Genomic DNA, 72089 nt, shown 5'->3' on the forward strand with positions numbered 1-72089 from the left:
AGCCATTTTTATTTTGCGGATCCGCCTTTTTTCCCATAGACTTGCATTAGCAGAGGATTTTGACGGATGGTCATCCGTTGCATCTGTTTTTTGACGGATCCGTCATAATTTTGGCATCCGCTGGCTGGAGTGGACGGACAATTAAACATTTTTTGTCTGCGTTAAAACAGCGGATAGCAACGAATCCGTCGCTATCTACCATGCGTTATAATGGACGCCTATGGGCGACGGATCCGTTGCCAACCGTTAATTGACAGAATCCTCCAACGGATCCGTCTTTTTATACTGAGCATGCCTGGAAGAATATCCTTTCATGAAATTTAACCCCAAAACCTGTTCTGGCAGCAAAAAACTTTCTTTCTCTCTCTCTCTCTCTTTTTCCAGAGTCCTATTGCTTTAAATTTCAGACATTGGTGGCTGAAACGGATCCGTCAAAAAAACGGATCCGGTGCATCCGTTTGTTGTCAAACGGAAACAGACCCGTTTTTTTACTCTTTGGTGGATTTCAACTGACGTCAAACAACTGAAGTGTGAAACAGGCCTAACCCACAATCCCAAGTATGGGCCATCCCTGCGATTAACTCTCACACAACTGTCTCTGTTCTGTCACTGAGCGATTAACTCTCACACAACTGTCTCTGTTCTGTCACTGAGCAGAACATACTGACAGCTGCACTTTTTACTAAACTGTTGCATGCTCCGTGCTGGACAGGTGGAGAGATTCACTGATTAATTCCTCCTATCATTTTAGCTCTAAACGCTGAACAACAGTGCAACAGTCAATCTCTTGCCCTATAAGGCAGAGCCATTTAGCTCTTACAATAAATGCACTTACCCCTACTAGTAACTGTCACCTATATTCAGCACATAGAGTATTCGCATATTCACAGCGCCAGCCAAGGTCTCCTTTGACTGGGTAGCAAACTATACAGAAATTCATGAACAGGTCTTAAAAATGAGCCGCTTTTTCCCCTGTCCATAAAAAAAAGTCATATGTCCGAGATTTTTTTTACTCTTGAGTGACCTGTACAGATTTTATGACAGTATTTATCACCATTTTACAGTTCACAGTGGATGTAGCTAATGTATTAATATGAGATTTATGGTCTGTAGACATGTATAACTTATAATCTTAATGATTTATTATGTTTATTTAATGAGTCCATAAAAAAGGTTGGCTGTTGAGGATTTTTTGAGAAGCTGTGCAGAAAAAATAAAAATAAATTTGTCAACTCTGTTGCAAAGGGAATGTTATTTTTTAAATATACTGCCAACTTAGAATCATAGAATCGTAGAATCGTAGAGTTGGAAGGGACCTCCTGGGCCATCGGGTCCAACCCCCTGCTCAAAGAAGCCTTAAAGGCTGGGCCAGCATCTAAAATGTATTTAACCACTTTTGTAATTTGCTTTTACACAATACCCTACATTTTTCTACATGTAGCAAATTCCTAAAAATGTTTTGTTTTTACTGTACTTACTGTGACATTTTGCTTGAGAGGAGTCCCAATCGTAACATCATTGGAGGCTGGGGCTGCACTCACTCCCCACAGCATCCATTGCCTCTCCTGAAACAGGATGTCGCAGAGGGCAGTGCTGCAGTTACTTACTAGTTTCTTGCATCACTGTCCCCTCTGAAGGCTTCCTGAATCCTGGGTGATGGACGTTGAAGGAGATGTGAGTGCAGCGCCAGCAGTCTGCTTCTATCTTCGCCACCCCATAGCTTACAACTGAAAGAAGATGTTGTCAAGGGGTGGAGATAGAAGCAGTGAGTGACACCAGTGTTGCCCCACAGTTTTTAGCACTACTCTCAAACGAATTGTCACCAGGGGACAGTGCTGGAGTGACTCACTGCTTCTAGCACTACCCCTGCTGACAACGCAACTCAACTGAGTGCAGCGCTAGAAGCTATAGAGCAGCACCTGGGTCACTCACTGCTTCTATCTCCACCCCTTGACGACATCTTCTTTCACAGAAGCTATTGGCGGTGGTGGAGACAGAACATCTGACACAGTGTCCATCGCACAGTACCAAAGATTACTAGACAGCATGTTACACTTTTGATTTCCTCTTCTTTGCATTTGGACCAGTCTTCTTAGCAAATTGTACTAAACCTTTAACTACAGGGACTGGAACAACTATAAACAACTTGTACTGTGCATGCGGCTCGACTGTAATGAAAAACATTCCCTAGGTGAGTTATTTTGCGAAATATTAGCACAATGCTTTTAGAAGCTAAAGAATTCTGCAGCCCATTAACTTTCTGTTATGTCACGCTTCCGTATAAAGCCAAGAAGCCAACATTTATCAAAAAATAGCACATTTTATTTCAAACCATCTTCTAAACAATATTACCATTTAAGAAAATAGATATGTAATTTACAAATATTATTGTGTTACTAAAGACATAAAACAAATACACAAAGTGGTAAATTGCCCCGTCTAGCACATCATGGTATCGCTACAATACAATTCCATAGTGACCAGGTAAAGCTAAATTCCATCTTTAAGAAACTAAACATGTACATGAGTGGTAGTGAGCGGTCTCTGAAACTCAGTTACCTATTAAAATAATTCCTAATTTCAAAATAAAAAGGAATATAATAATACATCTCAGGGTTATTGAACAGGTGTCCATGGCTCCATTCTGATTTACAATATTTCAGAATCAGAGAGTTTTTCATCTCTTATTTTTTTTTTCTATCACTATATATAAATAAAAATCCCTCAATGATTTATAAAATGAAATCCTAAAATCCTCTATAGTTTTTTTTCAGAGGCAAATGGTAACAATACCTTACTACAAGCTTAGAATAATGCTTAAAAGGAATTTGTCACCCCATTTTTTGAGTATCAGCTGCTGGTACAGCCATCAGGGACTTATCTACAGCATTCTGTAATGCTGTAGATAAGCCCCCCGATGTAACCTGAAGGTTAAGAAAAATTATTTAGTTTATACTCACCGGGGGGGGCGGTTTGGTCCAATGGGTGTCGCGGTCCGGTCCGGCGGCTCCCATCTTCTAACGATGACGTCCTCTTCTTTGCTGCCTGTTGTGGTTCCTGCATAGGCGCACTGCTCTGCCCTGTTGAGGGCAGAGCAGAATACTGCAGTGCGCAGGCGCGACACCCATCGGACCAGACCCGGACCCGGACCGCCCCTGGGTGAGTATAATGTAACTCATTTTTCTTATCTTTCAGGTTACATCGGGGGCTTATCTACAGCATTACAGAATGCTGTAGATAAGCCCCTGATGGCGGTGCCGGCAGCTGATACTTGAAAAATGGGGTGACAGATTCACTTTAAAGGAGAATTATACCTTGAAATATGTTTGTGCAAACCTTTACAAGTGATGCGCTAACTAAAAGGCTTCATTCAGACCTCCATTTTTCACAGTCTAAGGTGCTGTTCACATGTCCATTTTTCATGTTCGCATTTCTGTTTTTGAGTCCCCCATAAGCTTTGTTCACAATGCCCGCTGAATTTATAGGACCAGCCTTATCCACAAATTGCAGAATGTGACCAACTCCATGTACCCGTCCACATAGTGGATGGGTGCAGGAAACATTAGTCTGGTCCATAAATTGGACCAGACTAGTGCATGCTGCAACTTCTTTTTCCAAGGACCACAGGTAAATGTGAAAATAAGCTCATGTGCAAAATAGATGGAGAAAAATACATTACATTTGAACATAAGTCTATGCGTCCGTGAAAACCGGAGAGAACCCATCGCGCCATCATTGTGCAATCTGTGTGCTGTCCATTTTTAACATTTTAGGAGAAGCTTTGCAACTTTTTTTCAGAGTATAGGAAAATCTCCAAAGGTAGACATACACACATAGACCAAACACCGATGAAAATCATTGCGTTCTTTTCATGTACAAGAAAAAAATGGATGTCTGAATGACGTCTAACTTTCTTATATCATTTAGAACATGAAAGCAAATGGCATAAAATGCAACATCAACTTTTCTTATCAGGTTTCATACATGTCCCCTAATGTGCTTCAGCCAGAATGTATTTCCCAGGCTGAGCTATACAGGCGTATTTGTCATTGCTACAATATATTGCACAAAATAATCTAATTTAGTCATTTTCCATTCGTTTTCAGAGGAGCGAGCTACGTAGGTGACACCAGTAAATGTCAATTTCTTTCAGGCAACTTCAAATATATTGAAAAATAGTAAAGAGGAAATATGAAGGCAGGGTAAAAATATCACAGTGTAGCCTCAATCTAGCCTCCATTTGACATAAGGAGTGGCCTTATTTAGAAAGCCCAATTTAAAATACCCTAAAGGGGCATTCTGATTTATTACAAAGGATCCTTCTGAGGGATCAGCTGAAGAAGTGAACAGCTACAAAGAGCGTCTCCCTCAGGAGGACTCAGCATGTCAGTGTATTGCACAAAACGCCATTGATGTCAGTGGGTATCTTGTAATACATAATCTTGCCTCTGGGGGCAGCATAGTAGTCGTGCACTTTGGTTTCCCTGACGAATACAGCTGATCGCTTGTGATCAGTGTATTTTTGAAGGACTGATTTAACAAAATTGCATTGTCCAAAGCTAACAACCTCAGTAATCTTCTACTTATTACTTTTGTGACTTTTTTTATACTTCTAAATAAATAACTTTAGTTTAAATGATATTAACCTGTTATGATACCACCACTGAATATTTAGGGACGTATCCCTAGAGTCAATAAACCAAGCTTGCAGTTCTTCAGTCACAGCCCACCAGATATGGCTTTGGGTTGAGACATCACAAAAGCACCATAAGTGCACTGCTGCAGTTTATTCCATCACCTAGCTGTATTGTTTGCTGCCATTCTTAAAGTTAATGAGTTTCTTGTTCTTCGGTGTTGTAGATGTCCCTTATATTCTCTTTCCTTGGCATTGTCTTCCATCGTTAACAATTTCGCTCACTTGCTTTATGAGATAATGGCAACAGCAACAAACAGCGGGATTTAACCTCAGCATCCAGCCTGCATAATGCTTCCTCCAGACCGCTTTGTCACGCTAAGGGTGGTGAATATCTGAAAGTAAAGATGAGGGTAGCATTTAGAGGACTTCTCTGATTTTTACCCAGCAAGGGGCTATGATTATTCCTAAATACAGCGATAACTACAAAAGTGAATATTTCTGGATAATTTTGTGTTTGCAATCAAGAGAAGACATACTGCATGATTGGAAGATACCACATCGTGTTTCCTCTCTCAGCTATCAAAGATGAATGCCAATTACTGAAATGTCTCCAACAAGTGAAAACGAAAGTCTCTAGTCTCTATTAGTGATTGAAGTTTATTTCATTTTTCTTCCTTGAAGACAAATGCATCTTTTATAACATAATATGGGAAACCTTGTTTAAATCAAATTTGTCAATATCGTTAACCCCCTTTAACTGCATTTATGGGCAAGGAGGTCTTTTAAATATAAATCCATGTACACCTTTAAATATTTTATCTGTTGCTGCATTCCTGAGATATTAGTGTTTTCATTCATATTCAAATTAGGTTCTCTGGGCGTGAGATGACATTTTGCCTCCTGAAATTTTTTTTCACGTCTAGCACTAGCCTCTTTTGCTTCATTGATAGCTCACTATCTGATCTCCTTGGCCTGAACTTGATATAATACAGTGAGCTATCAATCAAGATAAAGGGGCTGCTGATGAGCAGGAAAACCACCTGGGGAAGCAAAAGTAAAGAAAGGGCTCTGTCATACCCATAGCACTTAACACCTCATTTGCATATGAATGAAATTTCTTAGGAATGCAGCAGCAGATAGAAGATACAAATGTGTTGATGGATTTACATTTCACAGACTTGCATGAAGTTTGGTAGATGAGGGGTTGATGTTACTGACAGATTCCCTTCCAAGGCAAATTTAAGAAATATAAGCATTCTAATATTCAAAGGACAGGTTCGCAGACAACATTTTTGCATTTCCTTATTTCCCATTTTTTTTAATTCAAGATAGTAAAAGTCAGGAACTAAGGGGTGATGTAATCACTGCCCTGCACTGCCCCGGTGACTCGGAGAGAGGCATTAAACAGTCATTACATCATGACTAAAAGTTTTTTTATGTAGTCGCACTTCCAAGTACAGTGGATTGCGGAAGTATTCACCCCCTTGGCATTTTTTGTATTTTGCTACCTTACAACCTGGAATTTCACTGTTTTTTTGAGGATTTGCATCAGTTCATGTAAAGAACATGCCTACAACTGTGAACATTTTGTTTTCTTTTTATTGTGAAGCAAACAACAAATAGTAAAAGTAACTGAAAATATCAGTGTGCATAACTATTCACCCCCTGAAGTCAGTACTTTGTAGAGCCTCATTTTGCCACAATTACAGCTGCAAGTTGCTTTGGAAAAGTCTCTATGAGCTTTCTACATCTTGCCACTGGGATTTTTGCCCATTCCTCAAAGCAAAACTGCTCCTGCTCCTTCAACTTATATGGTTTCCTCTGGTGAACAGCAATCTTCAAGTCAGATCACAGATTCTTAGTTGGATTAAGGTCTGGTATTTGACTAGGCCACACCAAAACATTTACACGTTTCCCCTTAAACCTCTCAAGTGTTGCTTTAGCAGTATGCTTTGGGTCACTGTGCGCAGGTGCTGGGCCTCTCTGACCTTTCCCGGCGCCTGCGCACTGGAGTACTTTTCTCTGCCCTCAACAGGGCAGATCAGTATGCCTGCACAGGAGTGCAGCATGAAACAAGCACGATGACGACATTGCATGAAGATGGGAGGCACCGGACTCGGGACCTGCGACGCCCATCAGACCGAACCGCCCCCCCATAGGTGAGTATAATAAAACTTATTTTTCTCATCTTTCAGGTCGGACCAGGGCCTTATATACTGCATTATAGAATGCTACAAATTTAGGAGAAAAAAGGGAGCAAACGAATCCAAGTAGTATAAAAATATCAAAATCCTTTATTATTTGGCATGTGTAACAGCCCTTGTGTCGGCATATTTTACAAACTATCCTGGCTAATGTTATATACAGGTGCAGTCTTTTTTTTTTTCACCCCCACCTGCCTTCTTAATATTGGTATCTATTTGTCATTTGCAACTTTGCTGGTTATTTACATATATTGGCTGTGCTCGCATTTAATAAAGGATTTTGATATTTTTATACTACTTGGATTCGTTTGCTCCCTTTTTTCTCCTAAATTTGTATGTTTATGGAGCAGAACATAATATTATTATGGCGGCTTATTTCCATGGATTGCCGCATTGTGTTTTGTTGAAAGTATTGCGCTCATGTTTATTTCTAATGATAGAATGCTGTAGATAAGCCCCAAAAGGCAGTGGCTGCATCTTATAGCGGCAAAACGAGGTGGCAGGTTCACTTTAAGGTCTGAAAGCTTGGTCAAAGTTATCTGAATACACAAATCTCCAAGGGTGTCCAAACTTTCACATTGGCCCATTTTCCTTTTTGAACATTTTTTAAATGTTAAAAATAACTAAATATACATATTTTTTTGCCTAAAATAGAAAGGTAATATCATCTGTAACTTTAGGCTTTTCGGAGATCATTTCATCTTCAACTTGCTTAACTGTTTACAACAGTAATTTGGACCAGAGGCGCCCAAACTTTTCTTTTACATGCCACTGTAGACTATTTACTGCTGATGCATCACGCACAAATTGGATTACAAAAATATTTAAACACAGGTGTAATGCAACAAAATAGGTTAAAAGCTAAGGAGGTGAATACTTTTACAAGGGATTGCAGTTGACTACACAGTTTTAATGCTATTTATCTGCAGATTTATTATTATTATTATTATTATTATTATTATTATTATTATTATTATTATTATTATTTATATAGCACCATTAATTCCATGGTGCTGTACATGAGAAGGGGTTACCCTATTTACCTTATATCTGTAGGTAAATATAATTTCTGGTGATGCCAGGTTCCCTTTGTGTTTCTCCTCTGATAGTAAGGCATGGTATTACTATCATTAGCTAGGGTCAGCTCTCTGAAGTTAATGGATCATGAAAGCATTGCTCTTCTGGAAATGTGGGAAAAGCAATATGAGCTAGGAAGTGAGTTATATCTGTTGTATCGCGAAAGGCCCTGTAGTAATCACAGAGGCTGTCCAAAATATTGGCAGTATAGGTCACAAATCCTGCCTAATTACCCCACAATTTATATATCCAGCATTCCAGACGAGTCTAAGAAAACCGCCACTAAAATCCAGTGCGTGAACCAGGTCCAAGAAGTGTTAATGTACATACTGCCTGACTGGGCTATTCATCTAATATCTCTTTTTAAAACGGCATTTCTGCAATGTGTCATGCTGCATGGTATTAACTGATAGGAATTGTCACAGAATAATGAGAGAAAATTGCAATGTGCCTGCCTGAGGTTGTTCAAAGGCCTTAATTAACTGTATCAAAGACGTCTTTTGTGGGAGCATAAATGCGTTGCTTTGACAAACGCGACGTTGAGTTTTTCCACCAAGCTTATTTGATGTGTTTTATGTAAGTGTCCTCATGAGGCACATGGCAGCGTTTAATATCTAAAGAACTACATATGTAGTTCTGTGTCAGAACAAAAAACTGTGGCCGCTTCCTTTCCCACAACAAATTTGTTTAACATGAAAAAACATTTAAAACAATCTATCCACATGGTTATGATTAAAAAGTTGTAAAAGTCTGAACACAATTTATATATAGGTGCACTATGATACCAGATGCTGAATAATATAAATATGTATAAGCACAGTGAATTATCCAGATGCTGAACTATGTATATTAGCACACAGTCAATCACCCCGTTAGTGAATGATATATTATGAGTGTACTATGCATCATCAACATAGGAGTGACTAATACATTGTGTATATATATATATATATATATATATATATAACTATAATGGACAATACTCTATACTCCTCCTTCTAGACCTGTTCTCTGCTTTCGACACAGTTGACCACTGCCTCCTACTACAGGTCCTCTCTTCCTTTGGCATCAAAAAAGACCTTGCCCTATCCTGGATCTCCTCATACCTTTCCAACCGCACATTCAGCATCTCCCACTCCCACACTACCTCCTCATCCCACCCTCTCTCTGTTGGAGTCCCCCAAGGCTCTGTTCTAGGACCCCTACTCTTCTCAACACTTGGCCTGTGGCAACTCATAAAGTCCCATGGATTCCAGTACCACCTTTATGCTGATGATACTCAGAACTACCTCTCTGGCCAAAAGTCACCTCTCTGCTGTCCAGAATCCTGTAGTGTATATCAGCCATATCCTCCTTCTTCTCTCGCTTCCTCAAACTGAATGTAGACAAATCTGAACTGATCATCTTTCCCCCATCTCATAGATCTTCCTTACCCGACTTATCTATAAAAATTGATGACATCACACTTTCCCCTGTACCAGAGGTTGGCAGCCTCGGAGTAACCCTTGACTCTACCCTGTCCTTCAAACCACACATCCAAGCTCTCTCCACCTCCTGTCGCTCCAGCTCAAAAATATTTCCAGAATCCGTCCCTTCCTCAACCCTCATTCTACTAAAATGCTTGTACATGCCCTCATCATCTCCCGCCTCGACTATTGCAACATCCTTTTCTGTGGCCACCCTGCTAACACCCTCGCACCTCTCCAGTCCATCCTTAACTCTGCCCCCCACTAATTCATCTCTCTCCTCACTACTCTTCTGCTTCTCCCCTCTGCAAATCTCTTCACTGGCTCCCATTCCCTCAGCGTATCCAATTCAAATTACTAATGATGACCTACAAGGCCATCTATAACCTGTCTCCTCCATATATCTCTGAACTAATCTCCCGCTACCTTCCGTCACATAATCTTCGGTCCTCTCAAGACCTCCTTCTCTCCTCCACACTTATTCGCTCCTCCAAGACTTCTACCGAATACCTCCCATCCTCTGGAATTCTTTGCCCCAACACGTCTGACTATCAACCACAATCGGATCCTTCAGACGGAACCTGAAAACCCATCTCTTCAGGAAAGCTTACAGCCTTCAATGATCCCCGCTGCCTCCTCACCACTACTGGATCTACCGCCTCACCATCACTGGAACTGCTGCAACCCCCCAACCTACTGTCTCCTTCCCCTCCATCCGGTAGCATGTAAGTCCGAAAGGGCAGGGTCATCTCTCCCATCTATATCAGTCTTTGATTGTTAGTTTGTTTACTGTAAGTAATATCTGTACTTTGTATGTTACCCCTTCTCAACACAGAATCTGTACTTTGTATGTTACCCCTTCTCATGTACAGCACCATGGAATCAATGGTGCTTTACAAATAAATAATAATATATATACATATATATATAGTGCAGTATGAATCATCAAGAAATGGCATGCGTTGTTTGGCTTGACATGAGCCGACTCGGTGAGGAAAACCTAGTACACAGTATCTTGGGCTAGGCCACGTGAGACCTTATCTCTAAGGAGTTAGGGAAGCCAAGCGTTGGAGAAATCAGCATTCCCCCTAAGAGATTTAAGATGGTGTTTCTATTGCTAAGGACTTAGGGAAGCTCTGCGTTGGAGAGATCGGCATTCCCTATCCCTAAGAGCTTCAAGACTGCATTTCTGATTATTCGGGACTCAGCCAGCAAGGACCCTTCTACTTCAGTTTCAGGATGTACCGGTACCATCTTATATCTGAATATATATGTGCATATATACTTTAAATAGCCTTATAGAGGTTCCGTTATTTAGGAGAAAAGGCCTCTTCTGTAAGAGACACTTTGAAAACTGCTCTTAGTAGGAGATTACTAAGGTAGTGGCACAATACTGTAGTTTTATTGATTTATAGATAGAAAGTGTTAAACGCGTTGTATTTTGCTCGCATATAACTGTTAACTCTGTTTAAGTTTACCTGCGTCTACTCTTAGTCAGTGTTACTGAGAGTAGCTGCTGTCATTGTATTTGTCATCTTTTCGTTTGTTTTAGAAACTGGGTTACTAAATATTCATATGCAAATTGCCTCTTCAGAAAGAAAGAGGACTTTTACTCTACAGCGCCACCTATTGGTAGTAGCGATCCTACAAGTCACAATCAACCCTTTAACGAGTCTTGTAGTATGACTTAGGATACAAGCCAAATCAGAATCTCAATTTGCAGACACGGTGTTTCGAGCTGTTGGCTCTCGTCAGTGCAAAGTATGAGATCTGATTTGGCAAGGTGAGAGGCTCTGGACTAGGGTCTAAGAAGTAAGGTTTCTCCTTGCGGAGAGTGACATGCCAGCTGTGGCTTGTCAAGGTAAGGAGACTTATTCGCCGTGCAATGCTCCTCTGGGAAAATAATATGCAAATTGCCTCTTCAGAAAGAAAGAGGACTTTTACTCTACAGTGCCACCTATTGGTAGTAGCGATCCTACAAGTCACAATCAACCCTTTAACGAGTCTTGTAGTATGACTTAGGATACAAGCCAAATCAGAATCTCAATTTGCAGACACGGTGTTTCGAGCTGTTGGCTCTCGTCAGTGCAAAGTATGAGATCTGATTTGGCAAGGTGAGAGACTCTGGACTAGGGTCTAAGAAGTAAGGTTTCTCCTTGCGGAGAGTGACATGCCAGCTGTGGCTTGTCAAGGTAAGGAGACTTATTCGCCGTGCAATGCTCCTCTGGGAAAATAATATGCAAATTGGCTCTTCAGAAAGAAAGAGGACTTTTACTCTACAGCGCCACCTATTGGTAGTAGCGATCCTACAAGTCACAATCAACCCTTTAACGAGTCTTGTAGTATGACTTAGGATACAAGCCAAATCAGAATCTCAATTTGCAGACACGGTGTTTCGAGCTGTTGGCTCTCGTCAGTGCAAAGTATGAGATCTGATTTGGCAAGGTGAGAGGCTCTGGACTAGGGTCTAAGAAGTAAGGTTTCTCCTTGCGGAGAGTGACATGCCAGCTGTGGCTTGTCAAGGTAAGGAGACTTATTCGCCGTGCAATGCTCCTCTGGGAAAATAATATGCAAATTGGCTCTTCAGAAAGAAAGAGGACTTTTACTCTACAGCGCCACCTATTGGTAGTAGCGATCCTACAAGTCACAATCAACCCTTTAACGAGTCTTGTAGTATGACTTAGGATACAAGCCAAATCAGAATCTCAATTTGCAGACACGGTGTTTCGAGCTGTTGGCTCTCGTCAGTGCAAAGTATGAGATCTGATTTGGCAAGGTGAGAGGCTCTGGACTAGGGTCTAAGAAGTAAGGTTTCTCCTTGCGGAGAGTGACATGCCAGCTGTGGCTTGTCAAGGTAAGGAGACTTATTCGCCGTGCAATGCTCCTCTGGGAAAATAATATGCAAATTGCCTCTTCAGAAAGAAAGAGGACTTTTACTCTACAGCGCCACCTATTGGTAGTAGCGATCCTACAAGTCACAATCAACCCTTTAACGAGTCTTGTAGTATGACTTAGGATACAAGCCAAATCAGAATCTCAATATGCAGACACGGTGTTTCGAGCTGTTGGCTATCGTCAGTGCAAAGTATGAGATCTGATTTGGCAAGGTGAGAGGCTCTGGACTAGGGTCTAAGAAGTAAGGTTTCTCCTTGCGGAGAGTGACATGCCAGCTGTGGCTTGTCAAGGTAAGGAGACTTATTCGCCGTGCAATGCTCCTCTGGGAAAATAATATGCAAATTGCCTCTTCAGAAAGAAAGAGGACTTTTACTCTACAGCGCCACCTATTGGTAGTAGCGATCCTACAAGTCACAATCAACCCTTTAACGAGTCTTGTAGTATGACTTAGGATACAAGCCAAATCAGAATCTCAATTTGCAGACACGGTGTTTCGAGCTGTTGGCTCTCGTCAGTGCAAAGTATGAGATCTGATTTGGCAAGGTGAGAGGCTCTGGACTAGGGTCTAAGAAGTAAGGTTTCTCCTTGCGGAGAGTGACATGCCAGCTGTGGCTTGTCAAGGTAAGGAGACTTATTCGCCGTGCAATAAATAAATAAATAAATAATAAATAAATAAATATTCATACTATATTATCTAATCTTTGTGTGTCCACTGATTGTTGCTGTACCCCTCATCCTGTGGCCGTCCCTCATCCACGCTTTAAGCCGTCTCAGACAGAAGAGGGCCCCTTTGCAAGAATAATATATGGGCCCTTTGCAATCCAGTGGCTTATCATAATACAATATTTCACCTGCTGTGGAGGTAGAAGTGGTAGAAGTGGAAGATACTTTATTAACGATTCATTTTAAAATTGAAAAAAATCTCTAAAAAAAGGCACAAAAAGATGCTGATCATATTTCAAAAAAATAAAGCTTATTCATGGATGTATATAATAAATCACAATGCCAGGTGGGGAATAAACACTCTAATTATCCCTATAGGGCCCTATAACTCCCCCCTGCCTGACAGAAGAGGTTAGCACCCTCTTGGAACGCAAATGGCGCCACGGCTCCACGGCGGCTGTCCCTGCTCACCCTATTAAGTTCTATTTATGGAATACCCAAACTCAGGAACAACAGGTGGCTGGGTTCAATAAATCACAAAAATAGATACCCCACGCCAGAAGCCACTACAAATGGAAGAAGGGTGAATCTAGTAGCCATTACTTAATGGGAAAATATGCATGGAAGAGGGCCCCTTTGCAAGAATAATATATGGGTCCTTTCCAATCCAGTGGCTTATCATAATACAAAATTCCACCTGCTGTGGAGGTAGAAGTGGGCCTTCTTACCTCTTGGCAACCCTGTACGGCTGCACAGGTTACACATCCTCCCCTGAATAGACTCCTACTCAAAATGACGTACGCCCTGATTCATCAAAGGTTTTACACCCAAAGAGTGGAGTAAAAACTTTGAAAAGTTGCAAAATTTGGGCGCAACTCAGAGTCTTGATGAATCAGGGTCTTAATGCTGTCATAAATTCAAAGGGTACTTCTACAAAGTATTAGTTTAAGAGTGTGCATATTTATGCAAACATATTATTTTAGTTCTTTTTTCTTTTTCCTCCTGAAAGCATCATGGCTACATAGGGTTACATTATTTCACATATAAGCAGTAAGATAAAATGTAGAAACCTTTTTCTCTAACTCCTATATGTATATGGGTGGAGTTGATTGAGACAATGGGCATTGTTCTGCAGGGTTATTCTGACCTTGGAAAATTCTTAACGTTTAAGAGACATCATCAATAAATTCCATACATTTCTGTAACTGGTTTTCATTCTCTTGAAATTGAGAGCACTTTATCATTTAGAACCTTATTTTCTAAGCACAGGCTTTGCACTGACTTCTAATGAGACAAGTAACTGCTGTAATTTCAAGGTTTGTCCTGCTTGTCTTGGAAAAGAACATGCACTGCAGTTCTATTTTAAGCTCCATCTTTATTGCTGGTTACTATGATGTGACATGAATACCGAAATACAAATAAAAGTACCAACCACACTCAAAAGCAATGGGCCCTGGCAGATGAAATAGTAATTTCCGAAACATGTAGACTGTGGTTCAGTCTCCTGTGCCGCCTCCATGTATGGCATCACACTCAGGCGGCAAGGAACAGCGCACATACGTACAGAAAACCCTACCGGCACCCTTCCACGTTTAACGTATTCACAGAAGAGAACTACTTGTGGACTAAATCTGGAAACAGAGATATCACCGCCACCCTTCTGGAGAAACTAACACTGGAGAAGGTACAGCCATTGATAAGGTAACAAAAAATTCTCTGGCCCCGACTTATTAAGACTGATGTGTTATACCCCAGTTTTAATGAAAGGAGCACTAGAGTAAGGTGTGCCAAATTCGTAAAGGAACTTGCGCCACTTCAATAAATTTACTGTATCTTTCAATTATTGTGGGTCGGAACCAGAAATGTTACTCTAGTTGGGGCTATATTTTTGTACTAATTTATGTTACTTTTGTAACGTAAATGATGTTGAATTTATCTGGCGCACTTTGCTACATCCTGATTTACCAAGCTCCCACTACTTTTTAATAAACTGGCAAAGTTGGATGTGGGACTGCCATATAAGTGGCAAAAGTCTCAAAACCTTTGTGACATCCTGAGTTCCGCAAACATTTTGACACACTTCGAGCAGCTTTATGGTAGGAAATTGGCAAAAACTCTGTGTATAATAAATTGTGCTCAACATTATTTGCTGTTCACGTTGGTTTGTTATTGGCACATATTCGTGTACACAAGCGCCAAATTTGGGTTTTTCTGTTTCTTGTGCTTGACAATATGTGTGGAAAGTTAATATTTCTTTGTTGTAGAGCATGATTAGTACTTTTAGTGTTTTTGGATCTCCAATGTACATAGTGGCATCCTATAATAACTTGAATATCTAGATGAAATGTGACATTTCCAGCACTCACCTCTGCACATACTGGATGTATTCCTATTGTATTATCCAGTTGCTCTTTGGTGAGACCACATTTTATGGCAGCTGCAAATCCTTGGGTAATTTCTCCAGCATTAGGAGCAAGCACATGGAAACCCACCACTCGTTCCTGGAATATAATAAATAAAACCAATGTAGAAACATCTCACATTCCCAATAAATATAAAGTAATGACACTTTCAAATACTTAATATATTAACAATTAATTTCATAAAATATAATAGAATTCGGAGCTCTATGAACTGTCTGCAGTTAGCGCCTTCGCTCTCCCTAGTGGCTGATTTCAATCTGAAATGTATTATTTAACTTGCAGGGGATTTGGTGCAATGTGTTAGAAAAACAGCTCCGACCACTCTAAAAATATAAAAGGAAATTAATCAGAACAAAATGTTAGACCTACAAGTGACACAAATGAGTTTTTGCTTTAAAGTGTAGGAAAAAAATGATACTATGCGTAATGTCAACTTTCTAAAATTTTAGTAAAAAAAATGAAATAAAAATAGAAAATGATATTCCGCTGCTTCTTACACATCTACATACAAATTTAGTTAGAGGGGAATTACTTCTGCTGGAAATGATATTGAAATGTCAGCATTTTCTCCAAAAACCTCAATTAGTTTTCAGCGTGACAATTATTGCCATTTTATGCTGATGGTACTAGAGCACGGAGGAACAGTCGGTGTGTGCTAAGCCTCCAATCTCTAAGGCAATCACTACCCCGAACATGCAGCACATAAGTCAGCATGTTTTATGGGGGTCAACAGCCTTCACGAGTCAGGTTAGTAGAATTGATGCTGTTCTCCTGCATTCAATTCATCATCTTTATGATTATGGCCTGTCACATTACCATAGGCAGCACAACACAGGTGAGTGGTGCAAGGTGACAGCCACCTTCCAAGGAGAATGGTAATTTCATTTCTTTTTTTCCCCGATTTAACTTAGAAATTCATACGGTGGATACCTGATGTGACACAAAACTAGAAGCTGGAAGTGACGGTGATGGATAAGTCCTTTTATTATCCTCATCTCTGCACCTTTACAGACTGCGTTGCTCGCGTACAGACTTTATTAAGTGTTATCAGGGCTGCACATTAGGCTCCATTTTGATGACAGCATTAAAAGTCATAAGCAGCAGTCCTTTATTATTTTAATACATGTGATATGTCAGATCAGGGGAGAAAGTAATATTTTCTAATTATCATAATATACCAGCTCATGTACTGATAAAATCCTATGGCCAGGGAAGGGATTTTCATAGCAGTCATATGTACCTTATTTACTGTACGGGAAAATTGTTTTAGAGGTTAAAAAAAACGGGAGCGTGAAGGTAATTCTCAGAGCAAAATTTAGTCATCATCAAGAGTAGCTAGAATGAAATGTTAGGTCCGACGTTGAGACTGAAAGAGTGGATGACAATGCAATGATCGTCCTGCAGGAAAGGCAATTAAACTCCTACAGACTGCATTCATTGCTTCTACAATGGCTCTATGTACTGGGGGAGTCAGAGCTTCATTACTATGCTTGTAAGGGGACATTTACACTGCAAGATAATTGTGAACGAGCGTTGTTAAAAAAAAAAAAAGCTTGTTTCACAATTATCTTGCCATGTAGTTAGGTAAAATGCTCCTTCATTGGGTGAAATGATCTTTTGTGCATCATGAAAAATCTTCTTTCTTGGCAGTACATCGTCCTGTGTAAACAGGAGTTGCACTCCAGAAATGTACTTTGGTCTTCCTGTGTAAATAGGCATTCAAATGCTCACCAATTTTGCTAAGTTTACTGATCAGAAGTTTTTCCGTGGCGCCGGTTGGCCAATATAAACAGACTTTAATTAGGGAGCATTAAATGCCTATTGTTCTGACTGATCCTAACTTCTGTAATAAACAGATTCTCTACAAGCTATTACTGAGCTGTCCAAGTGCTGAAAATCTCAAAACAGAAAGCTCAAAAAAACTACACAGACAAAGGCAATATAAACCTAAAAGAAGCCCATCATTAGAATAGAAAGCATAATAAAGCCCAAAGGAAACACAGACAAAGGCAATGTATACTTAGCAGAAACAGAATTAAAAAATCTTTGAATTAATTCAATAGATGGAAAAACGAGATCATTTTTAAAGTTTATACCCATGAGGGTATTTGGTATTCGGATTTAAAATCCAAAATCCTTGTCTCAGATGAACGTGCTCCTGCCAGTTACCTCCCCTGGGTGGATTTTTAGTCCTTTCTACACCATAAAGCCTGAGAAAAACTATATTGCCTTTATCTGTGTTTCCATTTGGCCTTATTATGCTTCCTATTCTAATGCTATGCTTCTGTTAAGTATACAGTTTAATGTAAAGGTTTGTGAACCCCTGGTCAAAATTACTGTTATTGTGAACAGTTAAGCAATTTGAAGATTAAATGATCTCTAAAAGGTCTAAAGTCAAAGATCATGAATATATATATATATATATATATATATATATACACAGTATACAGTCATATGTTAAAGTTTGGGCACCCCTATTAATGCTAACCTTTTTTCTTTATAACAATTTTGGTTTTTGCAACAACTATTTCAGTTTCATATATCTAATAACTGATGGACTCAGTTATATTTCTGGATTCAAATGAGGTTTATTGTACTAACAGAAAATGTGCAAGCTGCATTTTAACAAAATTTTACCGGTGCAAAAGTATGGGCACCTCAACATAAAAGTGACATTAATATTTCATAGATCCTCCTTTTGCAAAAATAACAGCCTCTAGTCGCTTCCTGTAGCTATTAATGAGTTCCTGGATCCTGGATGAAGGTATTTGTGACCATTCCTGTTTACAAAACAATTCCAGTTCAATTAAGTTTGATGGTCGCCGAGCATGGACAGCCCGCTTCAAATCATCCCACAGATGTTCACTGATATTTAGGTCTGGGGACTGGGATGGCCATTCCAGAACATTGTAATTGTTCCTCTGCATGAATGCCTGAGTAGATTTGGAGCAGTGTTTTGGATCATTATCTTGCTGAAATATCCATCCCCTGCGTAACTTCAACTTCGTCACTGATTCTTGCTCATTATTGTCAAGAATCTGCTGATACTGAGTTGAATCAATGCGACCCTCAACTTTAACAAGATTCCCGGTGCCAGCATTGGCCACACAGCCCCAAAGCATGATGGAACCTCCACCAAATTTTACTGCGGGTAGCAAGTGTTTTTCTTGGAATGCTGTGTTTTTTAGCCTCCATGCATAACGCCTTTTTGTATGACCAAACAACTCAATCTTTGTTTCATCAGTCCACAGGACCTTCTTCCAAAATGTAACTGGCTTGTCCAAATGTGCTTTTGCATACCTCAGGTGACTCTGTTTGTGGCGTGCTTGCAGAAACGGCTTCTTTCGCATCACTCTTCCATACAGCTTCTCCTTGTGCAAAGTGCGCTGTATTGTTGACCGATGCACAGTGACACCATCTGCAGCAAAAGGATGCTGCAGGTCTTTGGAGGTGGTCTGTGGATTGTCCTTGACTGTTCTCACCATTCTTCTTCTCTGCCTTTCTGATATTTTTCTTGGTCTGCCACTTCTGGGCTTAACAAGAACTGTACCTGTGTTCTTCTATTTCCTTACTATATTTGTCACAGTGGAAACTGACAGGTTAAATCTCTGAGACAACTTTTTGTATCCTTCCCCTGAAAAGCTATGTTGAATAATCTTTGTTTTCAGATCATTTGAGAGTTGTTTTGAGGAGCCCATGATGCCACTCTTCATAGGAGAATCAAATAGGAGAACTACTTGCAAGTGGCCACCTTAAATACCTTTTCTCATGATTTGCTACACCTGGCTATGAAGTTCAAAGCTCAATGAGGTTACAAAACCAACTTAGTGCTTCAGGAAGTCAGTAAAAAGTAGTTAGGAGTGTTCAAATCAAGAAAATGATAAGGGTGCCCATACTTTTGCACCGGTCAAATTTTGTTTAAATGCAGATTGCACATTTTCTGTTAGTACAATAAACCTCATTTGAATCCAGAAATATAACTGAGTCCATCAGTTATTAGATATATGAAACTGAAATAGCTGTTGCAAAAACCAAAATTGTTATAAAGAAAAAAGGTTAACATTAATAGGGGTGCCCAAACTTTAACATATGACTGTATATATACATACAGTATATATATATAAATAAACTTTTTTTCAACTTTTGCATTTTAAAAATTAAAATACGGAAAATGGGTCACTGCAAAAGTTTTGGCACCCTGTATGGTTAGTACCTAGTAACACCCTTTTATGAAAGTATCACAGCTTGTAAACGTTTTTTGTAGCCAGAAAAGAGTCTTTCAATTGTTGTTTGAGAGATTTTCATCCATACTTCCTTGGAGAATTCTTTCAGTTCTGTGAGATACCTGGGCCGTCTTGCATGCACTGCTATTTTGAGGTCTAGCTACAGATTTTCAATGATGTTCAGATCAGGGGATGGTGAGGACCATTGTAAAACCTTCAACTTGCGCCGTTTGAGATCATCTATAGTAGATTTTGATGTGTGTTTAGGATCATTATCCATTTGTAGAAGCCATCCCCTTTTCAACTTCAGCTTTTTTACAGATGGTTTTATGTTCCCATTAAGAATTTGTTGAAATTTCATTGAATTCATTTATCCCTCTACACGTGAAATGTTCGCAGTGCCATTGCCTGCAACACAACCCCAAAGCATGATTGATCCACCCCCATGCTTAATGGTTGGTGAAATGTTCTTTTCCTGAAATTTGGTGCCCTTTTTTCTCCACACATAACTTTGATCATTGTGGCCAAACAGTTCTATTTTAACCTCATCAGCCCACTTGTTTCCAAAATGCATCAGGCTTGCTTAGATGTTCTTTTGCATACTTCTGATTCTGAACTTGATGGTGAGGCCGCAGGAGTTTTCTTCTGATGACTCTTCCATGAAGACCATATTTGTGCAGATGTCTCTGAACAGTAGAACAATGTACTACAACTCCAGAGTCTCAAATCTTTCTGAAGGTCTTTTGCAGTCAGGCAGGGGTTCTGATTTGCTTCTCTAGAAATCCTACAAGCAGCTCTCACTGAAATTTTGCTTGGTCTTCCAGAACTTATCTTGACCTCCATTGTTCCTGTTAACTGCCATTTCTTAGTCACATTTCGAACTGAGGAAAAAGCAACTTGAAAACGCTTTGCTATCTTCTTACAGCCTTCACCTGCTTTGTGGGCCTACACCATTTTCATTTTCAGAGTGCTAGGCAGCTGCTTACAAGACCACATAGCTGCTGTCTTTTGACACAAGTTTAGGGGAGGCTGGGTTTTTATAAAGATGGGAAATCTGCACCACCTGATTTTTCCTAATGACGACAGTGAACAAGCTATAACTCTAACAGGCTAATTAAGGTCTGAACCTTTGAACAAAGTTATCAGAGCACACAAATCTTCAAGGGTGTCCAAACTTTTGCATAGGCTCATTTTCCTTTGTGCAATTTTTAAAATGTAAAAAATTACAATACATATTGTAATATAATAATACAAGGAAATGTGTCATCTTTACCTTTTAGAGATCATTTTATCTTCAACTTGATTATCTTTTCCCAATAACAGTAATTTTGACAAGGGGTGGACAAATATTTATGCACCACTGTATATTGTCTGTGTTTCCTTTTGGCTTTATTATGCTTGCTATTCTGATGTTATGCTTCTGTTAAATATATATTGCACTTTTTGTTCATTATTAACTATTTGTCATAAGAAGGGGTAAGGGAAAATTCAGCAACTGCAATAACAATTCTAAAACATCACATTTATTCTAGAAATAAAAAAATGAAGAAAAAAGAAATGCATATTTATGCTAACATCGACGCGTTTTGAGCTATGCAAGCTCTTAAAGGGAATCTGTCACCTACCCTTTGGCAGGCGATGAAAACGAGGTCGGTCCAGTCCATCGGGTGGTGTTCCCGATGTATGCCACCTCCCCATCCTTGCCCGCCGTCCGCAGGTTATTGCTGAATTGGAGTAGGTGTACGCCATTTTTTGCACGTGTGCTAAGCATTCATAGCTAGCGCACGCGCAGTAAGCTTTGCCCAACTGCGGGCAAAGCCGAAAAGCCGGACTGCGCATGCGCCGGTTAACTAAGCCCCGGAAGTATTTTGCTGTGTTCCGGGGCTTAGTTAACCGGCGCATGCGCAGTCCGGCTTTTCGGCTTTGCCCGCAGTTGGGCAAAGCATACTGCGCGTGCGCTAGCTATGAATGCTTCAATGCAATAAACTAAAGCAACAGAAAAGCGCAATAGGGTCTTATCCGAGTTAATATTAAAAGATTAAAAGAAATTCACTCACCTATTTGTAGGAGAGATCAAGCACATAGGATTCGTGGTCAGCTGCTGCACGTCCAGAGGTCAAACCGAGTGACCGCTGATACATCAATTCTTATGGAAATAATTTATGGACTTCCATGCGCTGCTTGACAAAATACAGAATCCCACTTACGGTGAAAGATTAATCATTTATTCCCAACGCGTTTCGAAGTAAGGACTACTTCTTCCTCAGGGGATGGCAAACATGTTACTTCGAAACGCGTTGGGAATAAATGATTAATCTTTCACCGTAAGTGGGATTCTGTATTTTGTCGAGCAGCGCATGGAAGTCCATAAATTATTTCCATAAGAATTGAGCTATGAATGCTTAGCGCACGTGCAAAAAATGGCGTACAGCCAATCCAATTCAGCAATAACCTGCGGACGGCGGGCAAGGATGGGGAGGCAGCACACATCGGGAACACCGCCCATCGGACCGGACCGACCTCGTTTTCATCGCCCGCCAAAGGGTAGGTGACAGATTCCCTTTAATTATAACAAGTAGCATATGAAGCAATATGAATTATTTGTGCTTCCATATAATTGGCCTTATGTCTTTCATAAGCATTTCCTATGATTCTAAAGAGTATCTAGAACTTAGGGCGTACTTAGCGCCACAAGCGTATCAAATTTTTCTACCATAAGGGAATTCTCATTTTTTGTATCCAGAATACAGATTTATCACTTTACTAATGGAAGTAACAACTTTTCCTCATGATTGTTGATCTCAGCGGGCTTTGCCACCTGTGGTTATAGTCTGATCCAAGCATCAATACTATTTTGAAACGTGGTAAGCTGACAATTTTTCTTTTGAATTAACCTACCATATGTGCATCATTGGAACTTCAGTATCAATAATTTACAACTGTGTTTGACTGTGACACGCGTAAATTCTAACAATTATTGTTTCGATAGCAAACCCATAGAAAAATCCTTGCAAGAAACTTTGAAAAAGCCACTGCAAATACGCTCTAGAGGTTCTGGTAATCCTGCCTATAGTTTAACTTTAATGATATTTTTATCGCTATAATTTTAATTTTTCTATTGAAACAGTGTAGTCATTATTATGTAAAAGGGTTTTTTTTTATAAAATTAATGAAACAAGTCTGGGTCAGAGCATAAGTTCTGAGGTTGATAAATTCCCTTATACTTTTTCAAGGTATTAATTTAATGATTATGAAAAGACAATTAAAGATAGTTGAAACACAGTATACAGTATTACTAACTATGATGTGAGTTACATTTTGTAAATTTAAAGGAGATGTCTAGTTAAAAAAAAGTTTCTATTGTATTAGATCCCTGGTCTCTTGAAGATAAAGAATTTGATGCATTCTCTTTTCCATATTTTTTAAATCTTCACAGTGGTAAGGACATGTTAATAAAACGATCGTTAGAATCTTAGATGAACTGAAAGATGAACCCAGCACTGGTTGTCAGCACATCCTCCATTTACTTTTTCTCTTTCGCTTTCCTTATCCTCATTCTTTAATTTACGTGGAGTTATGTTCTAAGTTATGTTCTAAGTTTAAGAAGCCAACACTTTATACATGTTTAAGGAGAATAAATTATAATGACTGTACAGGTCATGTTTTTACATTTGCCTATTTTTAGGTAAAAAGTTCTCTAGCGCAACATTCTTTCATACCATTGGATTGTAGGTGAACCTTACTTGTAGGACCCAACCAGTCTACTGAAATTAAATGCGCCATTTACAAGAAATGTGCAGCCTAATATGGTGGACAGATAGAAAATTATGGAGAATATAGACATACTGATTTTGGCCCATCAATGCACCGACTGTGTACAAGTCAGGTCAAAAAGTAGTGATGAGGACAGAACCATGGCAAATATGATCATTCTGTCACTGTAAAGTATAATGTTATTGGCAGCATGTCACATTTTCACACGGGATATGCTGCTGATTTCAATTATTTTTTTACGGCATAAACAATAACCCAAAAAAAACACTTTTTCATTGATTATCCACTTGTGTAAATGCACCATTAGGATACGTAAAGAGAAGAAAAGGAAATCTCTAGCGGCAAAACATCCAAAAATAATGATTTTTTATTAGTGGATAAAAATAGCCTTTATTGTACCAACATTAAAATCATGATTAAGACTCTTTGCTGAAACGCGTTGGTCTCTACTATTGCCATTTATTCAGATGTCCTTGCAAATCAGATGCATAACCCCCCTTAGGGTGTGTGCACACGTTGCGGATTCTGCTGCAGAATTTTCCACGCGGATTTGTCTAAATCCGCAGGTAAATCCGCAGGTCAAAAGATCTGCAGTTTATCTGCAGATTTTTTGCGGTTTAGCCTGCAGTTTGACACCTGTCATGGAGCAGGTGCTAAACCACTGCGGAATCCGCACAAAGAATTGACATGCTGCGGTTTTGAAAATGCAGCAAATCCGTGCAGAAAAATCTACACCGTGTGCACTATGGTTTTCATTTTCCATTGCTTTTAATGGTACTGTACACCGCAGCAGAAACTGCTGCGGATCCACAGGACCAAATCCACTGCGGATCTGCAGCAGAATCCGCAACGTGTGTACACACCCTTAAGATATTGTGGTCTACGCACGACCTATCAAAAATCTACCACTAGATGCCAGTCTATTGATTGCCTTCCCAGGCTTATCGGCACCTAATCCTGCAAGGGCTGCAGGTTATCAGTCAAACAGAACTAAAATAATTTGGCCCTTGAGTAACACTTTTGGGCATAATTTAGTTGGTGCCTTTGAGCCCAATAGTTTGAGGGGGTTTTTTAATGAGATATTGCAGCAGCATGAATTCAAAACAAAACGTAAAAATATTTATGGCAGATTTTCTTTAATATACACCGATTTTAAGTACTACCTGGTCGCCCTCCCAAAACAATTTTTATTCATATGCAGTTATATTCACTGTAAGACTAACTACCTAAAATACTTAGGCCCTGATTCATCATTGCCTTTTCCTGTTTTTGTCTAGTGTTGTGTTTTTTGGCTTTTTTTTGCTTGCACCCAATTCATTATAATATGTTCACCTTTTTTATGTATAGCTTATATGTGTTTGCCTGTTTTTCACTTTGTGAACAGAGTCTAGCAATTCCAGATTTTTCAGCCTGATTCATCATTCGTGACTTTTTAAAAAGTTACAAAATTTGGTGCAACTTCAGTCCAGTCCCCACTGGTGTATTTCTGAGTATGCCCAAATTTTGGCGTATGTGTTGCAAATTTTTTTTGCACCAATGTGTGGCTTTTGGCTCCAAAAGTCGCAAAATCAGTTCCAGAAAGGGGTAAAGCCCATTTTTTACGTTGAGCAAAATTTATGAATTGCCTGCATCTTTGTGATGAATTTGGAGCCAGAAACAACAACTAATGTCACAAGACAAAAATGAAAAGGAACGTGACTTCAAAAAAACAAAACTTAAATGATTTATCAGAGCCATGGTATATACTCTGTGGGGCACACGAGCCATATGATGGAAACCTAAAACTGAAAACTTCTGTAGTATTTTTGTCACTTACATTGTCATTTATGTTGCAGATGACCTTTGCATAACACTTGTTGTTGTCTCTTGCTGGAACAGTCCATTCCAAAGGCCAGAAATAACTGTGGTAAACCTACCAAAAAAAGCATAAACTTTGGACAAAGACAACAAGAAACTACATGAAGCCCAAGTAAACTATGTAGGGTAAATGTAAGGGCTGAGTGAATTTTCTTGAATTCTGTAGAATATTGCATTGTTGTAGTAGTACCAGAGTCTAAATATTATTAAATATTAATATTTTATAATTTCAGAATGAACTATCTGAGCCTTTGTTACACTAACATTATTTTAAAGCCACATATGAAGACAAAGCATAAATGCATTCGTTATTTCCAGTCAAATACAACTGAAATCATTGACATCCAATGGCCCTTTATGTGCCCATAACAACCATCCCATTCACTGCTTTCATTTTTCAATGGTGTCCTAAAAACAAAAGCTGGAAAATGATTGGTTGCTCTAAGAAACCACTCCATTTTCCCTAGCCCTATTATTGATACGCCTCCCCATTGTGTGCACTGGTTATATATATACGGTTGGATGTTATTTCTTACCTCTATATTAGCCTCTCCGTACTTGGATATGGCCTTTTCCTCTGATAACCCACAGGCACCATATTCCAGGGGTGTAAATACTGTTGTTGGAACATTTATATAATCACACTGGGTAAGAGAAGAATTACATGCATTAATAAGAGGGTCAAATTATAAGGCACAATGATTTTACTTTTCAGCTTAGAAGTGGGTAGGTAACTAAATATTACCAGACGTACCACACATAGACCTTCTATACCTTATATACAGTAGTTTTCAATAGTTGTACACCAAATTAAATATTTTTAAAACTTATCTAAAAATGTCACTGTATTCCAGCTACTGAGGAGCTTACTAAGTTCTGAGGCTCTAAGCATCTTCTATTCACCTAAGGCCATCACATATGTCTTGGGAAAGAGCACAATGATCCCCTTCATTTAGATCTTTTATAATTTGTGAAAGAAGGAAAAAACCTTCCATTTGTTAAGATGTACAATTTCCATGACATAATAATTCTCTTTCTGAAAGCATTAGTTTCACATCTAGTCATGTATAACATGGCCGAGATAACTGACCTTTACTGTTGAGCTTCCATATAGTCTTCTGGCCAATAAGCGACCTGCCTGGATAGCTACTGGGGTAAGTTCTAATTTGTCTTCCAGCACATCTCCAATCGCATAAATGTGAGGTGCGCTCGTCTGCTCCTCATCATTGACTGGGATTTTTCCTGTTCTGAAAGATATAACATATCAGATAACTGGTAGATTCTTTTTTAAAGGGAACTTGTCACGTGATTCATGCCGCCCAAACCATGGGCATCATGAATCAGAGCCTGTATGCATGATTGCAACCAGATATGTTTTTCTATGTCATTTGAAGGACCAACCAAAGACTATAGGAGTCATGACTAGTTAAGCGCTGCCTCCGCCAGGTTCGACCCACCATGCCCCAGTTGATTCTCAAGTTTTTTCCATGTGTAAGCATAGGGAAAGACCTTCTAATCAATAGAAGCAGGTGTGGAGAAACAAGATTCCTCAAACGCAGGAGCATTTCAGTGAAAAACATATTTGGCTGCAGTCATGCAGTCAGGCTGATTCATATTGTCCATGGGTTGGGCAGCATTCTGTCCGTGGGTTGAGCAGCATGAATAAAAACTGTGCAAAAGTTAGGTTAAGGCTATGGCTGAATGGCAACATTACATCTCATGATTTCCAATGGTGTCACATTGAGATTTGCGAGCCACTGCAACAGCAACACAGTGTAGCAAATGTTTCCAAATGTGTTGAATTTTTTGTGGGTCTCAAGTTGCACTCAACACACTTTCCATAGACTTCAATGCAAGTCACATGAGAATGTGACTTGCATGTAAATTGGTCCGCAATTTGGTGGGGAGTTTTTATAGCACAAATTCCAGCTATAAGTATAGTGGTGCAATTGTAATTCACAAATAAGTTGCACAAATGTTTTCAGTAGCACGACTTGTCTCAGAATTGCCACCGCGACCCATATACCGTGTAGCCCTAGCCTAAAGGGAACTTTTACCTTCACAAACATATGCTATGTAAAGAAAATCATTGAACAGTGAAAAGTTCTACAACTTTCTAAGATCCTATATGTAGTAAGCCTTTATAGCTTCTTTGCTTGCAGTCAACGAATATTTTACTATTGGAAAGACAGCCATCAAGGTGCATTATTATTAGAGAGTTCATAATCAAAATTAACCAAAATTAACCAAATAATCGTATAAATTGTAGCCTGTTGCTCATAGAACCTTGGAGAATGGCAAGTACAAAATTCATAAAGCAAATGGGCTTATGCACATACTTTTCATTGATCTTTACTCCTGGTATGTCCAGACCAATTTTTCTTGTGCAGGCATCTCTTCCAATAGCTAGTAGAACCTACAAAGATTTGTAAAATGTGGCTTTAGCCATTGTTTTAAAGATAACATCAATACACAAAATAAGGCAGAACGAAAGGGTTGTCAGACCCCTGTTTAACACTACAGTAACCTTATGCACAAAATAATCTTCAGATTTATACATATTCACATAGCAAATGAATTTTCTTTACTTCCTGCCATGAATAAGATAATTATTTATATTTGTGATACTCACAGTATTATATTCTTCTGTAATCTCTGTACCGTCAGTTGACTGAGATGTAACTTTCAATTTCCCAGGTGTTCCGGCTTCTATCTGCTCTATCTGCAGAGAAAATATAATATGTAAGGCACAATCCAATCTAAGCACAGCTAAACACATCTTAATCCGAAACACAAGAATGAATTGGGGAATTAATCTAATTACTCAGACCGGCAGACAGATTATATCTAGAGCGAATTCTCTGGAGCAGGTAAACATTAAAATGTGCAGAGCTACAGTACGATGCTGAAATGTTATATTCTGATGGTTAAGCATTACGATTATGACCACTTTGGGAAGTATGCTCATAGTGTTTTGATTATAAAGAAATTGTAAAGAAAAGTTTTTCATTTGGGCAGTACATTACATTTGTAGGATATAGACTGCTTACAGGAACCGTTTCAATTTAAAGTCTGGCTGGTTTATTTAAGTCCTCATAAACCACATCACAGGAAAACTGAAATACAGCCTTTGTCTGACACAAAGTGAAACATAAATTAAACAGTACAGACAATAGTTTGGGTTCAACATAGAGTTCAGCTTCTTAGGGTGCCGTCACACTAAACGATGCACCAGCGATCCCGACAACGATACGACCTTGTCAGGATCGCTGGTGCCTCGCTACATGATCGCTGGTGAGCTGTCAAACAGGCAGACTCACCAGCGATCAGGACCAGCTAGGACGCTGGTATCCAAGGTAACTATCGGGTAACTAAGCGCGCGTCACTTAGTTACCCGCTGTGTACCTTGGATACCAGCTCCCAGCGCGAGCCCGCAGGTATCCAAGGTACACAGCAAGTAAGAAGCGATGCGCGTGCTTAGTTACCCGATATTTACCTTGGATATCAGCTCCCAGCGTCTGCTTACAGCGTCGGGAGCTCGCTGATCGTTGGTCTCCCGCTGTCACATGCAGCGATGCGCGCTGGCCAGCGGGAGACCAATGATCAAAAAATGGCCCAGGACATTAGAGCACGATCAGCGATACCCGGCGGGGAGGCCGGTTGCTGATGCGTGCCACACACAGCGATATCGCTGGCAAGATCGCTGTTGCGTCACAAAATCAGCGATCTTGCTGTGTATGATGGGGCCTTTAGACTTTTTGCAAAGCCACACAATCTAGGAGGTCTACCCACCTCCATACACAGAACCATGTGTCAGATAAATAGGTCCCATTTTACAACGTTAACCACACCCAGTGGTGGCGATATGGTGAGCAGCCTACTTGCCCTATCTCTTCAGTTGCTCACAATTAGAACTGGCCTTAACATGGCCGATTAACCTCTCTTAGTACAATGTGTGCTAGAGCAGGTTTATATCACAGATGACATGCACCTCTGTGATACATATCTCATCCACTAGGTGTCCGGCAGCCACCTTACAATCCATACAAACATTATTCTTTAAAAAATAATGTATTATTTCTGATCCTTCCCTACTAGGTTAATGGAGTATTCACATTTTATAAAGTGATGGCACATTGTTTGGTTTGTCATGTCTTGCAAACTGGGAATTGTATTGTATTGTTGCTGTTGCAATAAGGTTTTCCTTTTTGAAGTTTGTCCCCCCTCTCTCCCTATCTGCCTCCCTAGCTCTGATGTCAGTAACCCCTCCCTTCTTCTTCCAGATTCTGAGTATGTCAGCCATTTTCTGAAGCTCATGTCTTGCATCTCTGGTTCAGAATATTTTTTTTTATCTACTGTAACTGTGCGTAACTACTAGAATTCCGCTTGAAAATACCGTATTTTTCGGCGTATAAGACGACTTTTTAACCCCTGAAAATCTGCTTAAAAGTCGGGGGTCGTCTTATACGCCGGATGTTGTCTTATATGCCGAGTGCATATGGGGGGGAGTGGTCCCGATGAACAAGGGAGGATGTAAGTTGTGTTATCATCACACTTTTACCTCATTGGTGGCAGCGGTGCAGCGGCTTCTTCAGCAGTGTGGCGGCGGCTTCTCTTTGTCCAGCTTGAGGGCGCTGTGCTGGGGGGCGGCTGCGGCGGCTCTCTGTCCAGCGCCGGGGCTCCCAAAAGCAGCTCCCAGGCAGCTCCATTGCTGCGATGTGGTGGCCTCCGGGAAAATGGCCACCGGAGCCCGCGCAAGCTCAGATTCAGATCTCGTCCCGAGATCTCGAGAGACGAGATCTGAATCTGAGCATACATGGGCTCCGGCGACCATTTTCAGGGAGGCCACCGCATCGCAGCAATGGAGCTGCCTTGGCCTCCGGGCTTTGGGGAAATGCCGGAGGAGCCACAACGCTGGAAAGAGAGCCTCCGCAGCCGCCCCCAGCACAGCGCCCCCACGCTGGACAAAGAGGAGCCGCCGCCGACCCTCAGCACAGAGACCCGCAGACAGCACTGCTGCCACCAATGAGGTAAAAGGGAGATGATAACTCCACATACACCCTCCCTTTGTCATCGGGACCACTCCCCCGCACCTGGGCATATAAGATGACACATAGCATATAAGAAGATCCCCGACTTTTAAGAAAATTTTCTATTTTAGCTGGAAAAGTTGGGGGGGTCGTCTTATACGCCGGAAAATACGGTAAACCTTTTTCTGGAATCTTCATACGTGCCTCTGCAGTCAAGTCAAACTATCTGCTATCTAATCTCTTTGTGTGAGTACTGGTACATAGACATATCCATAGAAATGTAGTCTCAAGCGCCCTATACTCGCAGCCTAGTTATTCGGTCAGAATAATGATTATTAGAGATCTGACCTTGGAGAAACCCCCACCAATCCTGGGAATGAAGACAACATAGTTCTGATTTGGTGCTTTGGCCTATTGTACTTTGTCTACACATCAGTACTCTCTTTTAGGGAACTGAAGTAGGGTCCTATACTAGTGAATAGAGCTGTGTTGCAGCTCCCTACAGAATTGGGTAGCTGGGAGCCCTACTGTGCAGGGAAATCTTAAAAATAAAAGCAGCAGTAAACCAGACAGTGTAAGCACACTCCTGTGTTTCAAATCAATGCAGAAGTGCTAGAATCTCAATATTAAGGCATCTTTCCTAATTTAAGAATGTTAGTAAATGTTATCAATTTTTACTTGAAAAACAACTTTAAATCTTGCTTGACATCCTCTTATTTTGTAAAAAAAAATGTAATATATTAAAAAAATATTATGATAATTTCAATTGTACCTCTGTTGGCACAAAGTGTTTGATAAACTTCACTCCATGCTCCTCCATGTGTTCTCCAATCTTATCTGCCATTTGCTGGTCAAAACCTCTCAAGAGAATTGAGCGCACCATAACTGTTACATCTAGCCCCAGACCTGCCAGGAAACCGGCACACTCTAGTGCAACATACGAGGCACCGACCACCAGAGTCTTTCCAGGACAGTAGGGCAAAGAGAAGAGGTCATCACTAAAATAAAATAGAGAATACATTCTTAATACAAAATGTGTAACATATATAAGTCATAGCTAAATATGTGGCTATTAGCTCAGCTCAATGCTATACAGCAAAATAATTAGTCTGACAATTAGCAGTCAGCCCTTGTATCTGCTATGAACCATAGGACATAGACTCGTGATCAAGGTCTGGGACATCATAGAACAGACTCGTGATCAAGGTCTGGGACAGGCCAAAACGTTGGCCAGCCTTTCTATATCTACATGCTGACTTGTCAATTAAACTTAAATTGCATATTTAAGTGAGTGTCATGGTATTTTGCACTATTCCTTGGAGACACATCTTCTAATGCAGAGCACCACTGTCTTCTAGGTAAGAGTGCTATGAGACATTTGATTGATCTCACACTAAGATACTGCGACATAAAGACTCGCTACAGCAGACAATTATTATTAATACCTTGTAATGCAGTATTCCTTGTCACCAGGTATACCAAGGTAACGTGGTCTCTCTCCTGTGGCTATGAGAAATTTTTCTGCTGTAAAAAACTTCACTTTTCCTCTTGAATTGGTTGACTACAAAGACAGATAAGAAATTAATAATCATCTTCTATTGTAATCATTGCAAATATGCCTGTAACAATGTACATATTTCTATACCTTAAAGATTTGAAAATTAGACTTATACTAATTTTAATTTCCATACACACTTGTTAAAATATACTACTTAACCTCTTGAAATGTATATGTGCTTGCGCCAACAAGAATATATTGATGACAGTACATATATTGATATATATTGATGGCACCTATATATTACCTAAATAGATGTACTGTATACTGTGTGTACTATGTAGGAAATATTCAAGGGAAACAAAGTGGTAATTATGGCCAAGAGAGTAGGGAACCATTGTAACTGTAAACGGACTAAGCTACAATACCAGTCTGACAGCCTTCATTCATATTAGACTAATGTCGGCCAAACCCGCTAATATTTACCGGTTTGACTGACACTCTAATGTGTATTGAGGCATTGGCCATCTGGTCACGGGGAAGATGTTAATCTGGTATGCCTGATTTCGGACTGCTGTTCACTTTGTTCTACCGGGGATGTCTTGGTGGTTTTTTTTCATAGAGAACACAGGTGTGCTAATGTGAATGGGAGAAACGACTCATAGGACCGTCGGACGAACAACCGGCCAAAGCATTCGACTAATGTGTAAAGCTACAGAATAGTATTGTGCCTGGAAAAGCCCTAAAGAGGCTACAGTATTCCCATCATTTTGATAATCATGTGTGTATGTGAGGGGCATTCAACCCCCAATGATAATACATGACCTTGAAATATTGGACCTTATTGCAAATCTACATGCTAGCCCTCCACTTAACCACCAATGATTCTATCTCTGCAACCTTTGTTGCTTTGCCACTTGTCCTTGAAGTGTTTTTTCATAATGTTCACTTAAGGAAAAATACCAACATTCACCTATATATTTGAACATGGCCTTACCTTTATTTTGTGTGGTTCCACAAACTCTCCATAGCCATTTTCATATTTCACTTTATTCTCCATTAGCGCCACCCTGTAGTTCCAATTCAAGGAGCCAATGTAATTCTGGATAGATTCTGTCATAATGTCCCAGTTGTGTTGCACTTTTCAAAGCAAAATTTACAGACACATTTATATAGTCAAATAGTGAAAAATAATGTTTATGACATGAAATGATATAAAGGTATATTGTAACTAGTCTGATATATAGACTGTATTTATGAGCACTTGGCTCCATGTCAGCTAAAAGTTCCTAATAGGGAATAACTTTCATATGGTTTTCTGTCACCAGGAAAGCATGATGTATATATAGATATAGCCAATAAAACCGCAGTCTTTAGAGTATGCGGCTACATGCACATTTTATAACAAGAATATGTTTTTGTAATTTAATATTCAAGGCTTGTGTAATTTCCATGCCTATTATAGATACTATATGCCTGAAAAGTGGCCAATTGTGTCAACTGAAATTATTACCACATGTGTGACATAACAATTAAATTGAACAAATCCAGAAAAAGTCAAATTTGTGATCATTTCCCCAGAGGTCACTCAGTAATTTGTACAATTTAGCAGCGTACTTATTTCAGTTGTGTATAATTTGCATACGTACGTACTATTATTAATCCAGCTCACATACTGGTGTACAAGCATTAACACAGTACTAACTAGCACTTGGAAAATAACTGTATAACACTGTGATAGCTATCATCAAAGGTTTAATTGTATGCTTTTGATCGATTTATATTATATCTAATATACAGTCATGGCCAAAAGTGTTGGCACCCTTGAAATTGTTCCAGAAATTGTATAACAAAACATGTGTAACTGCAATAATTTTCTGAAAGAAATACTTCACTTTCTGGAACAATGTCAATGATGTTAGGACTTTCGGCCATGACTGTATATGCATATTCACAATATACATAGATAAGATATACATATTTTATTACATGTATATGTATATGCAGTATTGTGCAAAAGTTTTAGGTAGATGTTGAAAAAATACTGCAAGCTAAGTATGAAAAATAGAAGTATTAATAATTTTATTTTATCAATTAGTACAATAAAAAGTGAATGAACAAAAGAAAAATCTAAATCAAATTAATATTTGGCATGATCACCCTTTGCCTTCAAAACAGCATCACAGAATCATTTCCTCTAGGTACACTAGAACACCTTTTTGAAGGAGCTCAGCATAGAAGTTGTTCCCGACATCTTGGAGAAATGACCACAGCTCTTCTATGTTTATAGACTTGTGCAAATCTTTCTGTCTCTTCTTGCAATCCCAAACAGACTCTATGCATAGATGAGGGTTCATATCATCACTTCTAGGTTGCCTTGTTCTTCTTTACCCCAAAAATTGTTTTTAATTACATTGGCTGTGTGGTTTGGTTTGTTGTCCTGCTACAGAATATATTTGGAAAGAATTAGATGCCTTTCTGATGGTATTGAATGGTGGATAAGTGTCTGTCTGTATTTCACAGAACTGAGGACATCAATACTCCTATCCAGAAGTGTCATCAACTTAGAACTTGCAGCAACCAGTGGGATCCACCTGCACCCATCTATTGTTAAAAGAAGTCTGGACAGAAGTGGTCTTCATAGAAGAATTGTGGCCAAAAAGCCATACCTCCGACATGGAAACAAGGCCAAGTGACTCAGCTATGCACAAAAACGTAATAACTGGTGTGCGGAAAAAAGGCAGCAGGTGTTATGGACTGACGAGTCAAAATCTGAAATATTTGGCTGTAACAGAAGTAAAATAGTGAATATGGTCAGAGCACCACGTTGCAAATGAGGAGACCAACCAGACCAGATGAGGATGATTTAATGAAAACTACTCTTTTCAGGGACGGTCTGTTCCCTTTATCAGATAAGTACTTACCTGGTGAATGGGACGGACTGTCTCTGAAACACATAGTTTTCATGAAATTGTAATCATTATCTGGTCTGGCTGGTCTCCTCACTTGCAGTTTGGCACCCTGACGATATCTCCCCTTATACTCTCCTATCTTTCATCCTGTCATGATTCCTGCGCTTTCACGTGTGGACTGGAGCAGGTGGAAGATGCAGCAATGCTCTGGGCTAACAACTAACGCAAACAGCGTTGTGCATGTTCAGTGCAACCATCGGAAGTAAGTGTGCTACCACACCTCCTCCTACCTCTGCTGTTTGTGATCTCCACATGGAGCGCTCCTTCTCTTTTTGTTTCATGGCTGTAACAGATGGCAGTTTATTTGCGGAAGGGCTGTAGAGCAGTACAATAATAAGTGAAGCATGGCGGAAGTTGTGTTCACGTTTGGGGTTTTATTTCAGCAATTTAACTGTGATGTAGCCCGGATTATTAGTGTCCTCAATGCTGAAAAATCTAGGCAGTTACTTACCCAACATGCAATACCATTAGAGAGGCGTCTGATTGGCTCCAAATTTATTCTGCAGTTGAACGACCCCAAACATACAGACAATTTAATTAAGATCTCCAGTGTAAAGAAGAACAAGGAGTCCTGGAAGCGATTATGTGGACCCACAGAACCCTGATCTCAGTATCATCAAATCTAACCTGTCTGTTATTACATGAAGAGACAAAAGGATTTGCACAAGCAGACATCCACAGAAGAGCTGCAGTTACTCCTCCAAGATGTTTCTTCTAGTGTTCCTAGAAGAAATGATACTGAAGGCAAAGAGTGGTCACACCAATATTGATTTTATGTGGATTTATTTTTAGTTCATTCACTTTGCATTTTGTTAATCGATAACAGTAAACCATTAACACTTCTATTTTTCTCTTTCAAATATTTTATTATGTTGCATCAAATTAAACAGATTTTAACACCTACCTAAAATGTGCACTGTACATGTAACGCTCAAGCTACAGTATATTTATACTCACTGATCATATATCATAATAGTTTCGTGAAAAAACACCCCATTTATATAAGTAAGATGGAAAAATACATGAATGGGTCTTACTTTGGACATCATAGGACAATCGCAAATATAATTATAGAAAATATATGAGAGAGAAAACACACGAAAAAAGTCCCATGCAACAATTTTATCAAAATTACCAAGATGATTTTATTAGAAATAACAGGAATGTAGGAGAAAGGTGGTATAGAAGTCAGTTATGACCATAAATAGCATATGGGCATATGCTAGGTGGACTCTTACTTCAGACCAGTCTAAAAGGTAATATGCAGTGATTTCAATTGGTGTGATTACTATATTTACCCTCATTGGTGGCAGGTTCCACCATATGTGTTGGCTATAATTGTCTTTTTAGTCTATATACCTTGACTGGTTGCTATATACTATTATGGGATAATGTTGTATATTTAATTCTTGTATTAAGTATGGATAAATAATTTTTTATATCCCTTTGTACATTACCTGTGGTGTACCCTATGTATTTTTACCCATATGCTATTTATGGTCATAACTGACTTCTATCTATACCACCTTTCTCCTATATTCCTGTTATCTCTAATAAAATCATCTTGGTAATTTTGATAAAATTGTTGCATGGGACTTTTTTCGTGTGTTTTCTCTCTCATATATTTTCACTGATCATATATGTGTGCATATATATATTACATACACGCATTAGTGAGTCTATACATATAGCTTTAGACTTGCATGTATAAAGATTGAATAATAAAATGAAGATTTTTGAACGCCTGCCATATACAGTGGGTACAGAAAGTATTCAGACCCCTTTAAATTTTTCACTCTTTGTTTCATTGCAGCCATTTGGTAAATTCAATAAAGTTCTTTTTTTTCTCATTATTGTACACTCTGCACCCCATCTTGATTGAAAGAAAACAGAAATGTAGAAATTTTTGCAAATTTATAAAAAAAGAAAAACTGAAATATCACATGGTCATGCTCAGACACTCATTTTTAAGTCACATGCTGTCTATTTCCTTGTGATCCTCCTTGAGATGATTCTACTCCTTCATTGGAGTCCAGGTGTGTTTAATTAAACTGATAGGACTTGATTTGTAAAGTCACACACCTGTCTATATAAGACCTCACAGCTCAAAGTGCATGTCAGACCAAATGAGAATCATGAGGTCAAAGGAACTGGTCATGGAGCTCAGAGACAGAATTGTGGCAAGGCACAGATCTGGCCAAGGTTTCAAAAGAATTTCTGAAGTACTCAAGTTTCCTAAGAGCACAGTGGCCTCCATAATCCTTAAATGGAAGAAGTTTGGGATCACCAGAAGACTTCCTCGACCTGGCCGTCCAACCAAACTGAGAAATCGTGGGAGAAGAGCCATGGTGAGAGAGGTAACGAAGAACCCCAAGATCACTGTGGCTGAGCTCCACAGATGCAGTAGGGAGATGGGAGAAAGTTCCACAAAGTCAATCATGATGGCAGCCCTCCACCAGTTGGGCCTGTATGGCAGAGTGGCAAAACGGAAGCCTCTCCTCAGTGACAGACATATAAAAGCCCGCGTAGAGTTTGCTAAAAACCACACAAAGGACTCCCAGACTATGAGAAATAAGATTCTCTGGTCTGATGAGACAAAGATAGAACTTTTTGGTGATAATTCTAAGCGGTATGTGTGGAGAAAACCAGGCACTGATCATCACCTGCCCAATACAATCCCAACAGTGAAAGATAGTGGTGGCAGCATCATGCTATGGGGGTGTTTTTTTCGCTGCAGGCACAAGATGACTGGTTGCAATTGAAGGAAACATGAATGCGGCCAAGTACAGAGATATCCTGGATGAAAACCTCTTCCAGAGTGCTCTAACTTGGCCGAAGGTTCACCTTCCAACAAGACAATAACCCTAAGCACACAACCAAAATAACAAAGGAGTGGCTTCAGAACAACTCTGTGACCATTCTTGACTGGCCCAGCCAGAGCCTTGACCTTAACTTAATTGAGCATCTCTGGAGAGACCTGAAAATGGCTGTCCACCAACGTTCACCATCCAACCTGACGGAACTGGAGAGGATCTGCAAGGAAGAATGGAAGAGGATCCCCAAATCCAGGTGTGAAAAACTTGTTGCATCTTTCCCAAGAAGACTCAGGGATGTACTAGCTCAAAAGGATGCTTCTACTCAATACTGATCAAAGGGTCTGAATACTTATGTCCATGTGATATTTCAGTTGGTTTTTTTTAATAAATGTACAGAAATTTCTACATTTCAGTTTTTTTCACTCAAGATGGGGTGCAGAGTGTACATTAATGAGAAAAAAAGAACTTTTTTGAATTTACCAAATGGCTATAATGAAAAAAAAGAGTGAAAAATTTAAGGGGGTCTGAATACTTCCCGTGCACACTGTAATATGAATATGTATGATTTCTATGTGAGGTGTTTGGTATGTGAATATAGTTAGGGCCAAGTTCTCACCACATTTGTATGTTCAGTTTGCTTTATACTAGAAAACCATAAAAAAATGGGATAGGAACAAGCACAACTTGTCATGTAATGTCCAAATCTGCAAGTTTGTCAAAAATAGGAGGATCCTCAGACCTCTATTAAATACAGATAGCATGCAAAGCTGGTGGCAGCATCTAGAGTACACAGACTTTTTTATTCTTCCATCACAAAAACAGAGAGACAGATGCTGTCATTACATATGTGTTTTTGTCGTGTAAAAATAAAGGAATCTTTTACTCTAGAAGCTATTGCCATATTTCCCCTCTATATATTTTATATTGTATGTCTGTAAAGTAAAATCAAAAACAAATCAAGTATCCAGACATATATATATATATATATATATATATATACAGTATATATATATATACTGTATATATATATATACAGTGTATATATACATTTATTGTTCCAATAGGCCTTTATGCGGCAGATGAAGCCACAGTAGTCAGCAGTATTTGAAAGAATAAAAATCACATACCATTATCTTCAATCTGCCATCCATATTTGCTGGAGTCTTTTAAGGCTTGCCTCAGTAGTGCTGCCTGATGCATCAATTTTTTAGGTATACAGCCTACATTCACACATGTTCCCCCGAGCCCTATAAAAAATAATAGTATGCCATATAAATATATACACCATTAGCATATTCCGTGTTAAATGAAAATGACCAATATAAGTGTGCGCACGATGTGTTTCTGTACTACAAATATTTGCAAATATTTGAGGGTAAAGAAATCAAAATGACGTTCCCTTGGTCATAATACATGTTGAAACAAATATTATAACCTATTTCTAGCATATGAAAAACAGACAAAGGTTATCTACAGATGTGCAAAAATGACATTAAAAGGGTTGTCCACTACTAGGACAATCCCTTTTTGATCAAAATGTTTTGCCCTGATAAAATAAAAAGTCTACACTCCCCTCCCGTGACGGCGCCATTCCAACAGTGTCAGCATTCACGGTCCCGGGTGTTAGGGCTGGCGGAACGCACCAAATTATAAAATAATAGTAGGTGCGTTTGCAGCCCGGGGTCCACCGTGCAGAGGTGGTACACTGCTGCTAAGTAATGGCGGAAGAATAGAGTGGCGTAAAAACAGTCACACGTGGGTTACATCACCCAATGTGAACAGGTGCGAACTCTGTTAGTGCACAGAGTCGCACAACCGCTGAACGTAAATGCCGGAGTCTGTTTAGCTCACAGAGCTCGGCCAAAAGAGCGCACAGTGTACGGCCACAGAACTCTACCCCAAGGACATGGGGTTAGAGTCCCTCTAGGCCCACTGAGCGCGCAGCGTCGCTGCCGCGAGCGCCGCTATAGACGCTGGCTATGAAGTGGAGCACGTGCTCTGAGGCGTGCCGAGTCCCTGGTGAGGACTGATGCCTGACTCAACCTCTGTCCTACCTACACCTAAGCCTGGACGCTAGCAGGCTAGGCTGCACAACACATGCGTACCAAGGGTAGGGGTTTCTTAATGAGTCATTCACCAGAGACATTCATACGTGCATACATCACTCACTCCACATAGTCTGTAAATACAGTCTATCCTAGCGCATGGCCGAGCGGCCATGCAAACCTTTTATAGCCGCGAGCGTCCGGGACCTTCCTGGCTTCTCGGATGGGCCAATCCGAGCACGAGCAGGACCTGAGCACGTGACCTTCGATCTCCAGTGGGAGATCACTCCACGGGCATGCTCAGTGGCCTGACATGGGGACTTAGTCCCTGGAGAATCTCGCTGCTGAGCAGCATGTATTGCCATAGATGTGCCAGAGGTGGCAGCAGCAAGCAAACCCATGGAGCTGGTCTGGGCAGAGCGCCTGGACCGACGAGTTGGCTGAGCAACCACCTCTGCGGCTGGAGAGGAATGGGAGACCGCTGGAAGTAAGGCTCGGGATTCTCGCTGTGCAGTGACAGAAATCCGACGCCTAACACCGGGGCCCTAGTGTGGTGTTGTGACACGTGATGCCGGCGCCTAATCAGCGCTGGCGTCACTGTCCCCGCCTTTGGACAAATCGAACATGAAGAGGAGGTCCGGGCTGCAGCTGATCTCGGACTTCTTCATGCTCAATTCTTACAAAGACGGGGACAGTGCTGATTGGGCAACAGTGTCACACGTCACAACAACCACATGGGAGCCTCGGGGAGAGCGAGTGCAAGTTGAGTACAGGCTTTACTATTTTGTGGGGGACAAGCGAGGGTATGAGAAGAGGTTGTCCAAGTAGTGGACAACGTCTTTATGGCTGAGGTCAGCGGCCATAGATTCTCTCATCCTAGGGAAGATGGCATATTATGCAAATGACACTCTGATCAACCTCTGATTAGCATAGTGTGACATGATTCTCCATCTTCTCCATTCTGTGAATCTGGGGACATCCATGAGTCCAATGTTTAACAGTTAATAATCTGATTTCTATCAATCTCAATGGTATATTTGTGACTGCAAATGCCACGAGTTGACACCAGTTTCCCTTTGTTGTGGTTGTTGTTCTGTTGTATTATCATCATGAGAGTCAATGGAAAAGCAGAGGATTAAACAGAAAGGCATCCATAACAATAGTTATAGTCTACAGAATCTACACTAATCCATTAATGGAGCATTCATTAAAAATAGAAGTGTGAACAAAGCAGCTACAGACATTGTCAAGACAGAGATCGCAATCATAAATGTGGCAATTTGTCCACAGTATACCAAGGAAGTACCATCCTGATACTGTTTTGTACTATTCATGCCAATTGTGCATATGTAATTTGAGATATAGATATATATATATATATATATATATATATATACACTCACTGGCCACTTTATTAGGTACACCATGCTAGTAACGGGTTGGACCCCCTTTTGCCTTCAGAACTGCCTCAATTCTTCGTGGCAGAGATTCAACAAGGTGCTGGAAGCATTCCTCAGAGATTTTGGACCATATTGACATGATGGCATCACACAGTTGGCGCAGATTTGTCGGCTGCACATCCCTGATGCGAATCTCCCGTTCCACCACATCCCAAAGATGCTCTATTGAATTGAGATCTGGTGACTGAGGAGGCCATTTGAGTACAGTAAACTCATTGTCATGTTCAAGAAACCAATCTGAGATGATTCGAGCTTTATGACATGGCGCATTATCCTGCTGAAAGTAGCCATCAGATGTTGGGTACATTGTGGTCATAAAGGGATGGACATGGTCAGCAACAATACTCAGGTAGGCTGTGGCGTTGCAACGATGCTCAATTGGTACCAAGGGGCCCAAAGAGTGCCCAGAAAAAATTCCCCACACCATGACACCACCACCACCAGCCTGAACCGTTGATACAAGGCAGGATGGATCATGCTTTCATGTTGTTTACGCCAAATTCTGACCCTACCATCCGAATGTCGCAGCAGAAATCGAGACTCATCAGACCAGGCAACGTTTTTCCAATCTTCTACTGTCCAATTTCGATGAGCTTGTGCAAATTGTAGCCTCAGTTTCCTGTTCTTAGCTGAGAGGAGTGGTACCCAGTGTGGTCTTCTGCTGCTGTAGCCCATCTGCCTCAAAGTTCGACGCACTGTGCGTTCAGAGATGCTCTTCTGCCTACCTTGGTTGTAACGGGTGGCAATTTGAGTCACTGTTGCCTTTCTATCAGCTCGAACCAGTCTGCCCATTCTCCTCTGACCTCTGGCATCAACATGGCATTTCCGGCCACAGAACTGCCGCTCACTGGATTTTTTTTCTTTTTCGGACCATTCTCTGTAAACCCTAGAGATGGTTGTGCGTGAAAATCCCAGTAGATGAGCAGTTTCTGAAATACTCAGACCAGCCCTTCTGGCACCAACAATCATGCCACGTTCAAAGGCACTCAAATCACCTTTCTTCCCCATACTGATGCTCGGTTTGAACTGCAGGAGATTGTCTTGACCATGTCTACATGCCTAAATGCACTGAGTTGCCGCCATGTGATTGGCTGATTAGAAATTAAGTCTTAACACACAGTTGGACAGGTGTACCTAATAAAGTGGCCAGTGAGTGTATATATATATATATATATAACTAGCTGAAGAGCCCGGCGTTGTCCAGGCATAGTAATTAACTGTGGTTAGTTATAACAAATTATAATAGCCACCCTCACTCTAATATTAGATCCCACATCATCCCATCAGCCAGAGCCACCGGACTACTACCACTAATATCCCACATCATCCTGTCAGCCAGAGCCACCGGACTACTACCCCTAATATCCCACATCATCCCGTCAGCCAGAGCCACCGGACTACTCCCCCTAATATCCCACATCATCCCGTCAGCCAGAGCCACCGGACTACTACCTCTAATATCCCACATCATCCCATCAGCCAGAGCCACCGGACTACTACCACTAACATCCCATATCATCCTGTCAGAGCCAGCGGACTACTATCCCTAATATCCCATATCATCCCGTCAGCCAGAGCCACCAGACTACTACTCCTAATATCCCACATCATCCCATCAGCCAGAGCCATCTGACTACTACCACTAATCTCCCATATCATCCCATCAGAGCCACCGCCTACTACCCCTATATATATACAGTATATTAGATATTTAGTATACGGAACTTTGCGTGTGGAGTAAGTGTGGCTATGCGGAGTGGGCGGGGCTATGTGGAGTGCGTGTGACTTGATACACACTCACATACACACATACATACATACACTCATTTTTATATATATATATAGCCTAGCTGAAGAGCCCGGTGTTGCATTGGCATAGTAACTAACGCTGGTTAGTTATAATAAATTATAATGATTATCCGCCATCCCATAGTCCAGTGCCCATATACCCATCATATGTATCTTCCATCCCATAGTCCTGTGCCCATATACCCATCATACATATCCTCCATCCCTTAGTCCTGTGCACATGCACCCATCATACATATCCTCCATCCCATAGTCCAGTGCCCATATACCCATCACACATCCTCCATCCCATAGTCCCGTGCCTATATACCCATCATGCATATCCTCCATCCCATAGTCCTGTGCCCATATTCCCATCATAGATATCCTCCATCCCATAGTCCCGTGCCAATATACCCATCACACATCCTCCATCTCATAGTTCTGTGCCCATATACCCATTATATATATCCTCCATCCCATAGTCCAGTGCCCATATACCCATCACACATCCTATATCCTATAGTCCCGTGCCAATATACCCATCATACATATCCTCCATCCCATAGTCCTGTGTCATATACCCATCATACATATCCTCCATCACATAGTCCCGTGTCCATATATCCATCATACATATCCTCCATCCCATAGTCCCATGCCCATATACCCATCTTACATCTTCTATCGCATAGTCCAGTGCCCATATACCTATTATATAATGATGTATGTAAAGTGCTGTGGAATAAGTGAGTAAAATAAATAAATACATATCCTCCATCCCATAGTCCCATGTCCATATGCCCATCACACATCCTCCATTCCAAAGTCCCATGCCCATATACCCATCACACATCCTCCCATAGTCCAGTGCCCATATACTCATCACACATCCTCTATCCCATAGTCCCGTACCCATATACCCATCATACATTTCCAACATCCCGTAGTCCAGGGCTCATATACACATCATACACATCCTCCATCCCATATTCTTATGCTCATATACCAATCACACATCACACATCCTCTATCCCATAGTTCAGTGCCCATATACCCATCACACATCCTTCATCCCATAGTCACGCGCCCACATACCTATCATACACATCCTCTTTCCCATAGTCCCGTGCCCATATACCCATCATACATTTCCTCCATCCCATAGTCCAGTGCTCATATACCCTTCATGCACATCCTCCATCCCATATTCCCGTGCCCACATATCCATCACACATCCTCCATTCCATAGTCCCATGGCCATATACCCATCACACATCCTCCCATCATCCAGTGCACATATACTCATCACATATCCTCAATCCCATAGTCCCGTGTCCATATAACCATCATACATTTCCTCCATCCCATAGTCCCCTACCCATATACCCAATACACATCCTCCATCCCATAGTCCCGTGCCCATATACCCATCACACATCCTACATCCCATAGTCCAGTGCCCATATACCCATCATACAAAGCCTCCATCTCATAGTCCCATGTCCATATACCCATGCCATTTTCTCTTGTAGGCAGCAAAGCTGCAGGGATCACTTCCCTGCCCACCGCACATGAGGACAATATGGCCAGGGGCTCCCTGGAGCCTTGCGGCCGGATAAACAGGCCAGGTTACCCTCGATGCAGCCGAACAAGGCTGCACATGCGGTATGTCCGCCCACGGTACTGTACATTCACAGGGTCCAAGAACTACAGCTCTAAAGGATGCTTATAAAATAATTAAATTATCTGTGCTTTGAGTGCTTGGATCCAGAACTAATATTCTTTAGGGTAAGGTCACACAACCGTATTTTCTCACAGTGTGATCTGAATTTTTCAGATGTGAAGATGACGTAAAAAAAATGTCTCCATCTTTTCCATTCTGCCTCATTCTGTCTGTCTGTGAAAATCAGAATGCATTCAGATGTCATCCGAGTGAAGTCCAATGTTTTCCACTGACTCATTGACTTACAAGGCTGATCGAGATCCAATTTACAGGTGCAAATCGTGCATTCTGTGACTTTTTTTTGTTGGACATACTCGGAAAGAGGAAAAAAATCTGACAGATTGGCCAGAATGTGATCCAATGCTTTGTCAAAATGCACATGGGCCAAAAATGCGGTCGTCTGCACCAGCCCTTATACCGTTGCAATGTTTTTATCAACCTGGATTGCTTTTCAGAGTTGTATCAAACTATAGTCTCCTACTCACCCCATGTAGTTCCTAAAGGTGAAGGGGCGACATAATCTAAGACCAGCACTTTCTTCCCATACCGAGCAGCTTCCTGTAAAATGTAGCGAGATATATTACATACATATTTCTATTTACCAATGGGGAAACATCATTGATTGTCAGCATTTGGGTTGTCCAGATTGTCATCATCAAAGTTTTCAAACCTTAGAAGCTGCTAGACCTCCTGATCCTCCCCCAATGACAATCAAGTCATATTCGTAGGCGTTCTCCTTAGGTTTATCATTTTTGCTTTCTAACAATTTCTGGAACAAACCATCCTTAGATAACTAGAGAAAAGGAACACAAATATTGACATGGTTTCACAATCATTGACAAGTTACAGATAAGATGTTGCATTCTTGTCTGTATAACATACAGCACATTGGTATGGCTGCTACACAATGTTACCTCTTAGGCACTGGTCCCATCTGTGCCATGGCTTCCATTCTAAGTAATTCTATGTACAATTGACTTTGCTGAATAATAATGGGTCTGTGGGTGTGCATCGCTTAATTTGGAGAAAGAGATACCATCAAAACTGTATGATTCGGCCATCTCGACAGTGACCATTTAAGTTATCCTCTATGATTGCTTTTAGGAAAACTGTGTGACAACTACAGCTACAAGTAATCAGACTATTCAATAGCAAGTTAGGCCAAGTTATACATGATTTTAAGAATGCAAATTAATAAACTTCAGGATTCAAGTTTCTGGAAACTTGGGCCCCACTTGGAGTTATGATAGAATGATGGATGTCTGATCACTAGAACAGAGCACATACAGCTCTATGTAACATATCTTAGCAGACCTAACAATCTATTGATGACAGTTTTCTACTACGAACAATAACAGGTTACTCATGATATATATGAAGCCACCTTTCCATTAGAAGATCAGCCTTTGGTTTGTTTTTAGCCCATGCCAAATTTATCCACATGATGAATCAGGCATGCACGGTGCACACCACTCCCATAATGCAGCAGTATTATATTAATAAATCACCCTATTAAATATTGTCTTCTGCTTCAGTTGTATGGCCTTCATTATTTGGTAGATTGCCCTTCCCTTCTTATATACTAACAAGCGTCTAAAAAATAAATACATTATGAATGCAAGAAAGCCGTGATGACAATACCAATAATGAAGCACAAGCTGCGGTGCTGACTCATGTGCCTTCGGGTTATGCTGTCTTCCTGACCGTGTTAATTACAAAAATTTCTTTCACATGTACTACTGGGAATTAAGAAACGTGTGATTGCACATTTGGGTGTGTCAGCCAGGTGACTGTAATTCCCTAAGCTGACCTTATTTTAAGAAACTGTTCTAATAAAACCAGTTTGTACCATATATCATACCCATTAGCTTCATACACTTTCATTTGTAAGTGGAAATATAAATGATGAATTGTTCTTTATTCAAGCAATCTTGACTGATGCATTGAAAAACAATCTGCCTGGAATTCGACATCTGAACCGCCAAGAATGACATGTTGTAGATTTAAACTCAGAACCACGAATGTCATTTTATGTGTGGAGTATGAATGAGTGTTATAAAGTTTGCTGTGAATCCGGGAACAGTGCATCTGCAATGATTTAAGGCACCACGTCAGCATTTTTTCTTTTTAAATTTTCAGCAATGGAGTGGCACTTTAAATGTTAGCCCCTTCCCCCGGTCCGGCGTCTTCACCGTTTTTCGGCACCACTTCCGTCCCGTGACGCCATCTTATGAACACAGCCTCTGACTGGACGTAAGTCAGAAGTTAAATCACAAGCTCTCAAGGCAAGTCTATGAGGGCCAAGATGAGCCTCTTATAGAGATGCATTGCAAAGTGACCGCCGCGCAGCGCCATGAAACACTGGTTCAGCCGGCAGATCGCTTTTTGCCAGAGACGGGAGCGATGCTGGAAAATGATGAAGGTGTCGGCAAGTGAGTAAGAAAGAGGGAGCAGGGGAATTACATTTAAATCATCACTCCAACAGTGCAATAAAAGAAACTGGAGTGGTGCTTTAACATCGCTTTTATCTGTCACCTGAGCTCCCAAAATGCACCGCCATCAATTAACAGGAGACCAACAGAAATCTAGACATGAATGAAAAACCATGTCATTAAAAAGTTGCCACAAGATGAACTAATAATCGATGAAAATTTCATATAAAATGTAACTGCAAAATATTTTCAGAATTGTTTAAAAAAAAAATTCAGGTAACATTTAGTGGGTGTAACGTATTGTAGATTTTGTCTAGAATCCCTTATATAAGTACATTGCAAGTAATATAGGTTTCAATGCAGCCCTTTGATAATTTTCCATTCAAGTTATTAGTTACCATTTTTTTTTATAGATTTGTGACTGTGTAACCACAGTTTATATCATTGATACTTATGCAGACAAAAAATAACTTTTTAAACACTGTTCATACTAGCTAGCATCATGGCTTCTGTCATGGCAGCTACATTGGACTCTCTTTTAAAGGATCCCAATAAATCTATTGACTTATAATAGGGTCTGGTAGATTTAGAGGTTCTGGTATTTCTTACCTTGAAACATAATGAAAAACTAAAAACACTACAAATATTTTAAAAATACACCTCTTTAGAGTGGCCTATCACATCCCTTCACTAATCTAACTCTCCCCTGTTCCCCCTTTCTAAGGTTTAGGGTACCGTTACACTAAGCGACACGCACAAGTGATCCCAACAACGATATGACCTGGTAAGGATCGCTGGTGCGTCGCTAAATGGTCGCTAGTAAGCTGTCAAACAGACAGATCTACTCAATGACGCACCAGTGATCCGGTGATCCGTATAACGACCTCGGCAGTTTTTGGTACCTTGTCACACAGCAGCTATTCTGACAACTCCTGCTTGCGTCCATGAGTTCTGCGTCGCCAACGAGGTTGCTCGTCGGCGTCAAACACAACGATCCATGCTGGCCAGCGGGACACCAGTGATCAAAAAATGGCCCAGGACATTCGAGCACGATCAGCGATATCCAGCAGGGGGGCCGGTCGCCACTATGCGTCACACATAGCGAGATCACTGGCAAGATCGCTGTTGCGTCACAACATCGGTGACGCAACAGCGATCTCGCTAACGATCTCACTATGTGAGATGTGGGCTTTACTCAGAATCTGATCCCACCTACTCATCTGTCTCCACATCCTCCTTGCTGGTGACCGGATCATGCAGCTTTATAGGAAAACCCCTATTTATTATAATGATGGACGTACCATACCGTACATAACAAGCACTTATTACCTAATGCGTCTCTCCTATTTCCTTATATATTGTAATCTTGTGAGCAGGACCCTCACTCCGCCTGTAACTGTTCCACTATGTGTTACTTTGTGATGTCTTTGTTTGTACATGTCCCTTCTTAATTTGTAAAGTGCTGCAGAATGTGTCTGTGCTTTATAAATGAAATTATTATTATTATCATTACTCTTTTGCCTTAGAAACGTATTAATTGAATTAAAAAAAATGAATGAACTGTTATAATAACCTAGCAATAATTTTTGGGTTACTTAACATCTGTGGCTGTCATGTCAACATTTCCTGGATCTCCTAATCCTTCTTACTTAGAATCATGTATTCTATTTCTCCTCCTCAATCATTTTAATTTTAATTTTTCTTTTCTGTTTCTTTTCTCCTATCTTTCTCTTCTGTCTGCTCTCTCATAGCTTCTATTCATCTCTTTTCTTTTGATCCAGGTGCCAGAAGTGAATGGCAAGCTTTTGTCAGTAAGTTGATGTTTTCTGACAAGTCAGTTATATTGTAAGATTGCTTCCAATATTATCTGATATCTCAAAACACTGTTTTTCTACTCCATGGAAATGCCTTCCTTCTCAGGATACTTATGTGTATCATTTCTTTTGGCTTGTAAATTTTTGATAAAATCTATAAAAATGGATTAAAGATAGTAACAGCAAAATGCATCCCATTAAAAGAAATGTACCTGTATAACATCAGTGTAATCACCAATAAGCTTCTCCTTCACAAAAACATTGGGTAATGCCGTCTCCATGGTATATTCATACAGTTCCTTCTCAAGGTTCTGTCCGTTGTCTGTGGAAAGAAATCATATGTGACATATTCATTTATAAGCTGTGCTTCCAAGACGAGCAAAAAAGGGAGGGACCGATTATTTCGCAACCACTTCATTTCTAATGCTTCCTGACACCTCTGTCTCCTCACTCTTCCAAAAGTATGAGTAACCATGACTTGCAAATTTCACAGGTACCGGAAAGGAAACAGGGACATTCCAGGTGACGTACTACAGGAAATAAAAAACTATTTCTAAGGGAACTAAATAAACAATTTAGAACTTCCCTAACTATTTATTTTCATGGTAATTAAAATTAACATTCATTAATTGAAACCTTACTGTGATGAACCCGCACTTCACCACCCCACATGACGTCGCAATTACATCAGACAGATCACGTAATGTCGTCTCCCACCTTTCACCAAGTTCCGCACCCCCTGGGAACTCGTAAGGTCAGCTTGGCACAGTTTTATACAGATGCCCCCTGTCCACACGGGTCCAGGGAGGCATGGGGAGAGAGAAGATATGACCCACGCAGTCACCGACGTGGCAACACACTCACTCACAACCCTGACTGGCCGAGAGGCCCTTTTCACTAGCACCAGTGAAAGAGCACTACCAGCCCAGTAGCACTGCCACCAGTTCCTCGTTAGATATAAGCCTGGTCCATTGACGGGATTATACCGTATAGGCCAGAAACCATCTCCGGTAGCATGAAAAGTTAAACCGAGAAAAGGATGTGTGGATTCATGGATCGACATAAAAGAGCACCCCAAGGTTAAATTATATATTTAATCTTCTGAAGTACACCCATTCAATGTTTGTGCTCATGCTGCCAACCACATTATGTTAATGTTAATGTTGTTGATACTGTTTATGATTATGTACCCTTTTTCCCCTTCCCTTCCTTTTTCCCTTCTCTCCCCTACCTACCTTTCCCTTATTTTTTCCTCCCTCTTCGCCCTAAACCAACCCTTAATTAATATTTCGCCAAATGTATCTGAGAACTGGTGTTGTGTTTAATGGTGATGTTTAAATTTCGAAAATAAAGAATTTACAAAAAAAAAAAAAAATTATATATTTAATCACCTTAAGGATACAATAGACAATACACTATATACACGATGGTTATACATACACAACGGTCAGATATGCAAATACGAGAGAGGTAGGACAAAAGATATAAGCAGATGGGTCATGTAAGTTATTGTTTGATGTTAGATCATGTGTGCACTGGGCAGCGGGGCATGGGCAGCCAACTGGCTCCTAGGTCTTTCACAGCACGTTACTCAAAGGGACTCCCCTTTTGAGAAGGACTGCATGCAGAACAGAGAGAGAGACCACATGACCTTACACTAGCCTTTATCCCCTTTAGAACACTACCTTCCTGCACTTCGGGCTGAACGTAAATCCCCTTTCCTTGCCTCTAGAGCTGAGAAAAATGATTCATGCTGCCCTGGTCCTATGTCGCTCTCGGTCCAGGGTAATCTTCACTCCTGTGACTGGTATCCTCCACCAACTAAAAATCAAAATATCATCAAGATTTTTATGAAAGAAAAACAACTATGGTAAAACAAAGTGGTATGTCACTCAAATAGGGAAATTAGATTCACTCATTCATATATTATCTACCTGGCACTAAATGTATATATACTATTTCTGCTCTCCAGGGGCGTCCTGAAGAACCTTCATCTGGCGGGTAAAACATTGATGCACAGAATGTGGATTTGTAAATACACTTGACAAATTGATAGAATGAAAGTATTTAATTTTTCTATTTGAGTGACACACTTCTTTGGTTTACTCTAGTTTGTTTTCTTAAATAAAAATCTTGATGTTATTTTGATTTTTTGATTGCTCCAGATGTCTTCCTTGTGTATTATATTGTACAGGGTGGGCCATATATATGAATACACATAAATAATTGATAGAAATTGTGTTGATGTCTGGTGAACGCAGTACCCGGGTCACTGCAGCAGATTTCATCCTACGCAAGAAACCTGTCACCATTCCCATTTTATTTAGGTGTATCCATATAAATGGCCCACCCAAAAAAGTTTGCCTCATCACTGAACATAATGTTCTGTGTAAACTGAGGGTCCTGTTCCAATTTTTGATTGGCCCATTCTGTAAATTCAGGGCGCCGATCTGGGTCATCCTCGTTGAGATGCTGCAGCAGCTGGATTTTGTAAGGGTGCCATTTGTGAGTAGCTAATATACACTGAAGGAATGTTAGTCTGATGCCAGATCGGCGAGCTGAATTTGCAGAATGGACAAAACAAAAATTGGAACAGGACCCTCAGTTTACACAGAACATTATGTTCAGTGATGAGGCAAACTTTTTTGGGTGGGCCATTTATATGGATACACCTAAATAAAATGGGAATGGTGACAGTTTTCTTGCGTAGGGTGTGTTGCACTGAAATCTGCTGCAATGACCTGGGTACTGCGTTCACCAGACATAAACACAATTTCTATCCGCTCCTCGCGTGTTAACCTCTGCGACATGTCAATGGCTGCAAACAAACAGAAACTTGTAAATAACTCATGAAAGAATAAAGTTACATTAAAACCAAGCACACCATTGTTTTTCTTGTGAAATTCTCAATAAGTTTAATGTGTCACCTGACCCTCTTCCCATTGGAAAAAATAAAGTTGGATCCAAAATGGACGACTTCAAAATGGCCACCATGGTCACCACCCATCTTGAAAAGTTTTCCCCCTCCCATGTAATAATGTGCCACAAACATTAAGTTATCATCAACCATTTCCATTTTATTTAGGTGTATCCATATAAATGGCCCACCCTGTATATGACAAATTATACCATATCAGGGCTTTATAGGGCACACATGGGACAGTCGTATGTGAAAGGGGATGCCATTTACGCTATATTATAGGGTGCCAACCTCTGGGGCTAGGTAGGATCACCTATAGGGTTAAACAGGGTGCATTATCCTTTGTATCTTTGAATTTACATTGTCCTATATTATCTAATATAAATGTATTGACGCTTTTCGTGTTATTTATTTTGCCCTAAGGATTTTTATTGCTTAATTAATAAAGAATTTGTGTTTTTATGGGGATGTTATATGTTAGAATTAATTGATGATCCTCTTTACACCAATCATGTTGAATAGAATCATCATTCCAGCATCCTAAGAGACTCCACCATCTCTCTCTCTGTAGATGCTGTGCTGAGGATTCCAGTCACAGTAGTGAAGATGGCGTTGGTATATTGCCATATGGTTCCTCCTACAGCTGAGCAAAAAGATTCATGCTGTCCTGGTACAGCAGTCCAGTCTGGTCTTTTGTTGCTCCAGAGCAGAGCAGTCTTCACTCCTTTGACCGGCATCCTTAGTCCAGCATCCTGAAGGCCTTCACCGTTTCTCTCTCTCTCTCTGTATGTAGATGCTGGGTTGAAGAAGCTGGTCACAGAAGTGAAGACTTCCCTGGTCTGGAAGCGGCGGAAGATATAATGTATAATGAAGTAATGCAGTTCATATTGCTAAATGTTTGACTGATCTACTTAAATCAGGAAATTTATACTGTCTTTGGTTCTGTGAGACATAGGCTGTCAAGAGAATAAATATAGATTTTGCTTTACCTCTTATATTTTTGCTTCCAAAAAAAATATGCCTTTCATTGTAAGCAGCAATTGTTCTCATCAGTTTAACAGTATTATATGTCTTAATTTTATATTTAGATCAATTACACTTTTTTTAGAAGCTGAAAAAGTAAGAATTACAAAAAGTTAACATGTATTTCATTAATTGGATAATCTCTAATGTCTTCATCTAGTTTTTAAATAATTAGCTAAAAGATTATATTAATCTAAGTGATCAGTTATTTATTTAATGCAAGATCATTGAGTAGGAAAAAACTAAGTTACAAGGTGAGTTTGTATAATAATATCTGTAACATTATAATTGTACAGCTGGGTCACTTTTTATGGACAAGCCATGAAGCAGGGAGGTCAAGGTGTCCGAGGTCAAAACCAGAGACAGAGGGATAAGACAAACGAATAGTCAAAAGCTAATCTGGTGTCAGGCACCAAGGGTCAGAGAATGTCAAGGCAAAGGGGCGAACCGAGCAAATGGTCAAACAGGCTAAATCCAAGATCTGACAACAAAGATCAGAGTCAGAGAATACTAAGCACAAAACTCACACACCCACCATGCAAAAGCTATGACTGGCAAAAGTCCAAGCATAGCCAGACAATCCCCCTGAAAGGGCAACACCTAGAGGACATACAGCAGGCTCAGCCTAATCAAGCTGCTGGGAAATTCCATACACAAAACTGACAGTCCAGCATGCTTTTGCACGCTATAGGATGGCAGAGCTGCCAATCACATTACTGACAGCATGACATGCCCCTCCAATCCAAAAGGCAGCTGAGCTGTCACTCACTGTATTCCGAGGAACATGACAACACCACACTAATATATTAAGCAGTTTATGATATTTTTGGAATTTTATTTAACATTTGAAGATTTATTAAGTTTTGATAAATAGGGAAAAAGCAACTTGAAACACAAACAACAAGATAATTGAAGGTTATTAATTGAAAGGTTAAGCTAGACCCTGTATTTATGAGTTTTTATACATTTTTTGAAAATAAGTTCGGAAAAGAAGAAACCTCATTTAAAAATAATACATTTGCAGCACATAAACTCTTAGGCCAAATCGATAAGGACCACACTGAGACTGGTATAAAACGGAGGAATAATTTAGGATGCACACAAAGCTGCGTCACGCGGATCTCTCTGAGAGCAGCTTGTAGTCGTGGTAGGCATGCTGTTTGGTGCATTTGATAAACTTGTGCACGACCGTGTCTGTGGAGGGGTAATGCCAGTTACACACATCCATGCATGCATTGGTCAAGGATCTCCTGCCCTGAACTCAACAACCACATAGGCATATATGAGGCTGCCAAGTTCAGTCAGCCTGCATCATGGTTTGAGTACAGACCATGAAATAGGCTCCAATCTGAGATATCATCCTAGTTGCATTTATCATTGTTCTCATCCTTTTTTTATTGAAGCAGTTAGACTGTCTGAACTTTTTTTATCTTTTTATTTAGGAATGGATCATTTAAAAATGGCTCAAGTTCAGATAGAGCTCTGAAGTATAAAGTATGTCTTTACTTTGTAATCCATTCTACACGGAACCCCATGGTCTTTAACGGCCCGTAGTCTGATCTACAAAGTGCATGAGAATAGGACATGAGTCTCATGGATCAAAGTTCAGTTTTTAGAACTGATGTTTGTATGGATCTATAGATCAACATGCTGTCCGAGAAAAAAACTGAATGAATATTGTGTGAATGCAGCTGTAACCTGTTCATCTCATATTGTTCTCCTCGTTTAGTGATGGCAGCATTGATCTGACAGTACCATCTCCTGTTTCTACATTCTTTGATGCTGTCTTGAACAGTATGTGTTATTTATGATTATAGTGTCATTTGATCAAACGACCCCAGTAGTGCGGCTATCTCTGAGTAGGAAAAGTTTAAAGTATTCATGTTATGCAGACTCCATCCGCCTTCAGCAGTTTTCTCCATATCACTGGCATAGGTAGAAACTAGAAAGCTATTTAATCAGCAGCAGGGGGATCCTACATATCATCACTATATCGGACTCTTTCTACACAGAGCTGGCCACACTGCTATGGGTATGAACAAATTATATCGTGATTATAAAGAGCAATAAATAACACACTGTGCGAGACAGCATGCCTACAAATACAAATATGTTCCCTTTTAAAAATTGCCTGGAATTGATTTTTACTCATTTTTTACTCAATTGCTGTAAAGAATAAAAAAAAGTTTTAAAATTACATCTATTCTAAAAGAAAAATCAATTTCTTTCCTATCCAACATAGTACGCCTGCGTCTGAGCAAGTTAAACATTGACAAACCACCGGTAAGCCTGACATCAGTGAGAGCATTATAAGTAGAGTTGAGTGAATTTTACAATATTCAGTTCAGATTATGATCGCCGGCGAATACTGAATTTGCAATTACAGCATTGGAGTCAATGGGAGTAGAAATGATCGAATATGTTTGGAAACGATAGTAAATTATAAATTCAGCACAAATAGGGTACCAATATGGCACGAATATGGCAAATTCAGATTCGACTACCGTTTCTGAACATATTCGTTCAACTTTAATTATAAGAGATGACCTGCAGAGATATATTGCAGATGATAATATAATATATGACAAGCAGCATGGATTCATGAAGAATAAGTCATGTCTAATCAATATGTTGCGTTTCTATGAGGAGGTGAGTGCAAATCTAAAGGTTGGTAATGCGGCTGATGTGATTTTCTGGACTTTGCAAAGGCTTTTGATACTGTGTAAGGGGATGAGATAGAATTACCTCCTTGCTCCCCTTCCTTTAATTATTCTTAGAGTGCTAATGTTTGTAATGTCAATGTTAATATTTATGGTACTGCTACATAGCAATATGTATTACCGCTCACATTTATGGTACAGCCATATTCATACGTGTTACCATTCTTTGTGGAACTGTATTTTATTATGTTGTGTTCCTTTAGTGTAATACTGTATATAATATGATGTGATGATGTGTACTAATGCTCATGTACAGTTTATGGAAAGTAAAGTGCATCCTTCTGGGACATTAGAGGAGGGCACCTTAGTACTATAATTCTTTTTACACAAGGGTAGGTGTGTTTCCTTTGTGGGCCACTAGATGGGGGCCTACTAGTGTGCACTGTAGGTATAGTTTATAGGATGGTTATAGGGGGTTAAGTGTAGGAGGGGCTGCCGGGTGGTAAGACAGGAGTTTCTAGGAAGTTAGGTCAGATGGGGCCAGGGTGCCCGAATTGTCCACATGGGCCAAGACAGCTTGGCAGTCACGTAACATTAAATCGCTGCAGCCCACGTTATCCACAGGCACTGTGCATCATAGCAGTGGGCCAGAACAGGGAAGGAAAGATGTGGCTACTCATCGCCTGGGTGGATGCCTTAGGGCAGGAGTCGGTTGGACTGAGGAGATGAAGGAAGTTGGAGCTTGGACGAGAATGGTACAGATGGGCCGGATGCTTTACCAGAGGCAAGCAAACCTAGTGACTGATGTTTTCAAGTCTGGGGCGAAACAGGCAGAAGAAATTGTCATCATGGTGAGGCTAGGCCAGGAAGGAACTGGGGAGTAGTCTAAGACGGCCTGCTCCGGACGTGTACACAAAAGCGACAGCAAAGCAGGGAAAGATAACGAAACAAGTGAATTCCATGATGTGCCAACTAAGGATGTAATGTGTGAAAAATTAAGTAAAGAGAATGTTCAAGTTATCCTGGACTGTGAATCCATTACTGGGGGTCGCCTAAAAGAGGGACCGCCATCGCCTGAGAAGTGCCCGGGGGACCTGAATTTGGAGATGCAGGTATGCTCAGAAGAAGAATACAGTTTTCTGTAGGGAAAGGTCGGGACACAGATGTTTCAGTATCTCTGGTCACGACTACAGTCCTGCCCTCCCCTTACAACTTTACCACATAACAAGCTTATACTGAAGTTACAGAAGCAAGGACTGGGGGAAACTATATGCAGATGGGTAAGGAATTGGCTAAATAGCAGGAAACAAAGAATCATCATAAATGGTACGTTCTCTAAATGGGATGTAGTTAGCATTAGGGACCGCAGGGATCTGTAGTGGGAACAGTGGGGTACCGCAGGGTTGTGTGCTAGGACTGATTCCAGTAGCGTAGCTACTCTGGGGCAGAGGGGGCCATCGCCCGGGCCCTTGCTTTGAGGGGGCCCACCCAGAGCTACGCTACTGTAACTGTATCGGCGTACACAACACGCCCATACAGTTACATTCTGCAGCAGAGCAGGGAGAATCGATCTCCCTGCTCTGTCGCATGACTGCTATAGGGCCCCTGAACAGGTGGGAGGCCCGATGCCAGCAGTGGGCCCCCCCTCGCCCGTCATCGCAAGTTCAGCTGTATCGGTGACCAGCCGATACAGCTGACCGCATTAATGAGAGAAGGAGCATTTCGCTCCCTCTCCCATCATCCCCCTGTCAATATCTGACGTAGACAGTAGACACTGACAGCGGGTTCGATGAGGTCACTACCCGGCGCCCGCTGTCAGGAGATGAGCGGGTGCTCGGAGCATCGTAGGAACCAGGAGGAAGAGAGGTGAGTATTAGATTTATTTTTTTATGGAGGTGCATCATACTATAGAGGTCTGAGAGGGTGCATTATATTATCGTCTGCCTATGGGGGCTGCCTTATATTAGAGTCTGCCTGGGGGCTGCTTTATATTAGAGTCTGCCTATGGGGGATGCCTTATATTAGAGTCTGCCTGGGGGGGCTGGTTTATATTAGAGCCTGCCTATGGGGGCTGCTTTATATTAGAGTCTGCCTATGGGGGGCTACCTTATATTAGAGTCTGCCTATGGGGGCTGCCTTATATTAGAGTCTGCCCATGGGGGGCTGCCTTATATTAGAGTCTGCCTATGGGGGGCTGCATTATATTAGAGTCTGCCTATGACTATGGGGGGCTGCCTTATATTAGATTCTGCCCATGGGGAACTGCCTTATATTAGAGTCTGCCTATGGGGGGCTGCCTTATATTACAGTCTGCCTATGGGGGGCTGCATTATATTACAGTCTGGCAATGGGGGCTGCTTTACATTACAGTCTGCTTATGAGGGGCTGCATTATACTGTAGAGTCAGCCTATGGGGGGCTGCATTATACTGTAGAGTCTGCCTATGGGGGACTGCATTATACTATATAGAGTCTGCCTATGAGGGCCTGCATTATACTATATTGAGGACTATCTGGTGAATTATACTATATGGAGGCTAACTAGGGGGCCATCATACAGTGTTGAGATTACAGTGAGGGAGCCATCATATGGGTCGCCCTCCCAGGGCTGTGGGGAACTCGGTACCGGGCCCGATGAGCTTCAATGGGAGTTGTCACGGCAGCTGGGACCCGGCCCGTGGCCCTGGGCGCCCATTGTAAAAGGGGGAAATGTTCAGTGTGCTTATGATGATTAGAATGAATGAGCCGTGACGCACCTGTGGTGTTCGGCAATGAATGATGTTATGCCAACGCTGCAGACAGATCCTCTGGGACAGATGGTGTGGTGCAGCAATGATATTATAGCCCTCCACAGGCAGGGCTGTAGTCCCAGGGCAGAGTAGGTGAAGTGACACTTTGATGGTGTAGTGTCAGGCTAAGGGGATGTAGCAGTGCCGGGCAGGTTGACGCAGGAATAAATGGAGGACACCAGGGCATGTAGTTCCAAAGCTTTACTCACAGTCTGTTGTGGCACAAGAGCCCACATCCGTGCCGTGTCATCCGGGTCAGGAGCTCAGCCAACTTCCAGGCAAGATGAAGTACTCCTTTCCAACACTCCGCCAACTTGTGTGCCTTTTCTGAACATCTCCCTCTTAGCGCCTTTAGTGAAGTACTCACAGTACTGAGTTACACTGGAGTTCCTCCTGTCAGATGTTCCTATGAACTCTACTTGTACGGCAGACAGCTGTAGCCTGCTTCGGGGACTCCTTACTACCTAGTCCCGGCTCACACACGTTGCTGTTGTGCCCCCAAGTCTTGTGTGGGAATAAAGTTGTGACAACTTCTATTCCTCCGGTGTCTGTCGCAGGACCATTAGTATCCATACAACCTCGGGGACTGGACCCCGGCCTTGCGCTTAGAACTTAGAAAGGGTTCTCCTCTAGCCCTAATCCTCAGTTCTCTTCTTCTCCTCACGTTCCGTACTATTTCTTTCCTTCTTACGGAGAGTCAGGCTTTCGATTAATGTTCCTTTCCTGTGCCAGCAGACCCAGGTCACTGAGGTCGGCTGCAGCACTTCCTTCATCCATCCCACTCAGGGGATCTCCTTTCACAGACTGACTACGTCAGACTCCTGTGACTAACTGACTCAATCCTATCCTCTTCCCGCTCTTTTAGTGCAAACTAAACTCCACCCGCCTCCCAGCATGCTTCGTGTTCCAAGCAGGGAGCCACCAAAGGGTGCTTTGCTACACTACTATGTTGTGTGGGATGCAGGTGTTGGAGCGTGGTCAGGTGTCTCCACCTCACCTGGATGGTGGGGCACCACACCTCAGGAGGAGGTGCAGTACCTCTGTGACGACTGAACCCTCAGGGGCGCCACACATACAGTGTTGGAGTCATTAACAGTTTGGGGGATACTAAGGGGTCAGTATGTATACAGTGAGGAGGCATTATACTTTGTATAAGAGAGCATCATACTGTGTATAAGGGAGCTGTACAGGAGGGAGACTCAGGACATTATTAAATGTAAAGTGGGCACTTATAGGGGAACTCAGGTTACTGTGACTGTCAAAGGGGCACACACAAGACACAATTACATTCTAGGGGACAAAATGGGGGAACTGTTTTCTAGGGCACTTGCACCCAGCATTGCTATATTCTAGAGGGTTGCTTTAGAATTTAAAGGGCGCACATTACCACTCACCAGGGGCCGTAATAGGGACACATACGGCAGCAGCGGCTCAGCATTGGGGTATCAGCAGGATGAGGAGTTTGTGCAGGTTGGGGATAGATGGGGACAGTGCTGAAAACATGAGATGTGAAATGTGTCTTTCTTGAAATCTCTGCAACCGAGTCGTGGCTAGAAGAGTTGTCATGTCGGTCTGGGCCAGATGGAAAAGACGTGAAAAGCAAATGATTCAATCAGAAAGTATGTTAGCGGTAAGTTACCTTCTATAACTGTGCACTAATCACTTATATGTTTTGTAGAACTGGTATTTACCACTGACCATATGGCAGTAATATCCATCTTGGTCTTTATATAGAGATTATTTTCAGTAACAGCGCAGACATCTCCTACATCCACTATTAGGGTGAGTCACAGAGTTGTAATCAAGGTTACCTGGTTAAGGGCCCACTGAGAAGTTTCGCCCCACCTCCCCCGAGCCAAAACCCTAGCATTGCCTCAGACTGATTCATTTTAACCTTTTTATTAATGAACTAGTAGATGGGATTGACAGTAAAGTGTCAGTCTTTGCCAACAACACCAAACTATGTAGGATACTAAAATCTGACCTTGACATTACAATATTTTAAAATGATGTGAATAAGATGACTCAATGGACAAACACTTCGCAAATGAGATTTAATATAGATAAATGGAGAGTAATGCACCTAGGATGGAGTAATGCTATTGCTGCATATACAGTACATTAAATGGGAGTATACTTGGGACTACAGATCAGGAGAAGGACTTGAGTATTCTGGTTACAACTAAGCTGAGCAGCAGTACTCAATGTTAAGCAGCAGCTGCAAAAGTAAACAAGTTGTAGGATGTACAAAAAGAGTGATAAAATCCTGCGATCCCAAAGTATTATTATCCCTTTATAAATCACCGGTAAGGTCACATCTAGAATATGGGATACCGTTTTTGGCTCCACATTCAAAAAAGGATACTCAGAAATTAGTCAGTTCAAAGATGGAAAACTAGATTATTACAAGGGATGGAAGGCCTCTCATATGAGGAGAGGTTGGAAAAGTTGGGCTTGTTTAGATTAGAAAAAAAGATGTCTTAGAAGGGATCTCATTTACATGCATAAATATATGTGTGGCCAGTAAGTACAAAGAACTGGCGCATGACTTGCTTTTTTTTGTTAGGAAGTTATAAGGGTTAAAAGTTGACCAATTTCTCATTTTTGCAGCAAAATTTACCATTATTTTAAGGGACCACCTAACATTTGAAGTCACTTTGAGGCATCTATATGGCAGAAAATACCCAAAAGCGACACTATTCTAAAAACTGCACCCCCAAGCTACTCAAAACTACATTCAACAAGATTATTAACCCTTCAGGTGCTTCACAGGAACTAAAGAAACGTGGATGGAAAAAATGGACATTTTAATCTTTCCAACAAAAATGTTCTTTTAGCATCAATTTTTTCATTTTCACATGGGTAACAGGATAAAATGGATCAAAAAATGTGTTGGGCAATTTCTCCTGACTACACCGATACATCATATGTGGTGATAAACCACTGTTTGGACGCACGGCAGGACTCAGAAGGGAAGGAGCGCCATTTTAGAATGGAAAATATGCTGGAATATTTAGTGGTTGCCATATTGCGTTTGGAGAGCCCCTGTGTGCCTAAACATTGGAGCCCCTCCACAAGTGACCCCATTTTGGAAACTAGACCCCCCAAGGAACTTATCTAGATGTGTGGTTAGCACTTTGAACCCCCTAGTGCTTCACAGAAGTTTATAATGCAGAGCCGTGAAACTAAAAAATATTTTTTTCCTCAAAAAATGATTTTTTAGCCCGCAATTTTTTATTTTCACAAGGGTAACAGGAGAAATTAGACCACAAAAGTTGTTGTCCAGTTTGTCCTGAGTACGCTGGTACCCCATATGTGGGGGGAACCACTGTCTGGGCACACGTTGGGGCTTGGAAGGGAAGTAGTGACGTTTTGAAATGCAGACTTTGATGGAATGGTCTGCAGGCGTCATGTAACGTTTGCAGAGCTCCTGATGTGCCTGAACAGTAGAAACTCCCCACAAGTGACCCCATTTTGGAAACTAGACCTGCCAAGGAACTTATAGAGATGTGTGATGAGCACTTTGAACCCCCCAAGTGCTTCACAGAAGTTTATAATGCAGAGCCTTGAAAATAAAAAATCATTTTTTTTCCCACAAAAATCATCTTTTAACCCCCAATTTTTATTTTACCAAGGGTAACAGGAGAAATTAGACCCCTAAAGTTGTTGTGCAATTTTTCCTGAGTAGGCTGATACCCCATATGTTGGGGTAAACAACTGTTTGGGCACACATCGGGGCTTGGAAGGGAGGGATCACCATTTGACTTTTTGAATGCAAAATTGGCTGGAATCAATGGTGGCGCCATGTCACGTTTGGAGACCCCATGATGTGCCTTAACAGTGGAAACCCCCCAATTCTAACTCCAACCCTAACCCCAACACACCCCTAACCACAACCCTAACCCCAACACACCCCTAACCCTAATCCCAACCCTAACCCTAACCCCAACACAACCCTAACCCTAATCCCAACCCTAACCATAACCCTAACCCTAATTCTAACCCTAACCCCAACACACCCCTAACCCTAATCTTAACCCTAAACCCAACCTTAACCCTAATTCCAACCCTAACCCTAATTCCAACCCTAAGGCTATGTGCACACATATGCAGAAATTTCCTGAGAAAAACCAGACTCCTTCCCAGGAAATCCGCAATTTTTTTGCGTTTTTTTCACGTTTCACGTTTACATAACATTGTGGGTTACAGTTAATAAAGTGACAAAATGCACAACTGGTAGAGTAAGATTGACCTTGATTTACCTAGGTCTTTTTTCAACCTATGTTACTATGTAACATTGTAGTTTATCATAAAAACACAGAAACAGCAGTAGAATTGTAGATTTACCTACACATTAAAGTTTAGGCAATCAATCGGAAAAATGTACGTGTCCACCTCTAAGAAAACCCGTTCTCATTCCCAATGTTTGGCCCCGATAAAACAAAAAACACCTATACTCACCAGCAGGGTCAGCGTTAGGGGCAGACAGACCAGTCAGCTGCCTAGGGCCCCCGGTCCCCCAGTGGTCCCTAGCTAATGGCACATCACGCAGCCGCTATGGGGCCCATGAGGCAGGGGGGCCCGCCTGCCGCTAGCGCCGACTCCCCCCACCACCACTGCATTAAATTATACCAGCGTCTGCCAGTACAGTTCAAAGCAATGATGGAGGAGAGAGCGTCAGCTGACGCTCCCTCTCCCATCATTCCCCTCTGCCTCTGACACTGCGGGTGCGCGATGACGTCATTGCGCACTCACTGTGTGCCAGGCAGTGCAGCCGCTGAGACATGAGCCAGCCGGGAGCAGCGCGGAGCACGAGGAGAGGTGAGCACTGTTGTTTTTTTTTTATACACATCAGTGAGTACTGGACTGTGGGGCCATTCTCGGGGGGGTGAGATTTGGACTGTGTTATATACTATGTGTGCTGTGTTATATACTATGTGGGCTGTGTTATATACTATGAGGGCTGTGTTATATACCATGTGGGCTGCGTTATATACTATGTGAGCTGTGTTATATACTATGTGGCTGTGTTATATACTATGTGGGCTGTGTTATATTCTATGTGGCTGTGTTATATACTTTGTGGGCTGTGTTATATACTATGTGGGCTGTGTTATATACTATGTGGGCTGTGTTATATACTATGTGGGCCGTGTTATATACTATGTGGCTGTGTTATATACTATGTGGGCTGTGTTATATACTATGTGGGCTGTGTTAGATACTATGTGGCTGTGTTATATACTATTTGGGGGTATATTATATTCTATGGGGGAGGTTGTGTTATATACTATTGGGGGTATATTATATTCTATGAGGGAGGCTGTATTATATACTATGTGGCTGTGTTATATACTATGTGGCTGTGTTATATACTATCTGGCTGTGTTATATACTATTGGGGGGTATATTATTCATTATATATGTGGGAGGCTGTGTTATATACTATGGAGGGTACATTATATTCTATGGGGGAGGCTGTGTTATATACTATGGGGGGCTACTTTATATTCTATGGGGGGCTGTATTAGGTTTTATGACAGAGGATTTCATCATACACTTTGATGGGGCTACATTATATTCTATGGGGAGGTGGGCTGTATTATATTCTATTCGGGGCTACATTATATTCTATGGGGGCTGTATTATATTTATTATATTCTATGAGGGGTGATTGCATCATACTCTGTGAGGGGGCTACATTATACTATATGAAGGGGCTACATTGTATTCTATGGGGGGCTGCATTATATTCTATGGGGGGATAGATTATATTGTATGGGGCTTCATTGTACTTTATGAGGGGGCTACATTATATTCTATGGGGGCAGCAATATACTATATGAGGAGGGCTACAATGTATTCTTTGGAGGGGCTACATTACACTATATAAGGGGACTGCATTATATTCTATGAAGGGGCTGCATTATATTCTATGGGGGGCTGCATTATACTATATGAGGGGAGCTGCATTATATTCTATAGGGGTTACATTATATTCTGTGGAGTGGCTGCGTTATACTCTGTGGGGTGGCTGCATTATGTTTTATGAGGTGGCTGCATTATACTATATGTGGGCTGCATTATACTGCATCGAGGACTATGGGGAATAAATTATACTATATGAAGAACTATGGGGTACATTATACTATGGGAAGTGAATTGTACTACATGTATGACTATGGCGGTACATTATACCATATGGAGCACTATGAGGAGTGTATTATACTATATGGAGGACTGAGCAGTGTATTTTAATATATGGAGGACTATGAAGAGTATAGTATACTATATGGAGGACTGAGTAGTGTATTATACTATATGGAGGACTGATTGTATTTTAATATATAGAGGGCTCTTAGGAGTGTATTATACTATATGGAGGACTATGAGGAGTATATTATATTATATGGAGGACTGAGGAATGTATTTTAATATATGGAGGACGATGAGGAGTGTATTATACTATATGGAGGACTATGGGGAGTGTATTATACTACATGGAGGACTATGGGGTATATTATATTATATGGAGGACTATGGGGTGTGCATTTTACAATATGGAGGACTGTGGTGCACATTACAATATATGGAGGACTATGGGGTGTATTATACTAAGCAATCAAAATGCTGTATATTCATTGAGTGATTGGATTGTTTGCGCCGGAATAAAAATCATTGTTCTCAGCAACACATCGCCGGTGTAAACTGTAGATGTGCAGCTGATAACATGATACTGTATGGTGATCTATTAGAAATCCATTAGTGATTGTTCTGTTCCCATCATTCTTTCTCAGATGGTGGAAAGAGGCCGGGAAACAAGTGTTGAACAATTTCAATATTGTCGATCACACTCATTTAGCGTCCTGAACTCAGCGCATTTAAATACAACCGAAATGCTTCTGTGTGATGTGCAATATGTTAGCATTTGGGGCCCCATTTTAGACTTTTGCCTAGGGCCTCACTTTGCCTAAAACCGACCCTGCTCCCCAGACGTTCAACCCGCTCTCCTGGGGCTCTTATGTGGTTGTTATGACATACGAGCCTGGCGTCAAATCACCACTGGTGTCACTGTCTCCACCTTTGGACGTTTTAGTAATCAAGGGAAAATGAGAGAGCAGCCGAAGTTTCCACTTCCTCTCGATTACGTACATGTCTGAAGGAGAAGACAGAGATGCCAGCGGTAATTGGTCGCCGGGCTCATGTGTCATAACAAACGCACGAGAACTGTTGAAGTGCAGTGAAATGAAGCAAGAGAGTCACTGCCTGAGCTGGCAGAAATCATTGGCGGGCAGAACAGGCATGTAGATAGCAGAAACCTGGATATAAGTACTTAGCCCCATGGGAAAAAATAACCAAAATCTTGGAATACATCTTGGAATACCCCCCTTTAACAAAACCATCATTAAAATTGGAAGGTGAAGGGTGGAAAAAGTTTAAAGGAAAGGGGACTATAGACTAAGTCTTCACTGCAGTTAGAATTTGCCTAAGCTTTATCCCTTCTATAGATCTGTAAGATCAGGCCTGCACAACTTACAGCCCACCGAAGGATGTTGTTCAGCCTGCAGAGCTGTAAAGGATGTGTCACGCCGTCTCTGCATACTCACCCGGCCATCGCTCCCACGCCGCAGCCCCTCGCCGCCCGACAGCCACGGCGGTCACCTCTGACAGGCGCGCGGCCGACGGCGTCTTTGCATGCAATGCGCATGCGCCATAGGCCACAGCCGTGCCTCCCTTCTGCTTCTTGTGCTCCGGCTATGCCCTGACCCGGAAGCACCCCCGACCAATGGCAGACCAGACAGGGGCATATCAGGCCGCTTCCCCCTAAGGGAGGCGCCTGATCGTTGAGTTTCCTAGCACACTGGGCCTCGCTTCTTCGTGTGCTCTCTGCAGTCTCACAGTCCCGTTCTCCTGTGCTCCCTGCAGCAGACTTGCAGTCCGGCTATCTGTGTCCCTTGCCCTACTCCAGTCCTGCCTCCGGTGTTCCTGTTCCATCCTGCTCCAGTCCTGCCGTCCTACTTCAGTCCTGCCTCCGTTGTTCCTGTTCCATCCTGCTCCAGTACTGCCATCCTACTCCAGTCCTGCCTCCGGTGTTCCTGTTCTATCCTGCTCCAGTCCTGCCATCCTACTCCAGTCCTGCCTCTGGTGTTCCTGTTCCATCCTGCTCCAGTCCTGCCTTCCTACTCCAGTCCTGCCTCTGGTGTTCCTGCTCCATCCTGCTCCAGTCCTTCCATCCTACTCCAGTCCTACCTCCGTTGTTCCTGTTCCATCCTGCTCCAGTCCTGCCATCCTACTCTGGTCCTGCCTCCGGTGTTCCTGTTCTATCCTGCTCCAGTCCTGCCATCCTACTCCAGTCCTGCCTCTGGTGTTCATGCTCCAGTCCTGCCGTCCTCCTCCAGTCCTGCCTCCGGTGTTCCTGTTCCATCCTGCTCCAGTCCTTCCGTCCTACTCCAGTCCTGCCTCCGGTGTTCCTGTTCCATCCTGCTCCAGTCCTTCCATCCTACTCCAGTCCTGCCTCCAGTGTTCCAGTTCCATCCTGCTCCAGTCCTTCCATCCTCCTCTAATCCTGTCTCCTATGTTCCTGCTCCAGCCATCCCTCCACGTTCCAGTCTACTATCTTACTCCATTCCTTTCTCCTGTGTTCCAGCTCTGTCCTGTCATCTACACTTCAGTCCCTCCACGTTCCAGTCTACAGTCTTACTCCACTCCTGTCTCCTGTGCTCCAGCTCTGTTCTGTCATCTACACTTCAGTCCCACCGTCCTACTCCAGTCCATCCTGAGCCGCCCCTCTCGGTACCGGCTACCGTGGTACTCGAACCCCTGGGCCTGCTCCTTACGGTCCCTGTATAGGGGTCGGTTCCACCTGGCAGCTCGCCCGGGGCCCCTCAGGGCCATGGCCCAGAGGGTCCACTCCTGGAGATTCCGGCTCCAGACCAGCCACGCTAACAGGATGCGATGGCTCCTTCTTTCTATATTCAAATGTATTCACGTCTTTCAGATGTGAATACATTTGAACACTGTGGCGCCAGGACTAGGGCGCCTGTCAGTCCAAGCCCCAACATGCAGCAGCGTAATGAGGTCAACACCCTGCTGACGTCTTCACACTGTTGCCGGCACTGGGGTCCCACAGGCAGAGGGGACATCGGGCAATGATATGCACTCCATGGAAAAGCCGAAGATTAAATGTCATGTCATTTTAGATGAGGGGCCAGGGGAGGGAAGGGCTGTGTTACTATGAGGGCACATAATATGACAATTTGAGACATTATGGGGCAATTTGGGACATTATGGGCAATTGCAGACATTATAGATGACATTGTGGGGAAATGTGCGACATTATGGGGAAATTTGGGACATTATGGGGCAATTATGGGGGATTGTGAAATGGGACCTAGTATAACAAAGGACAGTGGGGTGGAAGGCACTTGGAAAGAGGCAGTTTGGGGGAGATATGGAAAAGGGGCAGTATGTGGGGGACATTATGGAAAGGGGTTGTGTGGGGAATATTATGTTGGAGATATTATGTGGGGGAGATATTATGCAGATGGGCAGAGTGGGGAATATTTGGAGAAAGGCAGTGTGTTTGTAGAGATGTTTTAAATAGGGACAGTGTGGGTGAGCATGTATTGCTAGTGGTTCTGGTGCTGCATTCATGTACTTATGGTGGCTCTAACATTGCAATCATGTACTGATGGTGGTTCTAGTGCTGAATTCATGTACTGACGGTGTTTCTGGCACTGTACTCATGTACTGATGGTGGTTATGGTGCTGCATTCATGTACTGATGGTAGTTCTGGTGCTGCCTTCATGTAACGATGGCGGTTTTGGCACTACATTCATGTACTGATGGTGTTTATGGCACTGCATTTATGTACTGATGGTGTTTCTGGTGCTGTACTCATGCACTTATAGTGGTTCTGATTTTCCACCCCAATGCGCGTTTCGGCAACCCACCTTTGTCAGGGGGTCAAATTTCTTTAAACATGTAATTTGGATTTCTTTGTTTAGCAGCTGCAGTTTAACCCCTTTGTGGCATCTGGCAGATTGCACAGGAAGTATATAGTAAATGCTTGAGTCTACTCCAATCTCAGTAGTTGCTGGCTGTTTTACATAACTGTTCACCTGACCCCCCAAAAAAGGCTTTATAGAAGATCTCTAAAATGTCAGTACTTTGCACTTTTTGTATTGAAGAACTGAAATAAATTAACTTCTAATTTTGTGAGAAACACTTGTATGTTATTAAAGCAGGATTCAGACTGTTGTCTTAAAATTTGAGCCAGTAATGTCCGCAAGTTGGTAACTTGACTGGCTCCATGTGAAACTCTGTGTGCTCGTCCACTTAGCGGACGCATGCTGGAGCAACCTGCTATTTCCTATTGCTGGATCAGTCTGCTATTTGCACTAGTCTAGACCGGTCAGGAATACTGCACACTGCAGTGAAGAAAATTGGCCATGTGCACTGGCACACTGGATATAATGGGCCCGTGTCATCTGCATGTGTCTTCCTGAAGCAGTCACTACTGACCTTCCTCTCTAGATACATTTAAGCCATTTTTAGCTTTGTCTTTAGACATTTAGGTACTTTGTGATTTAGACATTTAGTTACTTTGGTTTTCACTTTATGTAACTGACCAAAAACACAAAATAGCAAAACTTGTTAATCATGTTCTTCTATTGTTTTAGGTTGCTATTAACAAAAGAAACATGTAAATTCAAGCCACTAATTGAATTTTATATACACACTGTCAGTAACCATGTAATCATGGGAAATGTATTGATATGTATTTCCCCATTTCAGTTTCAAGCACATTACGCAGCAAACAACATAACTGTAGACATTAAAATTATTAGTCAATAAATTAAGGGCATAAATCAAGTAGCTCACCGTTTCTGCATTGCACAGATTGAGCCAACTAATCCAAAATGGCCTAACTGACTGTATGGAGTTTTCATCCCGCACTTATTAGAAACTAATCCCTTGATATGTTATTGAAGTGATTTAATCTTCCTACAGGTCCAACGCTGAAGATTTTTTTTTTTAAGTAAAAAGACAAAATATAACTTTTAACAAAAGAAGCAAACAAGATTTCAATGTGACTGTATTGGATTTTTATGTACAAAAGATGCAAGCATACATTAACATAAATTAACTACTTTCTTCTTCTACATCTTCATGCTATATTTAGTTCATAATTGTACTGAAAAATAATTAATTTGGTCGGATAAAGACATGTTATTCAACTGCAACTGGCAATAGAATGAAAAAGGTTTTCGTTTTCATGCAGCCAAATGCAGCAGGGAGAAAATGATCTTTATTCTCCCCATCAGCATTCGATATTCGGTCATAGAGGCGGGTGTCGGTTCAGTCACCGCTCTGAGTATACACAAATATAAGCGGTTACATGTAATTTAGACATGTGTTCCTTTTTTTTACACTCGCTTCTATGTATCAACTTTTTTTATATGGAATGATATGATTCTTACAAACAAAACATATCATCATCATCATATGTAGCTACATGAAAGACTAGCCAGTGTTATTCAAAGCATTAAAAATGAAAACTCTAAGACATGAAAAGAAATTACATTGGCATGTAAAAGTTTGTGCACCCTTGGTCAAAATTACTGTTATTGTGAACAGTTAAGCAAGTCGAAAATGAAATTATCTCTAAAAGAGCTAAAGTTAAAGATGGCACATTTACTTTGTATTTTAGGCTAAAAATATATGTATTTTCATCTTTTACATTTTAAAAATTACAAAAAGGAAAATGGGCCAATGCAAAAATTTGGGCAACCATGGAAATTTGTGTGCTCAGATAACTTTGGCAAAGGTTTCAGACTTTAACCCCTTTCTGCCATATGACATACTATCCGGTCCATGTGCCCTGGGACTTAATTCCCAGGGACGGAAAAGTACGTCATAGCGATCAGCGGCGCCCACGTGGTGAGCGCCGCTGATCGCGGTCGGGTGTCAGCTGATTATCACAGCTGACACCCGGCACAATGTGTCAGGGGCGGTCACGGACCGCCCCCCACACGTTAACCCCTTGTACACCGCGATCAAACACGATCGCGGTGTACCGGGGGGTTAAAGGAAAGCATCGGCAGGGAGGGGGCTCCCTCCGTGCTTCCCTGAGCCCCCCACAGCAGCGCAATGTGCAGCGCTGCTGCGGGGGGCTCTTTCCCTACAGGCCCCCGGATCCAAGATGGTGACGGGGACCTTCGGGGGCCTGTAGGGAGCTGGCTTCCTCAGTGCCTGCAAAGCGCAGGCACGAGGATGCCTTCTGTACTGCCTGTGACAGATCGCTGATCTGTCACAGTGATCTGTGATGTGACAGATCAGCGATCTGTCACAGGACAGTGATGTCCCAACTGGGACAATGTAATAAAGTTAAAAAAAAAGTGTAAAAATAATTTTTTAAACATCGCCAAATAAATTAGTAAAAAAAAACAAAATATTCCCCAATAAATTCATTTTTTGAAAATAAAAAAAAACAATAAAAGTACACATATTTGGTATCGCTGCATCCGTAACGACCCGCCCTATAAAACTATCCCATTAGTTAACCCCGTTAGCGAACCCCTTAAAAAATAAAAATGGTTTTTGTTCATTCTGCGTCCCAAAAATCGGAATAAATAGCGATCAAAAAAGTCACGTGCCCAAAAATGGTACCAATAAAAACGTCAACTTGTCCCGCAAAGAATAAGACCTCACATGACTCGGTGGGTCAAAATACGGAAAAATTATAGCTCTCAATATGTGGTGATGCAAAAACTATTTTTACAATAAAAAGCGTCTTTTAGCGTGCGACAGCTGCCAAACATAAAACCCGCCATAAATAGTAAATCAAACCCCCCGTTATCACCCCCTTAGGCTGGTTTCACATTTGCGTTTTTTAGCGCTGGAAAAAAACGCATATGTGCGCATGCGTTTTTTCCCCTATATTTAACATGGGTGCGCATACCTGCGCGCTTGTAAGCGCATGTATGCGATTTTCATGCGCTGCGTTTTTTTGGGGTGTGCGTTTGTATTTTCCAGACGCAGCATGTTGCATTTTTTGGCCCTGCAAAAAAGCGCATGCGCACATATGCGCACGTTTTGCGCTAAAAATGGCCATTATAGCCTATGGATGCGCATATGTGCGCACTGGCATGCTCATGTATGCGTTTTTTTGCATATGCGTTTTTTTTTTTAACCATGGAATTTAGGGGTTTGGGTTAGAGTTAGGGTTAGTTAAGGGGGTTTAGGGTTAGGGTTAGGGTCAGGGTCAGGGTTAGGGTTGGGGTTTGGGTCAGGGTTAGGGTTAAGTATGGTTTGGTTAAGGGTTAGGGTCAGGGTTAGGGTCAGGATTAGGGTTAAGTATGGTTTGGTTAAGGGTTAGGGTCAGGGTTAGGGTTAGGGTTAGGGTTAGGGTCAGGGTTAGGGTTAGGGTCAGGGTTAGGGTTAAGTATGGTTTTGTTAAGGGTTAGGGTCAGGGTTAGGGTCAGGATTAGGGCTAAGTATGGTTTGGTTAAGGGTTAGGGTCAGGGTTAGGGTTAGGGTTAGGGTTAGGGTCAGGGTTAGGGTTAGGGTCAGGGTTAGGGTTAGGGTTAGTTAGGGTTTAGGGTTTGGGTTAGGGTTAAGTATGATTTGGTTAAGGGTTAGGGTCAGGGTTAGGGTTAGGGTTAGGGTCAGGGTTAGGGTTAGGGTTAGGGTCAGGGTTAGGGTTAGTAAAGTCATGGTTTGGGTTAGTGTGAGGGGCCACCTAATGTTGGAAAAAAACGCAAACGCGGTAAAAACGCACTAAAAACGCATACAAACGCATAAAAACGCTGCGTTTTTTTCATGCATGCTCATAAAAATGCTTGAAAAAAACGCAGCAGTTGTATGCTTTTGTATGCGTCTTTTCAATGCGTTTT

The 72089-nt window shown here is 41.3% G+C and overlaps 1 protein-coding gene across 2 annotated transcripts; it reads right to left on the reverse strand.

Moving 5' to 3' along the window:
* Positions 1-2300: 2300 nt before the first annotated feature.
* TXNRD1 (thioredoxin reductase 1) lies at positions 2301-49165 on the reverse strand. Of its 2 annotated transcripts, XM_073575135.1 has the most exons (14): positions 49012-49165; positions 45224-45346; positions 45039-45111; positions 38662-38781; positions 32744-32886; positions 31694-31809; positions 31021-31246; positions 27851-27940; positions 27558-27634; positions 26309-26465; positions 25755-25862; positions 25178-25273; positions 15308-15442; positions 2301-5028 (listed from the first exon to the last, which is right to left on the reverse strand). In XM_073575135.1, the coding sequence occupies exons 1-14, from the start codon at positions 49078-49080 to the stop codon at positions 4966-4968; spliced, it is 1596 nt and encodes a 531-aa protein (XP_073431236.1). In that variant the 5' UTR covers positions 49081-49165; the 3' UTR covers positions 2301-4965. The 2 variants fall into 2 exon arrangements, with proteins under 2 accessions (XP_073431236.1, XP_073431237.1); XM_073575136.1 differs by lacking the exons at positions 45039-45111; positions 45224-45346; positions 49012-49165 and adding an exon at positions 39704-39757.
* Between the last annotated feature and the right edge of the window lie 22924 nt (positions 49166-72089).

Source organism: Dendrobates tinctorius, unplaced genomic scaffold, assembly GCF_039654945.1.
Source record: "Dendrobates tinctorius isolate UK_male_01 unplaced genomic scaffold, ASM3965494v1 ptg000043l, whole genome shotgun sequence".
NCBI classification, from domain to species: Eukaryota; Metazoa; Chordata; class Amphibia; order Anura; family Dendrobatidae; genus Dendrobates; species Dendrobates tinctorius.

What these genes read in the sequence shown, in the direction of transcription:
- TXNRD1 (XM_073575135.1), bottom strand. Translation starts at nt 49,080, where the DNA reads ATGGAGACGGCATTACCCAATGTTTTTGTGAAGGAGAAGCTTATTGGT. An exon ending in ACCTTTAGGAACTACATGGG is followed by an intron (nt 38,782 to 45,038) that starts GTGAGTAGGAGA and finishes TATTTTTTATAG; the next exon opens with GGCTCGGGGGAACATGTGTG. An exon ending in TTACAGAAGAATATAATACT is followed by an intron (nt 27,635 to 27,850) that starts GTGAGTATCACA and finishes AAATCTTTGTAG; the next exon opens with GTTCTACTAGCTATTGGAAG.